The sequence below is a fragment of the Rutidosis leptorrhynchoides genome, chromosome 11 (assembly GCF_046630445.1).
Source record: "Rutidosis leptorrhynchoides isolate AG116_Rl617_1_P2 chromosome 11, CSIRO_AGI_Rlap_v1, whole genome shotgun sequence".
Taxonomy (NCBI): Eukaryota; Viridiplantae; Streptophyta; class Magnoliopsida; order Asterales; family Asteraceae; genus Rutidosis; species Rutidosis leptorrhynchoides.
In genome coordinates, this window is record NC_092343.1 from 313,005,657 (window position 1) to 313,077,745 (window position 72,089).

The 72,089-nt window shown below is 33.2% G+C and overlaps 1 protein-coding gene across 1 annotated transcript; it reads left to right on the plus strand.

Annotated features, from left to right (window-relative positions):
• Positions 1–31,603: 31,603 nt before the first annotated feature.
• On the plus strand, positions 31,604–58,485 carry LOC139875663 (uncharacterized). The gene is made up of 4 exons (XM_071862978.1): positions 31,604–32,110; positions 32,226–33,164; positions 34,049–34,872; positions 57,936–58,485. Exons 1-4 carry the CDS (start codon positions 31,604–31,606, stop codon positions 58,483–58,485), a joined length of 2,820 nt encoding a protein of 939 aa, XP_071719079.1.
• The last annotated feature ends 13,604 nt before the right edge of the window (positions 58,486–72,089 follow it).

The following is a 72,089-nucleotide window of genomic DNA, read 5'->3' on the forward strand; positions in this document are numbered from 1 at the left end:
GCTACAGTACCATTGTTACAGTGATACTGTTGCTACAGTAATTCCATTGGTACAGTGCTAGCATGCTACAGTGATTCCGTTGCTACAATAAAATAGGTAAAAAGACGAAACTGCCCCTAATACTATTCATCATTTTTGTCTAATAGTTAATATGGTAATGTAGTTTTTTTTTTTTTTTTTAGATTTTTAATTTTTTTTTTTAGGTTATAGACACTTTGGTTATGATAAAATTAAAGGTTTAATATACAAATGGCATATGTTTAGGATTTGGGATAAATCCCTTCGTTACTAAGTTGTGATTTTCTTATAGTAAAATCTATAATAAACATTTTATCAGTGTGTTGGCTTAAGTGGCTGCCTCTGGTGCCACCGTTATATTAGTGACACGGCTAACATAGACATCTCCCATCTCCCCTTTTGAAGCATCCCTACGCACAGGAAAAAGAGCTCTTGAAAAAGATTTTTGATACTTTTTGTGACGAACCGACAATTTTCGACCAAATTTAAACTTCATCTTATTATGATTTCGACACGATAAACAAAGTCTGTTATGTTGAGTCTCGAAAACTTTGGAACAGTTACATGAATGCATTTACTCTTTTGACCTATGCCTGACGATTCACGAACAATTGTGTGTAATTAAAAATGTAAAATAGTAATAATAATAATTTAGCAATATTAGAATGAATATATATATATATATATATATATATATATATATATATATATATATATATATATATATATATATATATGAAACTATATATGTATGATTCTTATCAATAATTACTATTATATAGTAATATATAAAAACGTATGAATATTAAATATTTAATATATAATATTATATAAAATTTATAATTAAACGTAATTACAAGTTAAAAAAAAATAGATTGGTTATAATTGCTTTTATTATTATTATCAATATCTGTAGTATTAATATTAGTATATAAAAATGGAACTATGTAAATTGTTATATCTTAATTATAAGTTGTATTATTATTAAACATTTTTATTACGTTATCATTAACAAGTATTATTATTATTATTATTATAGTTATCCTTATTATTATTATTATTATTATAAAATAATACAATTCATTATTATCATTAATAATATTATTATTATTACCATCATTATTGTTAATTATTATCAAACTTATCTTTTATTAAAACTTACATTTTGTATCAGTATTATCATTTCTCTTTATTATTCTACAATTGTTAGTATTAGTATTTTTATTATCATTTTTTTATTTAATATTACTGTGAAAATTATTATTAATAATTATTATTATCAGTATAATTATTATTATTATTTATTATTGTTATTAAAATAATTATTATTATTATTAATATACTTATTAATTATTAAATAAACGATAAAAATCAGGAAAATGGTACAATCCGTTTCACGTACCTATCTAACTTTATCTTATTTTGTATCTGTCCCATAATTTGATAACCAGCAAGATCTTTCATACCAATCAACTGGTATATTAAACTGTTTTTATTTTTTTAATTTTTTTTATCCCTGATCAAATTCGCTGTCGACTAATGCTTTATATATTAATTGAATTATTCGTTGGGTTTTGAGTAACACCATCAATTTCCCTCAATATCTATATCAATTATCAATTGAAAACTGTTTGTATCAAATTAATTTTAAACAGAAGATGATTGCTGAACCAGTCGCACCCCTGTTCGTGTTCATCAAAATCAAAAGCTCAAATTCGAATTTTTTTCAAAAACTAAAAATGAGGTTTTGTTAGGAATCTAGTACTTAATCTTTCTGCAGAAATTAGACTTCCAATTCTTGATATCAAACTCGAATTTCTGAGTCAAAGTTTCAATTTGAAAAAGTCAACAAAGGTTCTTCAATCAAATTCGAGTTGTCTGTTATGTTTCAAGCTAAATTAAAGATTTAGAAATTTATAATAACGATTTGGTACCTTTTTCATGTAGGAATTGTTGGCTAAAAGTATTTAGAAAATCGAGTCAACGTTTGAGTTCATCATCGAGCATTTGCTGCTGCTGCCGTCGTTTAAATTTTTTTTTCTTCTACTCGTCTGTTAAACAAATTACCCATGATTAATTATTTCTGTTACAAGTTTTAAATCAAAACCATTTTTTTTACTTCGCTGATTTAATTTTTGGTAATCCCTGGTCGATTTAATAAGGAAGAAGAAGAAGGAAATAAATTGTAATATATACGGGTTATATTTATTTGGGTGGGTTTAATTACAAGAAAAACAGAAACGGCCTGATGGTTTGAGGTGCTTGCGGGTATTCGAGAGGTTAGGGGTTCGAGCACGGTCCAGGGCATTTATTTTTAGATGAGCTTATTGAGGTAGTTATCACTTTTAAAATTTCTATTTATTATTATTACTAGTTATTATTATATTTATAATTGTTATTATGATGATTATTATTGTTATTGTATTATTAGTATTATGATTAGTATTATAAGTATCATAATTGTTATTATTACTATTATCATAAATATAAGTATTTTATTTATTTATTATTATTATTATTACCATGGGTATTAGTTATGATATTATTACTAATTTTAAAACTTTAATATTATTAACATCATTAAAAAATATGATCTTAGTATGATTATCATTATAAGTATCAATATTGTAACTGTAATCATCATTAAAAATTAATATTAAAATTATTATTACTATTATAAGAGTTATTATTAATAGTATCAATTAGATTATTATTAGTAATAGTATTATGATTAAAATCATTATTACTGATATTAAAATTTATATTAGGATAGTTATTATCAGTATGATTATAGTGACCGTTATTACTAAAAGTAATATTTTTATTAATAATAGTATTACAATTATCAGTTAACATTAATATTGGTATTATCATTAGTATGACTATTAAAACTTCTGATAAAATCATCCTTATTATAAAAATCACCAATTTTATTAAAAGTATTATTTTTATGAAAACTGACATTTTCATCATATCATTATTTTCATTACTTTTATTATTACTAACATTACTTTTATTATTATTATCAAAATTTAAAAAAAAACAAATAAATATTCTGGGCATAAAATGTACTTATTACATATATTATAATTATATTAATATTTTACATAACTATATATATAAAACCTAATAATATTAATTATATAAATACTTACATATAATAAATTATTGATTTTTAATATAACATTAAACAATTATATATATAAATATGGATATATTAATATAACTATATAAGTATTAATCATTATGTATATCTACACAAATTAAACATTCATAATATATAAATTAAAGATATAATAAATTTATATATATATATATATATATATATATATATATATATATATTATTTGACTACAATTATGTATATTAATAAATATACAAATGATATAGGTTCGTGAATCCGAGGAAAACTCTACAATTATTCAATGTCATAATATGTATTTTTACTACAAAATACATTAGGTGAGTTTCATTTGCCTTTTTACCCTTTATATTTTTGGGCTGAGAATACATGCGCAATTTTTATAAATGTTTTACGAAATAGACACAAGTAATCGAAACTACATCATATGGTTGAATGATCGAAGCCGAATATGCCCCTTTTTGCTTGGTAGCCTAAGAATTAGGGAACATCACTAATTTTGAGAATTAGTGTACGCCTAATTGACGCGAATCCTAAAGATAGATCTATTGGGCCTAACAAACCCCATTCGTTGTAGCGGATGCTTTAGTACTTCGAGTTTTTATATCATGTCCGAAGGATTTCCAGGAATGATAGGGGATATTCTTATATGCATATTATTAATGTCGGTTACCAGGTGTTCAATCCATATGAATAATTATTTTTGTCTCTATGCATGAGACGTATATTTATGAGAAATGGAAATGAAATTCTTGTGGTCTATTAAAATGATAGAAATGATTATTTATATTAAACTAATGAACTCACCAACCTTTTGGTTGACACTTTAAAGCATGTTTATTCTCAAGTACGAAAGAAATCTTCCGCCGTGCATTTGCTCATTTTAAAGATATTACTTGGAGTCATTCATGACATATTTCAAAAGACGTTGCATTCGAGTCGTCAAGTTCTTCAAGATTATTATTAAGTCGTTGATAGTTTGATATATTATGAAATGGAATGCATGCCTGTCAACTTTCAATGAAATGAAAGTTTGTCTTTTAAAAATGAATGCAATGTTTGTAAAATGTATCATATAGAGGTCAAGTACCTCGCGATGTAATCAACTATTGTGAATCGTTTATAATCGATATGGACTTTGTCCAGATGGATTAGGACGGGTCTCTACATTTGGTATCAGAGCGGTGGTCTTAGCGAACCAGGTCTTGCATTAGTGTGTCTAACTGATAGTTGTTTAGATGTATTAGTGAGTCTGGACTTCGACCGTGTCTGCATGTCAAAAGTTTTGCTTATCATTTAGTGTCGAAAATTATTTACTTATCATCCTTAAAGTCTAGACACGTCTTACTGACTCTATTGCATAGACAGTGTATAGATAAATTCATATCTTAGCATATCTGTTACTGTAGACTTTATCTGACACGTTTCCTTAATTTCCTCCGTAATCTACGGGATCTTCTGTACTATACATAGATATTCTATGTAAATAGAATATCATCCGATATCCGAAAATCATTTCATAAAATCCTTTACCTAACCGTGCAAGATGAATTCCGCAACCAGTTCAAGTTCGTCGGATTTCGATAACTATTCCGATATAGATTTTCACTCGAGCTCCGAAAGCAGTGTAACCGGAATGGATCAACCGATTAGCCATCATCTATTCTGGATGAATTGGGGCTGGGTTCATAGCCTCCTCAATCATTGGAGACAAGAAGAAGGTGATCATTTTCATCCACCACATTGCCCTCTTGGCGAAGAACCTGAAGCACTTACCGGAGAACCTGTCCGAAACACCATTTTCTCTCTCATTTCCAGAGTATCTCGTCACGATTATATACTATACCAAATTCTAGATCATATTTATCCGCTCGTCCAAACCGACAATCACCCCGGTGTAATAGAAGAAGTCAACGAGCTTCGCGCTCGGGTAGTGGCTTTGGAGAAGATGGTGCAAAGGTTACAAACATCAGCAGCAGCACCAGCAACATAACCAGTACCACCATCATCAACACCAACAGTACCATTACCACCACCAACAACAACCGCATCGCAAACCTCAACTTCACAATCTGTCATACGAACATCAACGTCATACGCACCATAGATACCAAGGAGTACCAACAACAATGAACGATGAAGTATTAATTCATAACTTCATTGAAGAAATATTCTGCGAAGAATATGTGGTTTCTAAAAGTTTTAGAGGTTATTTATTCTAGCTCAAACCAAAAATCAAATGAGTTTAATATTATATTGACTCATTAAATCCATAATTACATCTGAGAAAAATATATATGTAAGTATATTTTCATAAAGATTGTAATTAAAAATTCTTTCGTACAAACTGTTAATGGTGAAAATATTTTAACGGGTAGGTAATACCCTAGAAATACTTAGATTTCACATTAATAAGTTACACTGTACATTCTTCGAATCTGATTCAATAGTCATTTACTATCCTACTTACATCCACAGATATACGAATTCGTTCACCACAAAATAACCCTTTTCATTCAATTTCATATTTGGATTTTGATCTATCAGAATCCAACAAGTGGCATAATGAAGAAAACATTGGACAAAAATAAAATTTGTTAGAAACAAACAAATTAACTATGAAGAATTTTGTTAAGAATTCACGCTAACTGTTCCTAGCTAACTGTTCCTAGCTAACTTATTACATTTAATTATCGCAATTTATTATCGTAATTTTAATTCTCACAATTTTATTTATCGTCATTTAATTTCTGTTATTTATTTTACGCACTTTAAATATCGGGACACGTATACAAGGTTTTGACATATCATATCGACACATCTATATATATTATTTGGAATCACCATAGACACTCTATATGCAGTAATGATCGAGTTCTCTATACAGGGTTGAGGTTGATTCTACAATAATATATATATACTTTGAGTTGTGATCGAGTCTGAGACATGTACACGGGTCACGATACGTATTAATTAATTCGAATATTATATATTAAACTATATATGAATTATTGGACTGTTAACTGTGGACTATCGACTGTGGACTGCCAACATTGGACAATTAAAATGAATTAAAATATTAATTATAACATATGAAACTAAATAATTCTTCAAGTTTGCCACTTGATTTCATCTTAAACCTCATTCGTATCTTAACGATTACAATATGCGTTCAATCCTTTCATGATTCTTGAAAACACCTTAATCGAGAGGATGAACCAACCGCACTTCATCTATGGAAGAAAAGATTGATGCATAAAGTTATGTACCTGAAAACACTCGGAACCTGAGTAAACGATTAACATGTATCTGTGCTAGCTCCTTTGGCATTGTTATTACCGAAAATAACATTGCAGATCTCTTTCCAAATTAGTAAATTTTGTCACAGCTTCAGCAAGTCAACTTCAATTTTTCATTCAAAACAATCTTATTATAACTTTGATATCTAAGTTGTCTTTCGTCATCCTTACCGGGGAACCATTTATATCCCACCACATTAGCAGTAAACTTACCAGCAACTTCATTGATCTTTGACCTCCTGGAAAATCATTATAGTTATCAAAACCCTATCATGTGCTCATCTACATCTTGTAAAGAGAATTGCCATACCAAGTACCAGGAATCGGCAATCAGTAATTTGAATCTCGCAACGATTCTACATCAACAGTTATATGTATACATATAGCATTTATCTCTTAGAACTATGATCTTCCATTCTAAAATTATGAAAAGCACCCAGTCTGCGAATTAATACTCTGAATTTTGAAAAGTTGAATGAAGAAACAAAAACTGTAAACGACCTCAACAGCCAAAAGTTGATGATAAAGAATTGTATGTTGGCAAAGCTCAGAAAAAGTTTGAAACTAAAAAACTGATTGAGCAAAATACGAAGGAGTCTCTGAACAAATCACAAGGACTAAACTTGTACATTAAGAATCCTGATGATTCTGTTTATGATGAAATCTTTAGCGAATACCTTGCTTCTGACTCCAAACTCTTGCGGACAAATTTTCTTCACCATCCTTCGATATTAGAAATTCCAAGATATCATCGTATCTTCCATTATAAATATTCTCCATATTTCTGAGGATGTTCTCATAACTATTCTTATCTGAAATCATTAATCTCTTCGTACTATCAGTGTTACATCATATAGAAACTGTTAGTTTCTATATTATGTAAACTTTCGAGCTTAAAATATGAATGTTATTGAAGTAATGTTGGGAACTGATGCATGAGTTAGTATAATATAATGACACTTGATCAACGTGATTATATTACAGTAAGTCATGCTGAGTTTCTAATGGGACGTGATGATTCACAGATCATAACGTCATCATGTGCCATGTTACACAACTCTTTCATTCTACTTCACATCCGAACATATCAATAAAGTATATTATTGATAGCTCTATCCACAGAGATTCAGGTAATTTGACAAATTAAATCGTGAGATTTCATTCCTTCCTTCTTAGAACATTAACCATGTTCACTCGAAACTCCATACTCACGAATTCTGGACCCTTACTTGATGTGCTTAATGGATAGAAGAGAAAACAGAGCATAAAGCTTCGAAGTGTAAATAGGGATATAAATCGCAGCAAACAGGAGAGATCATTAACTGAGGATGATAATGATTATAGGAGACAGAAGCAGGAACATCGAAATATAAGGGAAGATATAAAACCCAATGACAACACATAAATTACAAACTGTGTATGTCAATGTTTATCGCAACATAAAGACACGGGAGAATTAAAAACACTATAACTTCAAGGGTGAAGTAGAAGAAAACAGATTCCTTCAGTGGTAATTGGAAAAGGAGAATGATTGTTGTGATAGTAAGGATAAAGACAAGAATCAGAACTGGATTAAGCATTTTCAAAATCTTTTGGATGTACGAACTAAGAAAGAAAGTATAGGAATGGTGAGAATAATGGAACGGAAGATTTAATTTATAATGGAACTATCAGACTGAGCAATCGAGGCAGATCATCACATTTAATTATAGAGATCCTAATTTCCTTAAATCCCGAAGAATCAAATCCTATAGATTTCGAAGATTTTCTTTTAAATCCCTTGAATTCCGGAATTCAACCGAGACAACGTCAAAAGTTAAGACGAACCTTATTTCTAAATTCAAAGGTGACTACGTCAAAGGTTATGACGAATCATTATTTCCTCATTCCAATCTTTTGTGATAGCTTCATTCTAATATTGCTAAATTATTATTATTACTATTTTACATTTTTAATTACACACAATTGTTCGTGAATCGTTTATGAAACTATATATGTATGATTCTTATCAATAATTACTATCATATAGTAATATATAAAAACGTATAAATATTAAATATCTAATATATAATATTATATAAAATTTATAATTAAATGTAATTACAAGTTAAAAAAAAATAGATTGGTTATAATTGCTTTTATTATTAATATCAATATCTGTAGTATTAATATTAGTATATAAAAATGGAAATATGTAAATTGTTATATCTTAATTATAAGTTGTATTATTATTAAACATTTTTATTACGTTATCATTAACAAGTATTATTATTATTATTATTATAGTTATCCTTATTATTATTATTATTATTATTATTATTATTATTATTATTATTATTATTATTATTATTATTATTATTATTATTATTATTATTATTATTATTATAAAATAATACAATTCATTATTATCATTAATAATATTATTATTATTACCATCATTATTGTTAATTATTATTAAACTTATCTTTTATTAAAACTTACATTTTGTATCAGTATTATCATTTCTCTTTATTATTCTACAATTGTTAGTATTAGTATTTTTATTATCATTTTTTTTATTTAATATTACTGTGAAAATTATTATTAATAATTATTATTATCAGTATAATTATTATTATTATTTATTATTGTTATTAAAATAATAATTATTATTATTAATATACTTATTAATTATTAATTATTAAATAAACGATAAAAATCAGGAAAATGGTACAATCCGTTTCACATACCTATCTAACTTTATCTTATTTTGTATCTGTCCCATAATTTGATAACCAGCAAGATCTTTCGTACCAATCAACTGGTATATTAAACTGTTTTTATTTTTTTAATTTTTTTTATCCCTGATCAAATTCGCTGTCGACTAATGCTTTATATATTAATTGAATTATTCGTTGGGTTTTGAGTAACACCATCAATTTCCCTCAATATCTATATCAATTATCAATTGAAAACTGTTTGTATCAAATTAATTTTAAACAGAAGATGATTGCTGAACCAGTCGCACCCCTGTTCGTGTTCATCAAAATCAAAAGCTCAAATTCGAATTTTTTTCAAAAACTAAAAATGAGGTTTTGTTAGGAATCTAGTACTTAATCTTTCTGCAGAAATTAGACTTCCAATTCTTGATATCAAACTCGAATTTCTGAGTCAAAGTTTCAATTTGAAAAAGTCAACAAAGGTTCTTCAATCAAATTCGAGTTGTCTGTTATGTTTCAAGCTAAATTAAAGATTTAGAAATTTATAATAACGATTTGGTACCTTTTTCATGTAGGAATTGTTGGCTAAAAGTATTTAGAAAATCGAGTCAACGTTTGAGTTCATCATCGAGCATTTGCTGCTGCTGCCGTCGTTTAAATTTTTTTTTCTTCTACTCGTCTGTTAAACAAATTACCCATGATTAATTATTTCTGTTACAAGTTTTAAATCAAAACCATTTTTTTTACTTCGCTGATTTAATTTTTGGTAATCCCTGGTCGATTTAATAAGGAAGAAGAAGAAGGAAATAAATTGTAATATATACGGGTTATATTTATTTGGGTGGGTTTAATTACAAGAAAAACAGAAACGGCCTGATGGTTTGAGGTGCTTGCGGGTATTCGAGAGGTTAGGGGTTCGAGCACGGTCCAGGGCATTTATTTTTAGATGAGCTTATTGAGGTAGTTATCACTTTTAAAATTTCTATTTATTATTATTACTAGTTATTATTATATTTATAATTGTTATTATGATGATTATTATTGTTATTGTATTATTAGTATTATGATTAGTATTATAAGTATCATAATTGTTATTATTACTATTATCATAAATATAAGTATTTTATTTATTTATTATTATTATTATTACCATGGGTATTAGTTATGATATTATTACTAATTTTAAAACTTTAATATTATTAACATCATTAAAAAATATGATCTTAGTATGATTATCATTATAAGTATCAATATTGTAACTGTAATCATCATTAAAAATTAATATTAAAATTATTATTACTATTATAAGAGTTATTATTAATAGTATCAATTAGATTATTATTAGTAATAGTATTATGATTAAAATCATTATTACTGATATTAAAATTTATATTAGGATAGTTATTATCAGTATGATTATAGTGACCGTTATTACTAAAAGTAATATTTTTATTAATAATAGTATTAGAATTATCAGTTAACATTAATATTGGTATTATCATTAATATGACTATTAAAACTTCTGATAAAATCATCCTTATTATAAAAATCACCAATTTTATTAAAAGTATTATTTTTATGAAAACTGACATTTTCATCATATCATTATTTTCATTACTTTTATTATTACTAACATTACTTTTATTATTATTATCAAAATTTAAAAAAAAACAAATAAATATTCTGGGCATAAAATGTACTTATTACATATATTATAATTATATTAATATTTTACATAACTATATTTATAAAACCTAATAATATTAATTATATAAATACTTACATATAACAAATTATTGATTTTTAATATAACATTAAACAATTATATATATAAATATGGATATATTAATATAACTATATAAGTATTAATCATTATGAATATATACACAAATTAAACATTCATAATATATAAATTAAAGATATAATAAATTTATATATATATATTATTTGACTACAATTATGTATATTAATAAATATACAAATGATATAGGTTCGTGAATCCGAGGCCAACCTTACAATTGTTCAATGTCGTAATATGTATTTTTACTACAAAATACATTAGGTGAGTTTCATTTGCCTTTTTACCCTTTATATTTTTGGGCTGAGAATACATGCGCAATTTTTATAAATGTTTTACGAAATAGACACAAGTAATCGAAACTACATTATATGGTTGAATGATCGAAGCCGAATATGCCCCTTTTTGCTTGGTAGCCTAAGAATTAGGGAACATCACTAATTTTGAGAATTAGTGCACGCCTAATTGACGCGAATCCTAAAGATAGATCTATTGGGCCTAACAAACCCCATCCGTTGTAGCGGATGCTTTAGTACTTCGAGTTTATATATCATGTCCGAAGGATTTCCCGGAATGATAGGGGATATTCTTATATGCATCTTGTTAATGTCGGTTACTAGGTGTTCAATCCATATGAATGATTATTTTTGTCTCTATGCATGGGATGTATATTTATGAGAAATGAAAATGAAATTCTTGTGGTCTATTAAAATGATAGAAATGATTATTTATGTTAAACTAATAAACTCACCAACCTTTTGGTTGACACTTTAAAGCATGTTTATTCTCAGGTACGAAAGAAATCTTCCGCCGTGCATTTGCTCATTTTAAAGATATTACTTGGAGTCATTCATGACATATTTCAAAAGACGTTGCATTCGAGTCGTCGAGTTCTTCAAGATTATTATTAAGTCGTTGATAGTTTGATATATTATGAAATGGAATGCATGCCTGTCAACTGTCGATGAAATGAAATTTTGTCTTTTAAAAACGAATGCAATGTTTGTAAAATGTATCATATAGAGGTCAAGTACCTCGCGATGTAATCAACTATTGTGAATCGTTTATAATCGATATGAACTTTGTCCAGATGGATGAGGACGGGTCTCTACACTTTTTATATTCCTGGTTGGCGTTTGTTCTAATTTCGATTATATGGAGTTATTACAATCCGTTTGTCTCAAGGTACGTTACAATCATTTTTACTCATTTATGGAAGAAAAAAAATTGGTTATAGAAAAGTACTACTGGAAGATGGTCTTGAGGAAAAGATCCTTCTAACTACTTTGGGATATACATCACTCATATGTATCTAGATTCTAATAACTTTTGGTTGATGTTCATTATATATTATGCTGACATATAATCAACAATGACTATTGGTTGATTTTATTTTACATGTTAATAGGTAAAAAATTAGCCTAAAGGGGAATGGGTATAAAGGAAATTTAAATCGGCTAAATGGGTTGAATTATGTCTAAATATTGAATGGGTTTGGAACATTTCCTAAGTCTCTACTTACACAAACTGATAATAAAAATATAAATATTAAGATGATTACAGTAAGTGTATTTGAAGGAAGAAATAATATAATAATTAAGATTATTGCAATATGTCACTTGATATAGTATATCACATAAGAATGTACCAGTTTCCTCTGTTGCGAGTATTTAATACCTCTTTTTCTATTGGTACTGTAAATTATTGAGAATGTGGGAAAGTAATCAATCCTTACAATTCGGATCCTACAACTCTAAGTCATGTAAGGCAATTCTTTTGTATATTGCTCATTTATTGTGTTGCTAACTTATGCAGAAATTGAACTAATTCTTGGTACTCGGGTGAAGTCTGCCGTTGAGAAATGTAAGACACTTATGACTGCAAAAGGGCAAACATAAGCTACAAATTTCTTATCACAACGACATGTGCTCCGGTACTGAAATTGGTTCTCAAACATTACTAAATAAGTTCTTACATTTCGTTGAGGATATTAAGCATATGGTGCTTTGTTCAACCTTAAATAAAACCAAAAGGAAAAAAATAAATTAATGATGTGAAAGATCTCCACCAAATATCTTGATTCTTAAATATAACAACCCGAAATTGGGGTTCCATATTATTGGTAGAGCTTATAGAAAGAAAGATCTTAGTAGGCACGGAAATTACGTATTCAATTTCTTATTAAACTACACTTTCAGTTATTTCAGCAATTTAATGACGCTTTAGGTATATACCCATTTCAACTAAGTTTTATTAAGAGGTTATTTGATTATTTGTGATAAACTGATTGTAATGAATATGTTTTTATTGTGAAGCAGTATGCTGAAGCCTGTAAGGTGATCTGATTTGGTTTGGCATGTGAAATTTCTTTATAGTGTTAGGGAAAATGGATGGATTCAAGATGAACGACTGGGCAAGTGACCTTTTAACTGCTTACTGAATATTTAGTGGTGAATGGGATTGGTTCTTTCGATGTGTATGACTAATGGGTTGCACCTACGGTCCCACAATCTGCTAAATTTTATATTTTTTATTACAGGGATGCCTCAAGTAAGTAACCATGAAACCAGTCGTTTGTGCGACCAGACATTGGTGCGTATTACATGTCCGTAGTCCGTACTAAATGGATTCTCATGTTCCAAATTTGGTTTTAGTGTGTCTTGATGGGCAGACGTGAAGCAGCTCATGGGACTGTGATATGTCATTACCGTGTGTACCAAAAGGGTGGCGAAGCTATCACACACAACATTGTCTCAATTTAAGCTTGGACCCTGCAGGCTCGCCCATAGGTGTAGTATATTCATGATTCGTATCATGGCCAAAATAATTGTTATTTGTTAGATATGGAAAATTGAGTAACCTGTTGATCGGTCTTTTGGGGGTGGCTAAAAGAGTAATATTTATATATGTTGATGTGGATAGTTGATCCTTTTCTTTTAGAATAGAATTTCAATATTTTACTAGTTTATGAGTAGTTGTTTAAGGCTTTATTTTGTCTTTTGCCCGTTCACTTACTAACGAAAAATTGAAAAGTATGATCATTTTTCATCACTATTATCCGCAGGTATTGTCCAATTTAAGCAAATCAGAGATCACTAATAGGTATCAGTTTAAACCAATATGTATGTAAGTAAAACTTTTGCAAACATATCGGAGTACCTTAACTATTAGTATAAATGAAAATATTTATCTTGCAACAAACAACTCAGATTTTTTTAAAACAAAATATTAAGTATATATTTGATATTTGATTGAACTCATAGATCTTAAGTCTAACACTTATAAAGATATCAACAAGCCGTCGAGCGGGTTTGAATGCAGAAGGGATGTTAATGGTGTCAACATGGGACTTTATATGGAAGCTTCAGATGGTCATATTGTGGGTGATGTTGAAGCTATTGGTGAAGTTATTCACGTATCGCAAGTACAAGGTGATGTTTCTTCCGTTGTTGTGTAGGAGGTTTTGGTTGGTTCCAATTGCTTGGTGAAAGGTTTGGATAATAATTTGGGTGGGGTTTCTTCTGGTTTGGTTGCTTCGAATGTCCATGGCGGGTCTGTGTCGAACTCAACTTCAAATACGGGTTCGGATGTTGAGGTTAATAATTCTTTATGTATTAGGGTAAAGGTAGAGAACAAAAGAATTGGAAAAAGAAGATAGCGGGTGAAGACGATTTGGATACGGTTGTGGAGGATGACGTCGTAGATTTTCCGGTTTTGGAAAAGTTGTTTTCCAAGCAAGATGATTTGCCACCGTTAAGGAATCATGGAGAGGGTGCCGGTAGTTCTTCCTCGAGTAAATTTTCCGGTTTTGTCGACGCCAACCTTATCAACTATAAATCGGCTCCTAAACACATAACTTATAATTTATTTAAAAATTTTATTAGACGAAACCCGCGGTATAAGTTATTTAAAAATTTTATTAGACGAAACCCGCGCGGGACTTAAGCTAGTTTCAAAGTAAAAAAGAAGACATAAAAGGAAAATAACCCTATTTCCTCTTTCAACTTTTAACCATATTCTGCATTTAGTTCTAACCCCAATATATCTTCTTACAAAAATCAACAAAATCATACAAATATAACATTATGAAACCCAGATCTGATATCACGATCTTCATCATCTCAAAAATCAATTTCAACGATTCCAAAAAATTATACACCCATAATTTTAACTCAATTTTCTACTTTTTGCAACTTTCAACAGGTTTACAAGGTTTACAATCTGATATAATCTAATTTAACCTCTTAGAACTTGACCATTGAAAAGTAAACTCTCTCACCATTATTCGTTAAAAATGGATACGGTTTGAAAGTTATCGCATTACGAAAACAGTTATCCAAAACCATTATAATGCAATTGGTGTTATGTATCTACCGCTATTACAACACAGGATCAAGAACGATGTCCCATATTTATACTCGTTTTAACACGTTTTAGACTTAACGAACGGAAACGTGTTATATACCATTCCGAAGCTTGTCCGTACTTTCTATCCCAATTACGAGCATGCAAAGTATAGGCCCAAGATTCATTTGACACGTTTTAGCCAAAAACTACATATAACTCGAAATTAATATATGATCTAAAATCTCGTAACTTCAAATACTCAGATTTACACAAACGGATCAAAATAGACACGCATATACTCAATTGGATCAAAACTTTCCTTTTTAACCAAATTACACCCAAATCTCATTTTTCACACACATAATTTGCAAATTTACTCAATGTGACATATAATGTGACATATGGGAATCAAACGATTTTCATGTTTGACATTAAATTGATCAAACAGGTCAAAGGGTCCAAATGGACAGTCTATAACACGTGAACGGCTACCATTTCTTTCCAAACCAATTGTTAAACCACGCAAATCAATCAATTATCTTAATATGTTTAATCACAGCTTGGGAGATTTTACAACAAATTAAGAATCATATTGGCAATTTAAAAGAAATTACTTGCATACCAACATAGCAAATAACAAGTGTCGATCCACATCCAACCCGTCAAATACTTATCTTCCCTTCCCTTTTAAACTCAGCCTTAGCATCCATAATATATGTACCTACAAAAAGAGAAGCATAAAGCTTCGTGACTAATACGGAACATCTCAATTCGTCATCCAAGTAGTCATAAATATCACTGAGTTAAAATCAACATCATCAAATAGACATAATCATCATAAATTTAAAATGAACAATACTCATAATCATATCATTTACTAACCACCATAATGGATCTGTTTCATCATCAACAATTGCCTAGACTCGCACTAGTACATTTTCAATATCAATCACAACTGTATAGCCTCGCGCTAATACATTTGTTCCATCAACAATAATAATTGTCTAGCCTCAAGAGCGGAACCTAGATAGAACGCGGAGCTACGGCCCCGGCCGCCGATAGGCTAATACCATCATCTCGTTATAACAACTGACTGGCCTCGCACTACACCATCCTATCATTAGCTATAAGTAACTAGTCTCACGTTGGTATTATCATTTCACCAATCATTAATAACTAGTTTTACACTATTATATACATTATATCCTTAACAATCAATCACACATTAACTTAAATAGTTGGTTTTGCTATTAAACCAAAGTACACAAAGTAATTAATAAAGATGAATAATAGTAACATATAGCATAACCAGCTAATTATTATATGAAATCTCTTGCATGAATGCAATCTGAAGTCATATAGCTATATCACTAATGTAATCCCCATAAAACTCACCTTAATCCACAAATATGCAAAAAAGAATGCACTAAGAAATTTATCCACACCTGATCAAGTACCTAACAAATCAATACAACAGCATTTTAATACATACGAAAACCTAATCGTAACATAACATAACATTCTTTCTTATAAGAGTAGTTAAACTGTAAAGGTTAACTCCTCCATATTAGTAACATATATTATAGCTTCTATTATTGTAACATGTCCCACAAGTTATATGGACGTACAAAGTTATATGTAATTGTAATTGTACTGTAAGTCACAAAGTCAGTCACATATAGTCCTAGTCTTTAGGGAATCAGTTTACCACATGTATCTAGCAAATATCACTCATAGTTAGTTGATAGAGTCTGTATAAATAGACTTCACTGATCAATATGAAGGTATCGAATTATTCAGAATTCACATGGTATCAGGCTTTTAAAAAGTCGATCCTCACCTTTCTTCTTGATATTGCTATAAATATACATATACTTCGTCGCAATATCAATCCAAAATGTTATGATTTTTATGTGTATTCGAGTAGTTTTCGGTTTGTAATTGGTAAAAATGTCCAAAGCGTCGAATGAAATGTTATTATGGATTTTCAATGATATAAAGATCAAAATGAAGATAAAATGAAGACTTATAATGAGCAACAAACGACCACAACATCAAGCTACGCATTTCAGATTCGGCTAAATCGATTATTATCTCAAAGAGGCCAAAAATATTATAGTATCATTTGGCCAGCAATCAAAAGAATATCAATCAATCACTAAATATTATAATATCAAAAGAAGTTCAAGTGTAATATTATAATATCAATCATAATGGAGTTAGAAGTTAATTTTAATATTAGGATTGAAGACTACTCCATATTATTATTCTTGGTGAACCGACAAATGCATATGGAGTTACTTTAGGCAAGATGTAATTTAAATAATTGAAAGTGGCATGCAAGATCATCACATTTGAGCTGCACAATACAATTAAATATTTGTATTCATCCACCTTCTCCTACTTTCGGTTGTTATTGCGAGATCAACTTAAATTATTTAATCAACCTTTTGCTGCTTTTGGGAATAAAAAGATAAGAGTCAGAGATAGAAGAAGGGAGTAGAGAGGAGTTAACACACAATTTCAAACATACAACATATACACACGGTACACATTTCAGAGAGAGATACGCAGAGAAAATAGGGGAGATACTACACAAATATTTTTACTTTTATTTTCAAAGTACTCGTATTATTTTCAGTACCAACTCAATATTTAGGATAGTTTCAATATTAAGGGTGTATTGTTCGTGATTAAGGGTATTATTGTGCGCGTGAAAGGGTGTTGTTATTGTAATTTTTCTACCGTTTGAAGTTAATGAAAGTGAAGAAGATTTTCGTAAGTATATTCCGTTAAAATTATCGTTATCAATTTTTATCGTTATTATTATGTTTGTATATTTTTATTTTTATGTTTACCCTAGCATAATGAGTAGCTAAATTTCCCTAGTGTTTGCTTAGATGTAGAGCCCCTAGTGAAATGGATTGTTATCATTTGCAAAATAAAAATGTAACTTAAGTGTTTTTAATATTGAGCCTAATTAAATGAACCATTATTATGTAATTGGATATTTAACCCCTGTCACTTAATTTATGAGATAAAATATAACGAAAGTTATTTTTATTTATATAAATTAAGCTTCAACATTAAAAGTGATTTAGACGAGTTTTATGAATAATTTACTAACACTAAATTAGGAATAAAGTTCGGTGGTTTGGGTAATATCATTAGTCACATAAAAGTGAAATTGTAAAAAGGGAAACCGTTATGATTTGGGTTTTGGCGAAGGTCAAAACTGGGTTGGGTCTCAATTTAAACACTTAGGGACTAGTAACTAACTAAATAAAATCCGGTGAAAATTAGATTTAATTCAGTTAGTCAAAACTTTATATTTTTTCGAAAGGAAAATATAAGTTTATTACTAAACATTTTAATACGAGCTTAAACTTAAAACAATCCATGGATCTAGAGGTGACACATTTAAGTAAACACTCATATTTTTATATATTGTAAAATCATTATTATCACTTTTATTTACGTATTATTATTATTCACTAAAAATAAAAATATCACTCCGTATAATTAAACATATCACTCCGTATAATTAACATATCATAAAATTTGGGGTTTCATACTTTTTAGGTTAAAATTTGGGGTTTCATACTTTTTAGGTTAAAATTTAGGGTTTCATACTTTTTAGGTTAAAATTTAGGGTTTCATACTTTTTAGGTTAAAATTTAGGGTTTCATATATTTTAGGTTAAAAATTAGGGTTTCATATAATTTAGGTCAAAATTAGGGTTTTGAATAGAATATTTTTATAATTAGGTTATTAATTTATATTAGGTTATAATTAGGTTATAATTAGGTTAGAATGTTTTAATCTTATAATTAGTATTAATATAATTTAAAATTAGTAATTAGCTTATAATTAGTTAATTATTATAATTCCTATTAGTTTATATTAATTTTAATTAAAACATGTCATTTAGTTAATTTAAATAAATTTATATTATAATTGCTCAAAACAAAATTCTAAATATATAGTTTTATTAAAAGTTATTGTTTTAACTAATTATCATCTAGTAATAAAATTGTCGCATCATAATTGGTATAATTTCATTTAGTATCTTTTTAAGTTAATTCTTGTAATATTGTAATTTTATTTTATTTAGTAAATTAGTTTAAGTTATTTTCTTTTACTGTTACTATAAATTCCTAATCCAAAACCCCCCTTTAATTAAGTTTGACATCAAAGACTATTAAAAACCATTAAACACTCCATCTCCCTGTGGAACGAATCGGATTTACCAATAAACTAAACTACACGGATAGGACCAGTTGCCTATATATGTGTGAAATCAACCCGAATTCATTAAAACACCATATATACAAGAAATCAATTCGTGTAACAAAATAACTCAAATCCGTTCAAAATAAAGGTTACGTTTCAACGCATCAACTTTTTGGCGCCGCTGCCGGGGAGTTGGCAGTAAATAAATAGATAATTTTTCTGGTTCGTAGTAATAGTTGGATTTGTACGTGGACCGGGTTGTTGGATCACCAATTTTATTGGTCTTTGAAGGATCCTGCCCCTCTGCTGCATCTTTTGGCTATTCGAAACGTGGGCAAAATCAGAAGGATAATCTGTTTGTTTAAAGGTTTTTATCATTGTTTTTATGTTATTCGATCCTCTCGAGGAAATTCATTTCCAAGAAAGTTCAAAATTTTTTAAATCCTTTAGTTCTTTGTACAATTTCCCAAATTGTATGATCCGTTCAATCCTAAACTCGTTAAACTTAATACGGAACTGCAAAGAATTAATAAAAGACAAAAACAACAAAAAGAAGTACTAGTAATTTTAAAACAGCGAAAAACACTAAAAAATTTAGAAACAAGTAGGTAACCCTAGATAAACCTTTATTATTATAATAGAAATTAATGTATGAACTTACGTTCCTCCAACGCTGAATTAACTCCTTCACATCCTGAACCTGAAAGAAAATTTCACGAACGCTTAAGAGCTCAAGAAGTCGATTCTCTTGCTAAAAATTTAGAATCACTTTCCTTAGAATCCGACTCTGAACCAATAATTCAACCAATCATAGAGCCGATTATTAAAGAAGAAGAAGAAATGGCTGATACAAATCAAACGATGGAAGCATTAATGAAGGCCACAAGAAAAGGTCAAGGCCACGCAATCATCCAACCCACGATGAGTGATGGCTTTGAAATAAAAGGTCAATTTTTACACATGGTAACTAATACATGTCAATTCGGTGGAGCCCCAAATGAGGATGCTAACGAGCATCTTCGTAAGTTTGTAAGCATTTGCAAGCTTTTCAAAATCAAAGATGTAACCGATGAAGTTGCATGTTTAAAAATCTTTCCATGGTCATTAAAAGATGATGCAAGGGATTGGCTAGACTCATTACCAGAAGGATATATTGAAAACTGGAATGATATGATGGATAAATTTTTGTCAGAATTCTTTCCTGCTTCAAAAGCAGCAAAATTACAAAGTGACATAAATCACTTTAAACAAAAGCCTAATGAAACTCTTTATGAAGCTTGGACCCGATTCAATAAAATGCTTCGAATATGTCCTCAACACGGGTTGAATACATTCCAAAAGGTCCAAATATTCTATAAAGGAGTCAATGTGACAACTAGAAAAGATATAGATGTTGCAGCTGGAGGTTCGATCATGAAGAAAACACCTGAAGACGCTCACACAATCATTGCTGATTTAGCCTCCCATTCTCATAATTGGCATCAAGAAATAGAATTTTCTAGATCATCAAATGTTGCTAGTATTGAAAGTAATGATGAAATTGCTTCTTTAAAAGTTCAAATAGCAAATCAAGCAAGGCAAATCGAGAAAGTAACCAAGGAAATGCATGCTATTAGGGTAGGATGTGAACTATGCCAAGGTCCCCATCTTACTAAAGATTGTAATCAAGCAACAATGGAAGAGCAAGCAAATTTCTTAGGTTACTTACGAAAAGGTGAAATGAACTTTAGCGATTTTCCAACTATAGAAGCAAACAACCGAAGATATCCTCCCATCAACAGCTATCAAGTAGGAGGACCTTCAGGATCAAATAATAATAACTATCAAAATAACAATAACTATCAAGGTGGAAATCCAGGTTACCAAAATAACCGAAATTACCCAAATCAAAATCAAAATCAAATTCAAAGAAATCCACCACCAGGTTATAATAACCTAAACAACCGTAATCAACCTCAACGAATTTATCAAAATAATTTCCAACACAATCAACCACAACCACAACAATTAGCACTTACACAACCACAACCCGAGAAGAAATCCGGTTTAGAAGATCTCTTGAGAGATTTTATGGTTAGGAACGAGCAAACCGCGGAACTTCAAAATCAGCAAATTCGAAATCAACAAGCTACGATTCAGAATTTAGAAAGAGATGTTGGAAGGATTTCACAGTTACTAGCAGAGAGACCGCCTGGTACTCTCCCCTCAAATACTCAAGTGAATCCCAACAACAGTCAAACAAGGAATGAGCAAGTAAATTCCATAACTACGAAAAGTGGGTTAACCATTAACCCCGATATTCCAAAACCTCCTGCTCGTGTTTCTATTCCTAACGAAAAAGAGTCTTCCGTGGAAGAGGATAAAGTGCCAACCACAAGTGCACCTAAAACTCAACCGCCATTAAAAGAATACAAACATCCAATTCCATACCCACAACGTTTGAAGAAAGATAAATTACAAGCACAGTACAACAAGTTTTCCGAAATGATTAAGCAAATTTGTATCAATGTACCACTTGTAGATGTTCTTGCGGGTATGCCAAATTATGGAAGGTTTATCAAGGATCTCATAGCCGATAAAGGTAAATATGAAGAAGTTTCAACCACATTCCTCAATGAGGAATGCTCAGCAATTTTGCAAAAGCAAAAGATGCCACCGAAACTTGGAGATCCTGGTAGTTTCATTATTCCGTGTCTGATGGGAGATTCAGTAATGTACGATGCATTAGCTGACTTAGGGGCAAGTATTAATCTTATGCCACACTCCTTGTACTTAAAATTAAACCTAGGTGATCTAAAACCAACTAGGATGTGTATACGCCTAGCCGATAGAACTTTTAACTATCCTATTGGTATTGCCGAAAACCTACCGGTTAAAGTTAATCATTTAATCTTTCCTGCCGATTTCGTTGTCCTTGAAATGGAAGAAGATAGCAAGGTTCCCTTAATTCTAGGGCGACCTTTTCTAAATACCGCCGACGCGATTGTGCGTGTTAAAGATAAGAAACTTAGTCTAGGTATAGGGGAAGATAGAGTTACCTTAAACATTGATAAAGCTATGAAACAACCTATCTCCTCCGATGACGAAGTTTATAAGGTAGACATTGTGGATTGTTGTGTTGAAAAAGAATTGCAAGAATTACTAAATGTAGACACCTCGGATTTAACCTCGACGGGTGAAAGTGAAGAATTTGATGTCAAGGTTGAACTTGAAGAATTGTTGAAGGTAGTCATCGATGAAGATGACATTGAGGAAGAAATTCTCAAGGAAGATGAACCCTTTGAAGAAATTACCGATGGTAATAGGTTCCGAATAAAATCTTCCTTGGAAGAACCACCAACCTTAGAACTTAAAGAATTACCGGAATATTTGGAGTATGCTTATCTCCAAGGTACGTCACAATTACCCGTTATAATTTCATCAAAACTCTCTGATGACGAAAAGGGTAGGTTAATGTCCGTTCTAAAAGCTCACAAAAGGGCAATTGCTTGGAAAACAACCGATATTCCTGGGATTAACCCAGCTTATTGTACTCATAAGATTCTAATGGAAGAAGATTTTAAACCCGTGGTACAAAGGCAACGAAGGTTAAACCCTAACATGAAAGAAGTTGTCAAGAAGGAGGTTATCAAGTTACTTGATGCCGGGTTAATATACCCTATATCCGATAGCCCGTGGGTTAGTCCTGTTCAAGTAGTACCCAAGAAAGGGGGTACAACTGTCGTCCTTAATGATAAAGATGAACTCGTTCCTACGAGGACAGTCACTGGTTGGAGAGTCTGTATAGACTACCGTCGTTTAAATGACGCCACAAGGAAAGATCATTTCCCACTTCCTTATATTGACCAAATGCTAGAACGTTTAGCGGGAAAAGAGTACTATTGTTTCCTTGATGGATTCTCCGGTTATTTTCAAATTCCCATTGATCCAAAAGACCAAGACAAGACAACTTTTACTTGTCCATTTGGTACCTTCGCATACCGACGAATGCCGTTCGGATTATGCAATGCGCCAGGCACCTTCCAAAGGTGTATGATGGCAATATTTCATGACATGATAGAAGGAAGTATGGAAGTCTTCATGGACGATTTCTCTGTTTTTGGAGACTCCTTCGATTCATGCCTTTCAAACCTCGAGCGAATGTTAATTCGTTGCGAGGAATCAAATCTTGTTTTAAATTGGGAAAAATGCCACTTCATGGTGAAGGAAGGCATTGTTTTAGGACACAAGATTTCTCAAGATGGAATGGAAGTAGACAAAGCTAAGATTGATGTAATCTCAAAGCTTCCTCCTCCAACTAACGTTAAAGGAATTCGTAGTTTCTTAGGTCATGCGGGATTCTATCGACGATTCATAAAGGACTTTTCCAAAATCGCTCGACCCATGACTAAACTTCTTGAGAAAGATAGTACATTCGATTTCAATGACGAATGCTTACAAGCTTTCTCCATTCTAAAAGATAAACTTACGAATGCACCTATCATAGTATCTCCCGATTGGTCCAAACCATTCGAACTAATGTGTGATGCTAGTGATTTCGCACTAGGAGCCGTTTTAGGACAACGCCAAGATAAGAAATTTCAACCAATATATTATGCAAGTAAAACACTAACAGGAGCACAAATTAACTATACAACTACCGAAAAAGAACTCCTTGCAATTGTATTTTCTTTCGATAAATTTAGATCGTATCTTGTGTTATCCAAAACGATTGTTTTTACCGATCATTCAGCCCTAAAGTACTTGTTCAAGAAACAAGATGCAAAGCCTAGATTAATACGTTGGATTCTTCTCTTACAAGAATTTGATATAGAAATCAAGGATAAAAAGGGTGCTGAAAATCTCGCTGCTGATCACTTGTCTCGTCTTGAGAATCCCGACCTAGAAAAACTAGACGAGTCAGTTATTCATGACACTTTTCCCGATGAGTTTCTAATGAGAATAGAAACCGAATTTGAAGTTCCATGGTTTGCTGATTTTGCAAACTATCTTGCTGCAGGAGTATTAATTAAAAACCAAACGTACCAGCAAAAGAAGAAATTCTTTGCTGACTTAAAGTTTTACTTCTGGGAAAACCCTAATCTTTTTCGAATAGGAGCGGATCAAGTTATCCGCCGATGCGTATATGGTAAAGAAGCTCAACAAATATTGGAGCACTGTCATCAAGGCCCAGCTGGTGGTCATTTCGGACCTAGCTATACAGCTAAAAAGGTCTTTGACTCAGGCTTTTATTGGCCAACTATTTTCAAAGATGCACACCACATGGTTAAAACATGTGATTCTTGTCAAAGATCTGGAAATATCTCCAAGAGAGACGAAATGCCACAACAAAGCATCCTAGTATGCGAAGTATTTGACATTTGGGGTATTGACTTCATGGGTCCATTCCCCGCTTCTAACAAATGTAAATACATTCTCGTAGCAGTCGATTACGTTTCTAAATGGGCTGAAGCAAAAGCCCTACCCACTAACGATGCTCGAGTTGTTGTCAGCTTTCTTAAAAACCTTTTCTCACGTTTTGGGATTCCAAAGGCATTAATCAGTGATCGTGGAACTCATTTTACAAATCAATTACTCGAGAAAGTGCTTAAAAAGTACGGAGTTAATCATCGTTTCTCAACTTCTTACCACCCTCAAACGAGTGGCCAAGTTGAAAACACGAATCGAGGTCTTAAACGAATTTTAGAAAGAACGGTAAAAAACAATCCAAAAATCTGGCATCGAAAGCTAGATGATGCGCTTTGGGCATTTAGAACCGCATTTAAAACGCCCATTGGTACTACACCTTTCCGATTAGTTTATGGTAAGGCATGTCATCTACCTGTCGAAGTCGAACACAAGGCATATTGGGCTTTAAGAGAATGTAACACCGACCTTGTGCAAGCCGGAGAAAACCGATTCTTACAACTTAATGAATTAGATGAATTAAGACTACAAGCATATGAAAACTCTAAAACATATAAAGAGAAAACTAAAAGATGGCACGATGCACGATTAAAAGAAAAGAAAGAATTTGAACAGGGAGATAAAGTATTAGTCTTCCAATCACGTTTTAAGTTTTCACCCGGGAAACTAAGATCCCGATGGACTGGGCCATATATAATAAAACAGGTTTTTCCATCTGGATATGCAGAATTATACGGTAAAGACGGTGGAACTTTCAAGGTGAACGGTCATCGACTAAAACTATACTTTGAAGGGATCAACACTACGGAAAGAGACGAAGTCACATTCTACCCTAAGGACAAATAAATTCAGGGTAACTCTAAGGTTTTAAACTCCATTCTCGATTTGTATTATTTTTATCTTTAAGAGTGGGGTTAGATTGGTCTTTCCCTAGCAGACCCTAAAGAACTAGTCTTCTCCCTCCATTCTACCTTTTTAATTTCTTTTGGTTTGTATTTATTTTTTTTTTTTTTTTTTTATTTTCAAGATGCGGAGTCAATATATCTACAACCATTTCATTTTAATGTGCGATAAGATTTTACCAAGGGATGTGGTGTTAGATATTAAGAAAAGATGCGATGCGACGAGAAAAGAAGAGAGACAAGATTATAATGAGAAAAATTATGGAAAAGGCAAATCAAAATGCGCTAAGAGACGTCGGGCACGTCAATTGGGTAAATGTGAAAAATGTGGAAAACCGGCTCACTCCGGAGATTGCCCAAAGAACCAAACGGACTCTAATTTCGAGTACGTAACTTTATGCCGAGAAGGGCCTTTCAAATGTTTAGAAGAAAACCTCTTAAACCCACGAGGTTACGCCTACGAGGCAATGGGAAGCGAAATTTCACGACTCGACTACGAGGCGAGTCAACGTGGGTTCACTATCTAATTCTTTTTCTCGTCGATTGTATGTATGTGCATATTTTATTTTTATTTTTTATTTTGTGTGTATTTTGGTTTATATTTGTTTGCAGTGAGTTTTATAAAAAGATCTACTATTTAAAATTGATTAAACTTGAATTTAACCTGTTTTCATTGAAAACGATAATGTTAAAGTGTTAAAACTGAATTATTGTTGTTCAAATTGCACGAAATTAATTGTTAAATTTTTAAGATATCATTTAAATAGTAAATCACGAAAACAAAATAAAAATTAAAAAAAAAATTCTTTCTACTAAATTGAGGTGAAACGCCTTGAGTTTAACTTGTTTCTTTGAAAATGAAAATGTTAGGTTTCACAACTGAATTTTCATTCTTCAAAATTGTACAGAGTATTTGTTAAATTCTAAAAGTCTATAGTAGATTGCAAAAATATACTCTTTTATCAATAACCGTAAAAATATATAACTTGTAAATCTTTGTCGTGGATAATGATAGGTTTGACAACCGAAATTAATCTCTACCTAGACGATAGGAAACAAAGTTTTAAGTTTGAAAATTAGTTGATTTAAGGGTATATAACAAAAATAGAGTGAATTTTTATTTATTTTAATTTTTATTTTTCATGTACTTGTTTTTATTTTATTTATTTTCGATAAAACTATAAAAACTTTAAACTTTTAATTTATTGAATTTTATAAATTGACTTTAAAAATTTATAAACGGATTAAGATCAGGTGTAAAAACCGAATTTCCGTTACAAATATAAATTTTTAAAAGATATTTTAAGATTCAATTGATTTTAAGTTATAAAAAAAAATATAGAGTGTATTTTAATTTGTTTAAACTTTTATTTTTCATGTACTTGTTTTTATTTTATTTATTTTCGATAAAACATTAAAAACTTTAACTATTAATGAATTGAATTTTATAAATTTATTTTTAAGATTTATAAACGGATAAAGAACAGGTGTAAAAACCGAATTTCCGTTACAAATATAAATCTATAAAAGATATTTTAAATTTAATTGATTATAAGTTATAAAAAAAATATATATATATATATAAAAATAAAAAAAATTAGTTTGTAATAACAGAATTTTTTTGGTGTGTATTGAAACTTATAATGTTTTTATTTTTTATATATTAGCAAGAAAATATAGTGTGGGGTAAAAATATGTGTTGTACGATTGAATTAAAACCCCATATTTTGTGTGTTTTTAACATGGTTTTGACAGGTACAGACGAAAATGCAATTAGACGAAACGAAACATCAAATTACATTGTGATACAAACATTGGATATGATCATAGGTAAAACAATTTGAAAATCCAAATCGGTTAACAAAGGAAGTTCCAAATACTCTACACTTTTTGTCCTCTCAAATTTATACATTATTATCTGATTTTATGTAATGAGGGCATTACATAATCTTAAGTGTGGGGTGGGAATATATAAATTCTCGAGAACTAATAAGTATTGGTTTTTATGAAAATTTGAAAATTTTTAAACAAATGTATCTAATCAATTTTTAAGGTAACTACGAGCAATTAAAGATCAGGTGTAAAAACCGAAATTGTTGTCTCCATACATTAAAAATACATAAGTTTATTTGTTTAAAACTTATAAAAGAAAACCATTTATAACAAGAATTTATAAATCCTTATATTGAGAACCATTTATCACATGTTTCTTTGAAGTTTATTGCAGATATCATTGCTACAGAATGTATAAACCTGAATATTCCATTATCACGAGTAATAGAGGATGAATCAAATCCATCCCGTAAGGAAGTAAAGTCTTCCGAATTGACACACTTGCTAACTTATGTTAGAAGATGTAGTCCAGAACAGCTGTAGGTTGATGAAAAATCTTGAAAAGTCATCCCTAAAATCGGCTGGAAATCCACCTAACCTCAGCATCAAACAGGGTTTTTGGTGGTCAGACTTATCCTAACCATGAGATGGATCTGTCTCGTACAATGGGGGGGCACAATGCAAATTAGCTTTTAAGACTAATGAATCTAATCCCCAGATGGATGATCTCCGTAAAGATTAACCGCATCTATGTTTGACCGCGGTCAACATACATATGCCATAACAAATTGAGGTGTGCAAACTCATGGTTCACCGATGATATTTGGACACGATATAATTTTGTTCTAAAACTTATGCTATTTTATGAATTATATTTGTGTAAAACTATTTTTGGACATTTGGCTTCAAGTTCCATGATACTACAATCATGGGGGCGAATAGCTTGCTAATCGCCGACTGAGACTTCGGTTTTCAGTTACCCTCAACCGGAATTTGAGGTTAAAACCGGAAAACGTGTCTAGTGTAAAAACTAGCATGACATTTTATAAAAATCATAAAACGTTTTCACAAGGTCCAATTTTCCCTAAGGATCCAAATTTTTAAACCCTAATCACGAGTTTCATGTTTGTTTCTGTTGTCAGAATTTCATTTCGTGTGGTGTGCGTGTGATCCAATAAATACTGTGTTGTGTAATATATTTCATATAGCGTGTGTTTCATTTCGTGTAGTGTGTGTTGTGTGATCTAAATGTTCGATAAGAAAGATATATAATGTTCTAACTCTGTTAAAAGATGTAATTGCTTGAGGACAAGCAACGTTCAAGTGTGGGGTAATTTGATATTGCTATAAATATACATATACTTCGTCGCAATATCAATCCAAAATGTTATGATTTTTATGTGTATTCGAGTAGTTTTCGGTTTGTAATTGGTAAAAATGTCCAAAGCGTCGAATGAAATGTTATTATGGATTTTCAATGATATAAAGATCAAAATGAAGATAAAATGAAGACTTATAATGAGCAACAAACGACCACAACATCAAGCTACGCATTTCAGATTCGGCTAAATCGATTATTATCTCAAAGAGGCCAAAAATATTATAGTATCATTTGGCCAGCAATCAAAAGAATATCAATCAATCACTAAATATTATAATATCAAAAGAAGTTCAAGTGTAATATTATAATATCAATCATAATGGAGTTAGAAGTTAATTTTAATATTAGGATTGAAGACTACTCCATATTATTATTCTTGGTGAACCGACAAATGCATATGGAGTTACTTTAGGCAAGATGTAATTTAAATAATTGAAAGTGGCATGCAAGATCATCACATTTGAGCTGCACAATACAATTAAATATTTGTATTCATCCACCTTCTCCTACTTTCGGTTGTTATTGCGAGATCAACTTAAATTATTTAATCAACCTTTTGCTGCTTTTGGGAATAAAAAGATAAGAGTCAGAGATAGAAGAAGGGAGTAGAGAGGAGTTAACACACAATTTCAAACATACAACATATACACACGGTACACATTTCAGAGAGAGATACGCAGAGAAAATAGGGGAGATACTACACAAATATTTTTACTTTTATTTTCAAAGTACTCGTATTATTTTCAGTACCAACTCAATATTTAGGATAGTTTCAATATTAAGGGTGTATTGTTCGTGATTAAGGGTATTATTGTGCGCGTGAAAGGGTGTTGTTATTGTAATTTTTCTACCGTTTGAAGTTAATGAAAGTGAAGAAGATTTTCGTAAGTATATTCCGTTAAAATTATCGTTATCAATTTTTATCGTTATTATTATGTTTGTATATTTTTATTTTTATGTTTACCCTAGCATAATGAGTAGCTAAATTTCCCTAGTGTTTGCTTAGATGTAGAGCCCCTAGTGAAATGGATTGTTATCATTTGCAAAATAAAAATGTAACTTAAGTGTTTTTAATATTGAGCCTAATTAAATGAACCATTATTATGTAATTGGATATTTAACCCCTGTCACTTAATTTATGAGATAAAATATAACGAAAGTTATTTTTATTTATATAAATTAAGCTTCAACATTAAAAGTGATTTAGACGAGTTTTATGAATAATTTACTAACACTAAATTAGGAATAAAGTTCGGTGGTTTGGGTAATATCATTAGTCACATAAAAGTGAAATTGTAAAAAGGGAAACCGTTATGATTTGGGTTTTGGCGAAGGTCAAAACTGGGTTGGGTCTCAATTTAAACACTTAGGGACTAGTAACTAACTAAATAAAATCCGGTGAAAATTAGATTTAATTCAGTTAGTCAAAACTTTATATTTTTTCGAAAGGAAAATATAAGTTTATTACTAAACATTTTAATACGAGCTTAAACTTAAAACAATCCATGGATCTAGAGGTGACACATTTAAGTAAACACTCATATTTTTATATATTGTAAAATCATTATTATCACTTTTATTTACGTATTATTATTATTCACTAAAAATAAAAATATCACTCCGTATAATTAAACATATCACTCCGTATAATTAACATATCATAAAATTTGGGGTTTCATACTTTTTAGGTTAAAATTTGGGGTTTCATACTTTTTAGGTTAAAATTTAGGGTTTCATACTTTTTAGGTTAAAATTTAGGGTTTCATACTTTTTAGGTTAAAATTTAGGGTTTCATATATTTTAGGTTAAAAATTAGGGTTTCATATAATTTAGGTCAAAATTAGGGTTTTGAATAGAATATTTTTATAATTAGGTTATTAATTTATATTAGGTTATAATTAGGTTATAATTAGGTTAGAATGTTTTAATCTTATAATTAGTATTAATATAATTTAAAATTAGTAATTAGCTTATAATTAGTTAATTATTATAATTCCTATTAGTTTATATTAATTTTAATTAAAACATGTCATTTAGTTAATTTAAATAAATTTATATTATAATTGCTCAAAACAAAATTCTAAATATATAGTTTTATTAAAAGTTATTGTTTTAACTAATTATCATCTAGTAATAAAATTGTCGCATCATAATTGGTATAATTTCATTTAGTATCTTTTTAAGTTAATTCTTGTAATATTGTAATTTTATTTTATTTAGTAAATTAGTTTAAGTTATTTTCTTTTACTGTTACTATAAATTCCTAATCCAAAACCCCCCTTTAATTAAGTTTGACATCAAAGACTATTAAAAACCATTAAACACTCCATCTCCCTGTGGAACGAATCGGATTTACCAATAAACTAAACTACACGGATAGGACCAGTTGCCTATATATGTGTGAAATCAACCCGAATTCATTAAAACACCATATATATAAGAAATCAATTCGTGTAACAAAATAACTCAAATCCGTTCAAAATAAAGGTTACGTTTCAACGCATCACTTCTCTCAATCAAACTCTGTCATCTTCACAAATTCTCCATGGCTGATCAATCCACCAAATATCATCCGGCTCTCACAATCTCAAACATCAAAAACCTAATCCCCATAACTCTCGAAATTGAGAATGGTCAGTACAATTCTTGGGCTGAACTATTCAAAATTCACTGCACTGCTTATGATGTGCTCGATCACATCATTCCTCCAACCACAACCGATGATTCGACGACTTCTTCGGATCAAACTACCAACAATCGTTCTCCTCTCTGGAATCGTCTTGATGCCATCGTCAAACAGTGGATTTACAGCACAATATCAAACGATTTACTACACACAATCCTTGAAAACAACACCACTGCAGCATCTACCTGGGAAAGATTGGAAGGAATCTTTCATGACAACAAAACCTCTCGAGCCCTGTACCTCAATCGACAGTTTACGAACATCAAACTTGATAACTTTGCAAACTGCTCCGCCTACTGTCAAGAAATCAAAAGCCTCGCCGACCAATTGGGTAATGTTGGTGATAAAGTTTCCGATTCTCGAATGGTGCTACAATTAATTGCAGGCCTGAACGACAACTTCGACACGGTGGCCAGTAACCTTGCTCACAGTAAACCCTTGCCATCGTTTTATGAGGCTCGTTCCCAATTGATACTGGAAGAACCCGAAACACAAACAAACTCTTCAATCGTCTGAATCCGCAAACACCGCCGTCACCACCACAAATCAACCTCCAAATACACCACCAATCGGTCAATCTCCTTATGGCAACAACTCAGGTGGACGTGGGTTCAATAATCGGGGCAGAGGGAACACTCGTGGTAGAGGTCGAGGTAACGGTAGAGGACGAGGTCGTCATCAGTATCCGGGTTTTCATCAGTGGACTGGATATCCACCTTATAATTGGCAGGCTAACACCTATTCACCTCCCCCTTGTCCTTATCCAACATCAAGTTGGGCCAGGCCCAATACCATACCAAATCAAATAGGAATACTTGGCCCTCGTCCAGCCCAGGCTCACTCAGCACATGTGTCGAACAATACTACAGATTTTTATCCTACTGACCTAGCTAGTGCCATGCACACTATGACCTTAAATCCACCGGACGAAAACTGGTATATGGACACCGGTGCAACTTCTCACATGACAACAAGTTCAGGTAAACTCAAAACTTATTTTCCTTTGAGCTCGCATAAACAGATAATTGTTGGAAATGGCAATGGGATCCCCATTAACGGGTTCGGTAACTCCCTTATACACACCAAAACTCGACCTATATATCTACAAAACGTACTCCATGCTCCAAAACTAATTAAAAATCTTATCTCTGTTCGTCGTCTTTCAATAGATAATAATATTTCACTTGAATTTGATCCTTTTGGTTTTACTGTGAAGGAATACCCGAAGGGAACACCCATCCTACGATGTGATAGCACGGGCGAACTATATCCAATCACCAACTCCTTGCTCCGTCAACTCAAGTCTTCACCTTCTACTTTTGCAGCTTTTTCTTCCGACGTTTGGCATCATCGTCTAGGCCACCCGGGCGACAATGTTTTACGTTCACTTAGAAATAAAAATTTGATTCAATGTAATAAAGTTAGTTCATCTTCCGTTTGTCAATCTTGTGTCTTCGGAAAACAAATCAAATTACCTTTTATGCTTTCTCGTTCAAACACTTTATTACCGTTTGATATTATTCATAGTGATTTGTGGACTTCTCCCGTCGTAAGTACTTCGGGACATCGCTACTATCTATTATTACTTGATAATTACTCTAACTTCTTATGGACTTTTCCCCTTGGTCACAAATCCGAAGTTTATCCAACTTTTTTAGCTTTTAGCAAATATATACAAACTCAATTCACTAGAACTATCAAACTTTTCAATGCGACAATGGCACGGAATACAAAAATAAATCATTTCAACAATTTTGCACTCAAAATGGAATGGATTTTCGCTTTTCTTGTCCATATACTTCTTCCCAAAACGGAAAATCGGAACACAAAATAATTCGATCAATTCTCTCACACGCATCTCTTCCTCCCTCTTTTTGGCACCACGCTCTCCAAATGGCTACATACATATTAAATATACTCCCTACTCGACTCCTAAATTACCAATCTCCTACTCAAATTCTATACTCTCGCAACTCCGATTATTCTCACTTAAGAGTTTTTGGTTGTCTATGCTATCCTTTACTCCCGACGACATCCATACACAAACTACAACCAAGGTCTACTCCATGTGTATTTCTGGGTTATCCACCGAACCATCGGGGTTATAAATGTTATGATATCAACACTAAAAAAATTATAATCTCAAGACACGTTATCTTCGACGAAAATAAATTCTCGTTTTCTACACATTCGACAACAAATAGTCACCATTATCAATCCTTCACTGATCACACTCATCCTCTCTTTACTTCACCACACTCCTTCAGCCCAACTCCCTCAATTGATGGGTCTCCAATCTCTCAGTCCAATACTAATCTTAGTCCATCACCTTCATCAAATAGCCCACCATCTTCTCCCACCAACCAAAGTCCTCTAGTCATGCCATGTAATAATACCAATTCTGCTAGTGTTATTCCACCTACAAACACATCATCTACTAGAACATCACCCACTGTATCTTCCACTCAACAAACAACAATTAATTCTAACTCTCAACCTACTGTATCTTCCACACAACCCACAACAATTACTTCTAATTCTCAACCTACTGTCTCTCAACCACGCACTATCATAACAAGAAGTATGACTGGAATCAGTAAGCCAAAAAATCCATTTAACTTGTCCGTTTCTACCTCTATCTCACCTATACCTCTTACACCTAAACAAGCCTTATCGGACCCAAATTGGTCTCATGCCATGACCGACGAATATCAAGCACTCATGGAAAATAATACTTGGGTTTTAGTTCCAAAAACTGATGACATGAAAGTCATACGTAGCATGTGGATTTATAAACACAAGCTAAAGTCAGACGGGTCTCTAGAGCAATATAAAGCTCGTCTTGTAGGGGACGGGCGGACTCAAACCATTGGCATTGACTGCAATGACACGTTTAGTCCGGTAGTCAAACCGTCCACAATTAGAATCATTCTATCACTTGCTTTATCACAATCTTGGGCAATTAACCAACTAGATGTAAAAAACGCCTTTTTACATGACAACCTTAACGAAACCATTTATATGCATCAACCCTACGGGTTTCGAGATATGTCTAAACCAAATCATGTATGCTTACTAAAACGATCATTGTACGGTTTAAAACAAGCACCACATGCTTGGTATCAAAGGTTTGCTACACTTGTTTCTACACTAGGTTTTATTCACAGTCAAGCCGACAACTCGTTGTTTATCTATAAACACCACGAAGACTGTAACGACCCTGGAATTTCCAATGTTTATTTATTAATAATTATTATTATTAATACGTGTGATAAAACGAATGTATGTTATTACATTTACATGTTGCCATGATTGCCCGAACTTGACTTTAATTGCCCGAAACGTCTTTGTGACACACGAAACTTACACGAATAATATTTTTAGATATTATTTACATTCATGATTAGTTTTATTAATCATTTTAATTAACTATGGTTATTAGTTAGTTACTTGGGCTTTAATCGGACTTATTTGTTAATTAATGGAACTTGGACTTGATTAATGTAAATGGACTCATGATATTGGGCTTAGAAGCCCACCCTACTTCTTTAATGGAATTGACTAGCCCATTACTTCATGTAAGTGATCCATTATGGTGTAACTAGTTTGGTTAGTGCAATTAGAATCTAGTTATCACCTTATCCCCATGAAATCAACTCTAATATCCATCTTTTTAAGCTTTACCATGCATGATCTATTAGACAAACTCCTCCCCCATTCTCCTTGCTAAACCGTCGGTTTTGGTTATTCAAGGGGGAGTTCAAATTATTATTTTTTACTTACTTCATTCACTTGTATTCATCATTCATTTTCACACACTTTACTTGCAAAATCCTCTCAACTTTTCTTTCATCTCTTTCTCTCTTTTGCTCTCAAATATTGTAAGTTACATGATACTTTTTCTCTTCCTTTCTTCTTGTAAAAACCGAACCACACATACACATATCATCATCATTCTTTTGTTGTTGTTACTTATCTTTGGTTATTATTTACTTACTTGTTCTTTGATTAATTATTACTTACAAGTTACAAGATCAAACTTACTAGTTTGATTCTTCATTTATCTTGTATTTACAAGAACACTCAAGAACATAAACTTACTAGTTTATGTTCTACTTTTAAAGTTTCAAAGACTTAAGTTCATGTGTTGTGAAGACATACTTGTAGTTCTTGAAGTAAACTTAAAGTTTACTTTACTTAAAGATCAAACTTTGGTTGAATCATTAAAAGTATGAACAACCATGAACCTTTTACTTATTTACTTAGTTTATCTCTTTATATCATGCACTTTAATTTCATGTTTGTTAGTTAAATGGTCAAGTACTACAAGTTAGTCTTGATCTCATTAATCTTGAACTAAAAGTTAACTTGAAAGTTTAAGAACACATAAATAAGCTTTCTTTAACTATAACTTTGTACACTTATGCTTGATCTAGGCTTTTGAGTCTTGGATCTTCAAGATCTAACTAAGAACTATGTTCTACTACTTAAGATCTTGATTTCATAAGTTTACTTCAAGTTTGTAACTTGTTTTTACTTTCAAAGTTCATGTAAGTGTTAGATCTAAGACCGTGATGTAACTTTGGTTCATCAACTTCATACAACTCTTAAGTGAGTTGATCTACATGTATTAGACTCACACTTGTGTCATAATTGTCAAAACTTAGTTAGTATTACTTTTATATTTCATGTATGTGTTAAATCTAAGACTTTGATGTAACTTTAGTTCATCAAAACACTTGCAACACTTAAGTGAGTTGTGCTTCATGTCTTAGACTTGCACTTGGGTTACGATGGTCAAACCATGGTAAATATGATGTAAAAACATCAAAGAGTTGTACACTTGAAGCTATATGCATCAAGGATGAGAACCATGATGAACATCAAGCACCAAAACCCACCGGAACCCACTTATCTTTCTGTTTCTGTTTACAGCCTACTGTTCTGCTGTTTCTGTAACAGAAAAGTAAACCTGGGCTGCTGTAACCTTGATTTTCAAATATATCTGTTCGATTAGATAACTTTTCATATAGGACTCGTCTTAATCCGAGTTACGGTTTAGGATTTATGGCCCTCCGATCGTCACTATGTCCTTTAACGTTGTGCAGAAATTTCTGACCTACTCGCACTTAGACCGTCGCCACGGTCAAACGAAGACGAGTTTGCTCTGTAAATTTTACCACACTTAAAGGACTCATATACGGAGCCATGGCCACTGGTCTCACCTTGTTTCAGTAAGGGTAGAGGCCGTGGTGACTGACTGAAGTCAGCCTTTGTTTTAAACTACTTTCATAAACGAAACTTACTTTACGCCTTATGTTTGATGATGAATGATGATGACCTTTAAGACCTTATTTACATACTTTTAAACCTATTGAGACGATTTACTTACTTAGTACTATTTGACTTAGGTTGAGGACCCGTTTGGACAACCTTCATTACTTGCTTACCTTCCGAGTCACACTTTACCGCTACTTTATCATTGTGAGTTATAGCATTCCCTTTTTACTTTAACTTATTTTGGGAACTAAGAATACATGTGGATTTTATGTTTTACATACTAGACACGAGTACTTAAACTTATATATGTGTGGGTTATACAACGGCATAAACATTCCCTTTAGCTCGGTAACGTTTAATCATTGGTTTTTGAACCGTGAACGCGAATCTTAGATATGGATCCATAGGGTTTGACATACCCACTCAAGCTAGTAGCGCTAGCATTTAACAAGTGTTTAATACTTCGTAAACATATGCACTTGCCAAGTGTACTATCAGGGGGTATAAACGTTAAGTTAGTTACCAAGTGCCCACAGTTAACATATACTTTATCATACTATTTTGAAACGCTCTTTGTAGCACTGAAATCTCGTGGCCTACCTTACATTACTGTTATACTTAAACTATAGCTCACCAACCTTTGTGTTGACGTTTTTAAGCATGTTTTTCTCAGGTGCTTAAGGTTTTGATTCCGCTGTCGTGCTAGTCTTGCCGTAGACACCCGCTGCTCTAGTGTTATCACCGCATGAACTGTTTAACTGCATTCAAACTTTAATACTTTTGAACTATGTTTTGTAACGACCTAAGGGTCACATACATTTATTCATGCTTGCTATTCGTAGAAGCATACTGTTGGTGTAAAACAATTGACGTCGGTTATGACGTCATCTTTTATCGTGAATGCAACTTCTTTTATTACAGCATGTAGTACTTAACCTTGTAATGATCCTGTTGTTGATGATTCGTACACGATGGTTTTGTACGGGGCATCACATTTGGTATCAAAGCATTGGTTGTAGGGAATTAGGTTGCATTAGTGAGTCTAAGACCGACCCGAGTAGGATTCACTAATAGGACTAATCTACAACTTGCTAGTTTACTTGTTTCCGCTGAACTTACTGCATGCTGCTGCTTACTTTTACTGCTATATGCCGTATGCTACTACATGATTTCAATACTGTACTATATCACTTGCTTTCGATTGCATGCTACTTCTGTACGATTCGTTATTATTGCCATGCTATTTACCGTTATACATGATTTAAACTGTTGGCCTAATACTTGCTTGCTTTATGACTTACTGACATGCAAAATTTATTTTTCCTTGTTCAGATGTCAGATGTTCCACCTGCTATCGTTTTGGGCAGTTTAGACTCTTCAGCTACCCCACCTACCACCGTTGCCGATCCACCGATCCCGATACGCACAAGTGACCCCGGCGCTTCATCTTCCGGGACTAGCAGCCAGCCGCCTGCACCAGTGGCTACTATTGACGGACGCGTGGACCCTACGGAGATTCCAGCTCCGTCTGCTCCCGGATCCTCGGAGCCACAGCCCCGCATCAGTGGTGTTGTGATTCCCGCGGAGTTCGGGGAAGGGCCATTCCGTAACCATATGCGCATGCCGTGCCGACGCGCTCCTAATGGACGTTTAGTGCCGATTCCGCCATTCAGATACAGACAAATGATGGCCGCTCATGGACGACCAGTTCAGCCACCCGTGTCACCACCACATGATTCTGATGATCCTTCATCCGATGACTCCTCTACAGATGACTCCAGTGACTCCGACGAAGAGAACCTTGATGACGTACCTATACAGGCACCCTCCACCCCGCCGAAGAAGCAGTACCATCCTGATGGCACCGTCATTCCAGGGGTGAATGGAGGTCATGCTTTCACTGACGCTTTTGGTCGGCGTCGGAGGGTTACTGCCCGTAAACAGCTTATGCCGTACCCTGCCGACCCACAAATACGTAAGGTTCCCCGTTACGTACTGACTATTTCTGGAGCCGGGACATCTGCACCCCGTTTCGTACGGTCTGCACCATCCGCTCCACCGGCCCCACCTGCACCACCAGCACCGCCCGTCCCACCAGCTCCCACTGTCGAGGAATTGACAAGGGAGGTGGGAATCCTCCGAGCTCGGGTTACTGAGCTCGAGGAGCAGTTGGCTCAGGTTTTAGACATTCTACACCCACCTTCACCGTAGGACCTTTTGTATTAGATTTCATGATGTAATCTAGTTGTAGTTTCATATTTCACTTATGTATTGTACGAATCTATCATGATGTATGAAACTTATTATTAATGAATGGAAACTTTGTGATGTTACTTTTTGCACAAGTGTTCTATTTGCGTTACTGTATGGTGTTTTGCGGTACTTGTATCAACTTGCGTTACTTAATTAACATGTGTTGTGATGTTTACATGTTGGTTGTTATATACTATATTATTATATATTGAATGCTGGATTTTGACTTGAGTCAAAATGTTTGTATAGAACACCATGGCTAACGGTCGATCCACACCTACTGCTGCTCAAATTGAAGAAATGATCCAAGAACGTGTAGCCGCAGCCATTGCAGAAATGCAACCCCAAGCTCCACTGCCACCGCCACCCCCACCGGTTATTCAACCCGTTTGAAATGGGTTTACTTACAAGGAATTCCAGAGCTGTAAACCACATAACTTCAGCGGCACTGAGGGACCGGTTGGTCTCACCAGATGGTTCGAGAAACTTGAATCAGTATTCCGAGTTAGCAACTGTTTGGAGGACAATAAGACCAAGTTTGCATCTTGCACGCTATCTGACGGCGTACTAACGTGGTGGAACACGTTAGCTCAAGCGAAAGGTATCGATGAGGCGTATGCTATGCCATGGGAGGAATTCAAAGCGGCTATGATTGATGAGTATTGTCCGAGAACCGAAATACAAAAGATGGAAATGGAATTCATGCAGTTAAAGGCCGTTGGGAACGACCTTGATGGTTACAACAGGAGATTTTTGGAACTAGCCCTGATGTGTCTGACAATGGTCACCCCAGAATTCAAGCGTATGGAGAGATACTTTTGGGGACTTCCTAAGTCCATCAAGGGTAACGTCACCTCGTTCAAACCACCGAATGTTCCTGAAGCGATGCGCATGGCGCATACTTTGATGAATCAAATAACCATCGATGAACCGGAGAAAACTAAGACTGAAGCGGGTACTAGTGAGAAGCGCAAATGGGATAACCACAACAACAACAACATGGGAAGGAACTATGATCAAAACCCAGCGAAACGACATGAGGGTTTCAGAGGAAACAACAACGATGGAGACCCCAACCCCAACAACAACACCAACTCAAACCTGAACTACAAAGGAACCTTACCACAATTCAAGAGGTGTTACAAACACCACACTGGGTATTACAATGTTGTTTGTGAGAAGTGCCAACGGTCTGGGCATGTTGGAAAAGACTGCAAGGTCACCACTTTGAATGGGAAGCCGAACCCCACAGGACCAAGGAAGTGTTACGAATGCGGACAGACGGGCCATTTCAGAAATGCGTGCCCAAACAAGCGAAAAGACAGCGGACCACCCCGCGCTAGAGCTTTCAATGTTAATGCAAGGGACGCACGAGAAAACCCCGACTTGGTGACAGGTATATTCAAAATCAACAATCTTTTAGCTTCTGTCTTGTTTGATACTGGTGCGGATAGAAGTTATGTATGTAGACATTTTTGCGATAAGATTAATTGGTCATTATTCCCGTTAAAAGAGAGTATGCTTGTCGAGGTCGCCAATGGAAAACTTGAAAAGGTTGACCATATTAGTCGTGGAGCTATTATCAACATAGCTGGTGCAGATTTTGAAATTGATTTGATACCTATCAAACTGGGAAGTTTTGACGTGATCGTCGGTATGGATTGGTTGAGCAAGATAAAGGCCGATATTATCTGTGGAGATAAAGCACTTCGCATACCACAAGGAGATGGCGAACCACTGGTTATCTATGGAGAGAGATGTACCTCGAAGTTGAACCTCATTAGTTGCGTGAAAGCGCAAAAGATTATGAAGAAGGGACGTATTGCTGTCCTAGCGCATGTGAAAACGGTAGAAACCGAGGTGAAGAGTGTGAACGACGTTCGAATTGTGAACGAATATTCTGATGTCTTCCCTGAAGAATTGCCTGGATTACCGCCGCCGAGAGCAGTAGAGTTTCAAATTGATTTGGTACCAGGAGCTGCACCTGTAGCTCGCGCACCTTATAGACTCGCACCTTTCGAGATGCAAGAATTACATAGTCAACTACAAGAGCTGTTAGACCGTGGATTTATCCAACCAAGTTTCTCACCTTGGGGCGCACCTGTGTTGTTTGTGAAGAAGAAGGATGGATCCTTCTGTATATGTATCGACTACCGTGAACTCAACAAATTGACAATCAAGAATCGGTATCCTCTTCCATGAATTGATGATCTTTTTGATCAACTACAAGGATTGAGCATTTACTCAAAGATCGATTTACGATCCGGTTATCACCAGTTGAGGGTGAAAGAAAGTGATGTGATGAAAAATGCATTCAGGACCCGTTATGGTCATTATAAGTTTCTCGTGATGCCATTCGGTTTGACAAATGCACCTGCCGTGTTCATGGACCTCATGAATCGTGTCTGCAAGCAGTACTTGGATAAGTTTGTTATCGTCTTCATAGATGATATCCTCATCTACTGTAAGAGCAAAGAAGAGCATGAGCAACACCTCCAACTAGTACTTGAACTCTTGAGACAAGAGCAACTCTACGCCAAATTCTCCAAGTGTGAATTTTGGTTGAAGGAAGTTCAATTTCTGGGTCATGTTGTGAGCGACCAGGGTATCAAAGTTGATCCTGCCAAGATTGAAGCTATCAGCAAGTGGGAGACTCCCACTACTCCGACCCACATTCGCCAATTCCTAGGTCTCGCCGGTTACTACCGAAGGTTCATTGAAGGATTTTCTCTGATTGCGCGTCCTTTGACCGCACTGACTCACAAGCGTAAGAAGTTCATTTGGGAAACCGCACACGAATCAACATTTCAAACTTTGAAGAAGAAGTTAACCACCGCACCTATCCTATCGCTTCCTGAGGGCAGTGACGACTTTGTTGTTTATTGTGATGCATCGAGGAGTGGTTTTGGTTGTGTACTGATGCAACGATCAAAGGTTATTGCCTATGCCTCCTGCCAATTGAAGATTCACGAGCGGAACTACACTACGCATGATCTTGAACTTGGAGCCGTTGTCTTTGCACTTAAATTGTGGAGACACTATTTGTATGGAACTAAGAGTACTATCATCACCGATCACAAGAATCTCCAGCACATCTTCGATCAGAAGCAACTAAATATGAGACAGCGTCGATGGATCGAGATGCTCAACGACTACGATTGTGAACTCCGTTATCACCCTGGCAAGGCCAATGTTGTAGCTGACGCTTTAGGCAGAAAAGAGAGGACGACACCTCTTCGTGTTAGGGCTCTGAACATCACCATCCATTCGAACCTCAACAGTCAGATCAGAGTAGCCCAAGATGAGGCTCTCAAGGAGGAGAATATATCTCATGAACATTTGAACATACTTGTCTCTCGATTCGAGGTTAGGGAGTCTGGACTCCGATGTTATGCCGGAAGAATTTGGGTACCTTATTATGGAGATCTACGAAACCTTATACTTGATGAAGCACACAAGTCGAGATATTCGATTCACCCTAGAGCGGGAAAGATGTACCATGACCTTAAAGAACAGTATTGGTGGCCGAATCTTAAGAAGGACGTTGCGACTTATGTTGGTAAGTGTTTGACTTGCTCGAAGGTTAAAGCCGAGCATCAGAGACCTTCTGGTTTAATTCAACAACCAGAAATCCCACAATGGAAGTGGGAACGGATAACAATGGATTTCATTACTAAGCTGCCGAAGACGGTGGGCGGATACGATACCATTTGGGTTATTGTTGACCGCCTTACCAAATCTGCACACTTCCTAGCGATGAAGGAAACTGATACAATGGAAAGACTTGCTCAATTATACATTAAGGAGGTTGTATCACGACACGGTGTACCTTTATCGATCATCTCCGATCGTGATCCCCGTTTTGCCTCTAGATTTTGGCGTTCTTTGCAAGAAGCCATGGGAACTCGTCTTGACATGAGTACTGCTTATCATCCTCAGACTGACGGGTAAAGTGAACGAACGATTCAGACGTTGGAAGACATGTTGCGTGCATGTGTCATTGATTTTGGAAAGGCCTGGGAAAGGCATTTGCCACTAGCCGAATTCTCGTACAACAACAGTTATCACTCGAGCATTAATGCCGCGCCTTTTGAAGCATTGTATGGCTGTAAGTGCCGATCTCCTATTTGTTGGGCCGAAGTAGGCCAAAAGCAAATCACCGGACCCGAGGTAGTCCATGAAACCACGGAGAAGATTGCTCAGATTCAAGCTAGACTTAAGACTGCCCGCAATCGTCAAAAGAGTTATGCCGATCTTAAACGTAAGGACTTTGAATTCAACGTTGGTGATCGTTTTATGTTGAAGGTGGCACCTTGGAAAGGTGTGATTCGTTTTGGAAAACGTGGAAAGTTAAACCCACGATACATTGGTCCTTTTGAAATCTTGGAACGTGTTGGACCCGTTGAATACCGTTTGGATCTACCAGCACAATTGAGCTCAGTTCATCCTACCTTCCACGTGTCAAACTTGAAGAAGTGTCTTGCCGCACCTGAACTTATCATACCACTTGAGAAAGTTACGATTGACGACAAACTCCACTTTGTGGAAGAACCTGTTGAAATTATGGATCGTGAGATCAAAACTTTGAAATGCAACAAGATTCCGATCGTCCGAGTATGATGGAATGCCAAATGAGGACCTGAGTTTACCTGGGAGTGAGAGGATCAAATGATGCGGAAGTATCCTCACCTTTTCCCTACTCCTCCATCTACCTCAGCTTAAATTTCGGGACGAAATTTTCTTTAACAGGTGGGTAATGTAACAACCCTGGAATTTCCAACGTTTATTTATTAATAATTATTATTATTAATATGTAACAGACTCGTCCCACATCGGTGGGAGAGGAAAACAAAGCACTCCTTATAAGGGTGTGGATACCTCTTCTGGTAAGACGCGTTTAAAGCCGTGCGGGTAGGTGCGATCCGGGGCAAGTTGGCCTGTCGGTGATCGGCCTGTGGCCCAGAGCGGATAGTATCATACCAGTTGTGCTGCGCACTCTGTGATGACGCGTTTTGAGGGTGTTTACCCGAGAAGCAAATCCGTGAGGTAGAAGTGCGATCCGGGGTTGTACTCGTGCGCGGGTAGCTCGTCGGTGATCGGCTTGTGTCCAAAGCGGACAATATCATACTATGGGCTGATGGTGATGTTACTTATGGTATCAGAGCTGGGGCCCGCATCGATGTGCACTGCGGGGACGCAGTGTCCCGAAGGGGGGGAGAGTTGTAACAGACTCGTCCCACATCGGTGGGAGAGGAAAACAAAGCACTCCTTATAAGGGTGTGGATACCTCTTCTGGTAAGACGCGTTTAAAGCCGTGCGGGTAGGTGCGATCCGGGGCAAGTTGGCCTGTCGGTGATCGGCCTGTGGCCCAGAGCGGACAGTATCATACCAGTTGTGCTGCGCACTCTGTGATGACGCGTTTTGAGGGTGTTTACCCGAGAAGCAAATCCGTGAGGTAGAAGTGCGATCCGGGGTTGTACTCGTGCGCGGGTAGCTCGTCGGTGATCGGCTTGTGTCCAAAGCGGACAATATCATACTACGGGCTGATGGTGATGTTACTTAATACGTGTGATAAAACGAATGTATGTTATTACATTTACATGTTGCCATGATTGCCCGAACTTGACTTTAATTGCCCGAAAGGTCTTTGTGACACACGAAACTTACACGAATAATATTTTTAGATATTATTTACATTCATGATTAGTTTTATTAATCATTTTAATTAACTATGGTTATTAGTTAGTTACTTGGGCTTTAATCGGACTTATTTGTTAATTAATGGAACTTGGACTTGATTAATGTAAATGGACTCATGATATTGGGCTTAGAAGCCCACCCTACTTCTTTAATGGACTTGACTAGCCCATTACTTCATGTAAGTGATCCATTATGGTGTAACTAGTTTGGTTAGTGCAATTAGAATCTAGTTATCACCTTATCCCCATGAAATCAACTCTAATATCCATCTTTTTAAGCTTTACCATGCATGATCTATTAGACAAACTCCTCCCCCCCCATTCTCCTTGCTAAACCGTGGGTTTTGGTTATTCAAGGGGGAGTTCAAATCATTTTTTTTACTTACTTCATTCACTTGTATTCATCATTCATTTTCACACACTTTACTTGCAAAATCCTCTCAACTTTTCTCTCATCTCTTTCTCTCTTTTGCTCTCAAATATTGTAAGTTACATGATACTTTTTCTCTTCCTTTCTTCTTGTAAAAACCGAACCACACATACACATATCATCATCATTCTTTTGTTGTTGTTACTTATCTTTGGTTTTTATTTACTTACTTGTTTTTTGATTAATTAGTACTTACAAGTTACAAGATCAAACTTACTAGTTTGATTCTTCATTTATCTTGTATTTACAAGAACACTCAAGAACATAAACTTAATAGTTTATGTTCTACTTTTAAAGTTTCAAAGACTTAAGTTCATGTGTTGTGAAGACATACTTGTAGTTCTTGAAGTAAACTTAAAGTTTACTTTACTTAAAGATTAAACTTTGGTTGAATCTTTAAAAGTATGAACAACCATGAACCTTTTACTTATTTACTTAGTTTATCTCTTTATATCATGCACTTTAATTTCATGTTTGTTAGTTAAATGGTCAAGTACTACAAGTTAGTCTTGATCTCATTAATCTTGAACTAAAAGTTAACTTGAAAGTTCAAGAACACATAAATAAGCTTTCTTTAACTATAACTTTGTACACTTATGCTTGATCTAGGCTTTTGAGTCTTGGATCTTCAAGATATAACTAAGAACTATGTTCTACTACTTAAGATCTTGATTTCATAAGTTTACTTCAAGTTTGTAACTTGTTTTTACTTTCAAAGTTCATGTAAGTGTTAGATCTAAGACCGTGATGTAACTTTGGTTCATCAACTTCATACAACTCTTAAGTGAGTTGATCTACATGTCTTAGACTCACACTTATGTCATAATTGTCAAAACTTAGTTAGTATTACTTTTATATTTCATGTATGTGTTAAATCTAAGACTTTGATATAACTTTGGTTCATCAAAACACTTGCAACACTTAAGTGAGTTGTGCTTCATGTCTTAGACTTGCACTTGGGTTATGATGGTCAAACCATGGTAAAGATGATGTAAACACATCAAAGAGTTGTACACTTGAAGCTATATGCATCAAGGATGAGAACCATGATGAACATCAAGCACCAAAACCCACCGGAACCCACTTATCTTTCTGTTTCTGTTTACAGCCTACTGTTCTGCTGTTTCTGTAACAGACAAATAAACCTGGGCTGCTGTAACCTTGATTTTCAAATATATCTGTTCGAGTAGATAACTTTTCATATAGGACTCGTCTTAATCCGAGTTACGGTTTAGGATTTATGGCCCTCCGATCGTCACTATGTCCTTTAACGTTATGCAGAAATTTCTGACCTACTCGCACTTAGACCGTCGCCACGGTCAAACTAAGACGAGTTTGCTTCTGTAAATTTTACCACACTTAAAGGAATCATATACGGAGCCATGTCCACTGGTCTCACCTTGTTTCAGTAAGGGTAGAGGCCGTGGTGACTGACTGAAATCAGCCTTTGTTTTAAACTACTTTCATAAACGAAACTTACTTTACGCCTTATGTTTGATGATGAATGATGATGACCTTTAAGACCTTATTTACATACTTTTAAACCTATTGAGACGATTTACTGACTTAGTACTATTTGACTTAGGTTGAGGACCCGTTTGGACAACCTTCATTACTTGCTTACCTTCCGAGTCATACTTTACCGCTACTTTATCATTGTGAGTTATAGCATTCCCTTTTTACTTTAAATTATTTTGGGAACTGAGAATACATGCGGATTTTATGTTTTACATACTAGGAACGAGTACTTAAACTTATATATGTGTGGGTTATACAACGGCATAAACATTCCCTTTAGCTCGGTAACGTTTAATCATTGGTTTTTGGACCGTGAACGCGAATCTTAGATATGGATCCATAGGGTTTGACATCCCCACTCGGGCTAGTAGCGCTAGCATTTAACGAGTGTTTAATACTTCGTAAACATACGCACTTTCCAAGTGTACTTTCAGGGGGTATAAACGTTAAGTTAGTTACCAAGTGCCCACGGTTAACATATACTTTATCATATTATTTTGAAACGCTCTTTGTAGCACTGAAATCTCGTGGCCTACTTTACATTAATGTTATACTTAAACTATAGCTCACCAACCTTTGTGTTGACATTTTTAAGCATGTTTTTCTCAGGTGCTTAAGGTTTTGCTTCCGCTGTCGTGCTAGTCTTGCCGTAGACACCCGCTGCTCTAGTGTTATCACCGCATGAACTGTTTAACTGCATTCAAACTTTAATACTTTTGAACTATGTTTTGTAATGACCTAAGGGTCACATACATTTATTCATGCTTGCTATTCGTAGAAGCATACTGTTGGTGTAAAACAATTGACGTCGGTTATGACGTCATCTTTTATCGTGAATGCAACTTCTTTTATTACAACATGTAGTACTTAACCTTGTAATGATCCTGTTGTTGATGATTCGTACATGATGGTTTTGTACGGGGCATCACAAAGACACATCCTATATTTTATTATACGTAGACGACATTATTATGGTCACCTCATCCGAACAGGTACGACAACGGCTAATGGAACTTTTGGCAAAGGAATTTGCCATGAAAGATCTAGGCAAACTTAATTATTTTTTGGGCATACAGGTGACTCACAATTCGCAGGGACTCTTTTTAAGTTAACAGGCCTATGCAAACGAGATTATACAACGTGCTGATCTAGTTGATTGTAACCCAGTTCGAACTCCAGTCGATACGAATAGCAAATTAGGTAATGGGTCTGCTCCACCTTACGCAAAACCACACTTATATAGAAGTTTAGCAGGGGCATTACAATACCTCACATTCACTAGACCCGACATCTCTTACGCCGTACAACAAATATGCCTTCATATGCATGATCCTAAAGAATGTTGTAGAGACCCGTCCTAATCCATCCGGACGAAGTCCATATCGATTACAAACGATTCACAACAGTTGATTACATCGCGAGGTAATTGACCTCTATATGATAAATTTTACAAACATTGCATTCGTTTTTAAAATACAAACTTTCGTTACATCGACAGTTGACAGGCATGTAAAGCATTTCATAATATATCCAAATATAATTGACTTAATAATAATCTTGATGAACTCAATGACTCGAATGCAACATCTTTTGAAATATGTCATGAATGATTCCAAGTAATATCTCTAATATGAGCAAATGCACAGCGGAAGATTTCTTTCGTACCTGAGAATAAACATGCTTTAAAGTGTCAACCAAAAGGTTGGTGAGTTCATTAGTTTATCATAAAGAATCATTTCATAATTTTAATAGACCACAAGATTTCATACTTCCATTTCTCATAATCATACGTCTCATGCATAGAGACAAAAATATCATTCATATGGATTGAACACCTGGTAACCGACATTCACAATATGCATATAAGAATATCCCCATCATTCCGGGATCCTCCTTCGGACATGATATAAATTTCGAAGTACTAAAGCATCCGGTACTTTGGATGGGGCTTGTTGGGCCCGATAGATCTATCTTTAGAGTTCGCGTCAATTAGGGTGTCTGTTCCCTAATTCTTAGATTACCAGACTTAATAAAAAGGGGCATATTCAGTTTCGATCATTCAACCATAGAACGTAATTTCGATTACTTGTGTCTATTTCGTAAAACAGTTATAAAAGTTGCGCATGTATTCTCAGCCCAAAAATATAAAGGGTAAAAAGGTAAATGAAACTCACAATACTGTATTTTGTAGTAAAAATACATATGACGACATTGAACAATGCAGGGTTGGCCTCGGATTCACGAACCTATATCAAGTATTAACACATTATAGTATAAATCAATTAAGTTTATATATTTGTTATGTATTAATTATTCTTATAATATATTATGATACTTATTTGATATTTAATTAATGTTATATCAATAATATTAGTTGAAACATAATTTTATGTAATATTAGTATATTTTATGTAATAATATATTTACATATATATCTTTTGTTTTGTAAAATTAATAATTGTAGAAATACCTAAGGATAATAATAATAATATTAATAATAATAATAATTTTTAAAAGTATAAAACTACCTTAGGAGTCAGATTTAAAAAAATTGCACCAAGCCGGGCTCGAACCCGAGACCTCTCGTTCACTCATCAACACCCTTAACCATTCCTCCATTTCAGTTTTTCTGATTTATAATACAAACCCAAATACTTATCTATTACATGTTTCAACCCACTTCATCTTCTTCACCAAAATCTAAACAATCAAACAACTTCATTCTTAATAGTCAATCATCAAAATGGTTTTAGGACTTCTAAACAAACATGAAACAAAAAATAAAAATGTGTTCATGATATAAAAAAAATGAGAAGAAAAAAAAAATCCTACTGCTTGCTGGTAGCCAAGAAAAAAAAAATTTGTTTTCAATTTTGAGTTCGTTTTGGACAATCTTTACAACATGAAACATGTTTCAAATCATTCCTAAAAACTATTGAAATCGTCAATTGAACTTAAAACATCAAAACAAGCTCTAATTTCTCCAAGAACAAAACAGTTGACTTTTGACAATTTAACTTTGACTCGCAAATTCGAATTCGTTATCAAGAATTGGAACTTGAGATTTTGCAGGAAGTTTAAGTAAATGATTCCTAACAACTCTGCATTTTTAGTTTTTGAAATTTGTTTCGAATTCACGTTAGTGTATATCACTGTGAAGAACTCAAGAACTCAAAAATTGATTTTTAGATTAAGAGTGTTATAGGTTATGATTACAACATGAATTGTGTTGTAAATCATTCCTATAATCTTTATGGATCATCAAATTAACTGGAGATATCAAAATAAACTCGAATTTGATTCAAGAACACTTAGTTGACTTTGAAAACCAAAACTTTGACTCTCAAATTAGAAATTAATAGAAAGAATTGAGGATTGAAAACTTACAGATAGTTTAGATAGACGATTCCCAACATGACTGCATTATTACATTTTGAAAATTTATTCTAAATCAAAATATGGTGAAAAAGATGAATGTACAGAGTGTCGAGCTTATTTTCTGGGTTTTCTTTGTTTTCAACTCAAATTGCAGTTTGTAACTTATATAGAGTGATTAGGTACATGATTTAACAGTTAAATTGATTTCCAATTGATTTGTGAAGTAGACTTGTAACAAACTGGAGACATGAAGTACGTAAATTATTTTCATGTGAAGAAAAAGAAAAAAAATTGATAGTTACTTCTAACATAATGGGATTCCCTATTTTTATTTTTAATAAATATTAATAGTAAATACCCTAATAATATTAATAATAATTCTAATAAAATAACTAAATAATATCATAAAAATGATAATAAATAAAAATAAGAATTCGTTTAAATCATAAATAAATTTTAATCTTAATTATCTTGTACATTATTTTACATTTTCAATTCAAATGATTATTTTGTATTTTATTAATACAATTTAATATGCACTCTTATATTTATACATGTATATATATTTACATATTTATTTATACACAATTGTTCGTGAATCGTCGAAAATAGTCACAGGTTAAATGAATCTATATAAATAGTTCAAACATTTCGAGACTCAACATTACAGGCTTTGCTTATTGTGTTGGAACATATAAAGATTAAGTTTTAATTTGGTTGGAAATTTCCGGGTCGTCACAGTACCTACCCGTTAAAGAAATTTCGTCCCGAAATTTGAGTGGAATGGTCATGGCTGACAATAAGTATATTTTCATGACGTATCCGAGCTAGAAATTAGAGTTTTATCATCAGTGAGTATTACAGGTAAAAAAAAATTTGATTACGCGAAGAGTATAATCGAAGCTATCGCAAGAAAGGGAACTGATGACGTAGTTATGATTGATTTCCGGAATTCATGGGATTTAAAGAAAATCTTCGTAATAAGATTTGGTTCTTCGGCGATATAGGAAATCAGATCTTCTTTGATTAAATGCAATAATCTGTTTCGATTGCTCTGTCGGATATTTTACTATAAATCCACTCCCTTCGTTTCCTTATTTTCACAGCTCACACCTTCCATTCTTTCTCCCCTGATTCATATTTTTAAAGCATTCATTAATATGCTCCATCCAGTTCTGATCCTTGATATACTCTTAACTTTCATATCTGTCATTCTTCTCTTTCATCTACCACCGGAGGATTATATTTACTTCTACTATTATCTTGGGGTTATAGTGTTTTTAATTTTTCCGTGCCTTTACGTGGCAATACGTATTGATATGCACGGTTTGTAATTTATGTGTTGTTGTCGAGCTTTATATTTTCTTTATATTCAAGAGTTCCATACTTTCGTCTCCTCTTCCCGACTTCAAGTCAAGCGAATAATGGTCCGGAATTCGTAGATATGGATTTTGAAATGAACATAGTTAATGTTCTAGAAGGAAATCGTAATGGCACGATCTTGATTTTTCAAATTACTAGAATATCTGAAAAGATAGAACTATTAAGAATATATGTTCTTGATATACTTGGAGATTGGGTAGAATGTAAGAGTCGTGTAACATGGCACATGATGACGTTATGATCTGTGAATCATCACGTTCCATTAGAAACTCAGCATGACTTACTGTAATATAATCACGTTGATCAAGTGTCATTATATTATACTAACTCATGCATCAGTTCCCAACATTACTTCAATAACATTCATATTTCAAGCTCGAAAGTTTACAGAATATAGAAACTAACAGTTTCTATATGATGTAACACTGATAGCACGAAGAGATTAATGATTTCAGATAAGAATTGTTATGAAAATATTCTCGGAAATATCAAAGATATTTATGATGATATTTTCAGAATTTCTGAGATCGAATGTTGATGAAGAAAATCCTTTCGCAAGGATTTAGAATAAATAAGGAGCAAGATATTCACTAAAGACTTCATCAGAAACAGAATCATCAGGGTTCTTTATGTACAAGTTTAGTCCTTGTGATTTGCTCAGAGTCTCCTTCATGGTTTGCTCAATTCGTTTTTCAGTACCAAACTTCCTTTTGAGCTTCTCCAACGTATCTTTTTTTTTATCAAACTTTTGACTGTTAAAATCATCCATAGTTTTTGTTGCTTCATTCAACTTTTCAAAATTTAGAGCATTAATTCACAGACTGGATGCTTTTCTGAATTTCAGAATGGAAGATCATAGTTCTAAGAGATAAATGTTATATGGATACATATAACTGTTGATGTGGAAACGTTGCGAGACTCAAAATACAAATTTGCTGATTCCCGGTAATTGGTATGGCAGTTCTCGTTACAAGATGCGGATGAGTATATGATAGGGTTTCAATGAATAAATATAATGATTTGTCAGAGAGATTTAAGCCAAAAAAAAAACAACGAGGCTGCTGGTACGTCTTCTGGTAATATGGTGGAATATAAAAGAATTCTTCGTTATAAAAAGGGTAATTGTATATATCAGGATTATAGTAAGGCTACTTCGAATGAAAAGTCGAAGTTGACTTGCTGGAGCTGTGACAAAATTGGCTACTTTGAAAAGGGATCGCAAAGTTATTTTTGCTAATAAATGCAAAAGGATCTGATGCGGCTACGTGTTAAACTTTTACTCAGTTGCCGAGAGTTTCTCAGGTGCATAACTATATGCATAAACCTTTCCTTAAGTGCGGTTGATTCATCCTATCGATTGAGGTGTTTTCAAGAATCATGAAAGGTTTGAACGCAGATTGTAATCGTCAAGATACAGATGAGGTTTAAGATGAGATCAAGTGGCAAACTTGAAAATATGTTTAGTTTCATATGTTATAATCAATATTTTAATTCATTTTAATTATCCAATGTCGACAGTCCATATTTGATAGTCCACAATTAACAGTCCGATAATACATATATAGCTTAATATATAATATCCGAATTAATTAATACGTATCGGGACCCGTGTACATGTCTCAGACTCGATCACAACTCAAAGTATATATATTATTATAGAATCAACCTCAACCCTGTATAGAGAACTCGATCATTACTGCATATAGAGTGTCTATGGTGATTCCAAATAATATATATAGATGCATCGATATGATATGTCAAAACCTTGTATACGTGTCCCGATATTTAAAGTGCGTAAAATAAATAACAAGAATTAAATAACGATAACTAAAGTGCGTAAAGTAAATAACAGAAATTAGATGACAATAAATAAAATTGCGGGAATGTAAATTGCGATAATTAAATTGCAATAAATAAAATGCGATAAATAGAATGTAATCAGTTAGCTAGGAACAGTTAGCTGGAACAGTTAGCATGGTTTCTTAACAAAATTCCATATTGTTAATTAGTCTGTTTCTAATCAATTTTTATTGTGTCCATTATTTCTTCATTATGCCACTTGTTGGATTCTGGTAAGTAAAAATCCAAATATGAAATTGAATTTGAATGAAAATGGTTATTCTATGGTGAACGGATTCGTATATCGATAGATGTAGGTAGGATGGTAATCGACCGTTGAATCAGATTCGAAGACTATACAATTTAACTTATTAATGTGAAATCTTAAATATTTCTCGGGTATTACCTACCCGTTAAAATATTTTTACCATTAACAGTTTGTACGAAAGAATTTTTAATCACAATCTTTATGAAAATATATTTACATATATATTTTCTTCAGATGTAATTATGGATTTAATGAGTCAATGTGATATTAAACTCATCAGATTTACGATTAGAACTATGATACATAATCTCTAAAACATTAGAGTTTACATAATCGTCATGTCGAACGAAGATAAATGATGTAGAATGATTTGTGGAACGATAATTATACTCGAGGTACAGAATGAGATGTTGAGGCATGGATTGTTGAAACTTGGGTTGTTGGTGGTACTGGTGCCATTGGTGCTAAGGCTGGTGATGTTACTGGTGTTGGTGATACTGTTGATGATTGCAAATTGTATACCGTGCTCTCTAAAGTTAATACTCGAGCTCGGAGTTCTCTAACTTCTTCTACTAACCCGAGTTGTTTATCAATGTGAGGTAGAGGTCGGATATCTTCTCTAGTTGCATTAATGGTAGTTTCAAGACGAAAAATTCTTGCAAATAGGGTATAAACGGTATTGCGAACGGGTTCGCCGGTGAGCGGGTCAATTACTCCAAGGTTAGGTGGTAGATTTGATTCATGATATGGAGTACCTTCTTCCTTTCTCCATAGGGTGAGTATGTCGTGAACCCATCCCCATTTTCTCCAGTAATCTCGGTAGTTGATTGGTTGGTGTGCTCCTGTCACGCTGTCTTCGGAGTCAGAGGAACTTGGTCGATTCGTAGAGGCCATCTTAAACGATCTCAGGAAAGATTTTTGGTATGAAGAGTTTAGTGGCATCAATTGATAGTTAGATGGTATTCTCAATGCATAATTTGCATAGATATATATAGTACCAGGATCTCTTAAATTAAGGAGAAATTTACGAGAGATATCAGGCAAGGTCTACAGTAACAGATACACTAAGATATGAATTGTCAGATACGCTAAGATATGAATTTTGTCTATACACTATTCATGCAGTCAATGCAGTAAAATGTGTCTAGACTAAGAATAATGAGTAGGTAATTTCCTAAGGATGATAAGCAGATGTTTTCCGATAAAAATGATAAGCAAAACTTTTGACATGCAGACACGGTCGAAGTCCAGACTCACTAATGCATCCTAACGACTATCAGTTAGGCACGCTAATGCAAGACCTGGTTCGCTAAGACCACCGCTCTGATACCAACTGTAGAGACCCGTCCTAATCCATCCGGACGAAGTCTATATCGATTACAAACGATTCACAACAGTTGATTACATCGCGAGGTAATTGACCTCTATATGATAAATTTTACAAACATTGCATTCGTTTTTAAAAGACAAACTTTCGTTACATCGACAGTTGACAGGCATGTAAAGCATTTCATAATATATCCAAATATAATTGACTTAATAATAATCTTGATGAACTCAATGACTCGAATGCAACATCTTTTGAAATATGTCATGAATGATTCCAAGTAATATCTCTAATATGAGCAAATGCACAGCGGAAGATTTCTTTCGTACCTGAGAATAAACATGCTTTAAAGTGTCAACCAAAAGGTTGGTGAGTTCATTAGTTTATCATAAAGAATCATTTCATAATTTTAATAGACCACAAGATTTCATACTTCCATTTCTCATAATCATACGTCTCATGCATAGAGACAAAAATATCATTCATATGGATTGAACACCTGGTAACCGACATTCACAATATGCATATAAGAATATCCCCATCATTCCGGGATCCTCCTTCGGACATGATATAAATTTCGAAGTACTAAAGCATCCGGTACTTTGGATGGGGCTTGTTGGGCCCGATAGATCTATCTTTAGAGTTCGCGTCAATTAGGGTGTCTGTTCCCTAATTCTTAGATTACCAGACTTAATAAAAAGGGGCATATTCAGTTTCGATCATTCAACCATAGAACGTAATTTCGATTACTTGTGTCTATTTCGTAAAACAGTTATAAAAGTTGCGCATGTATTCTCAGCCCAAAAATATAAAGGGTAAAAAGGTAAATGAAACTCACAATACTGTATTTTGTAGTAAAAATACATATGACGACATTGAACAATGCAGGGTTGGCCTCGGATTCACGAACCTATATCAAGTATTAACACATTATAGTATAAATCAATTAAGTTTATATATTTGTTATGTATTAATTATTCTTATAATATATTATGATACTTATTTGATATTTAATTAATGTTATATCAATAATATTAGTTGAAACATAATTTTATGTAATATTAGTATATTTTATGTAATAATATATTTACATATATATCTTTTGTTTTGTAAAATTAATAATTGTAGAAATACCTAAGGATAATAATAATAATATTAATAATAATAATAATTTTTAAAAGTATAAAACTACCTTAGGAGTCAGTTTTAAAAAAATTGCACCAAGCCGGGCTCGAACCCGAGACCTCTCGTTCACTCATCAACACCCTTAACCATTCCTCCATTTCAATTTTTCTGATTTATAATACAAACTCAAATACTTATCTATTACATGTTTCAACCCACTTCATCTTCTTCACCAAAATCTAAACAATCAAACAACTTCATTCTTAATAGTCAATCATCAAAATGGTTTTAGGACTTCTAAACAAACATGAAACAAAAAATAAAAATGTGTTCATGATATAAAAAAAATGAGAAGAAAAAAAAAATCCTACTGCTTGCTGGTAGCCAAGAAAAAAAAATTTGTTTTCAATTTTGAGTTCGTTTTGGACAATCTTTACAACATGAAACATGTTTCAAATCATTCCTAAAAACTATTGAAATCGTCAATTGAACTTAAAACATCAAAACAAGCTCTAATTTCTCCAAGAACAAAACAGTTGACTTTTGACAATTTAACTTTGACTCGCAAATTCGAATTCGTTATCAAGAATTGGAACTTGAGATTTTGCAGGAAGTTTAAGTAAATGATTCCTAACAACTCTACATTTTTAGTTTTTGAAATTTGTTTCGAATTCACGTTAGTGTATATCACTGTGAAGAACTCAAGAACTCAAAAATTGATTTTTAGATTAAGAGTGTTATAGGTTATGATTACAACATGAATTGTGTTGTAAATCATTCCTATAATCTTTATGGATCATCAAATTAACTGGAGATATCAAAATAAACTCGAATTTGATTCAAGAACACTTAGTTGACTTTGAAAACCAAAACTTTGACTCTCAAATTAGAAATTAATAGAAAGAATTGAGGATTGAAAACTTACAGATAGTTTAGATAGACGATTCCCAACATGACTGCATTATTACATTTTGAAAATGTGTTCTAAATCAAAATATGGTGAAAAAGATGAATGTACAGAGTGTCGAGCTTATTTTCTGGGTTTTCTTTGTTTTCAACTCAAATTGCAGTTTGTAACTTATATAGAGTGATTAGGTACATGATTTAACAGTTAAATTGATTTCCAATTTATTTGTGAAGTAGACTTGTAACAAACTGGAGACATGAAGTACGTAAATTATTTTCATGTGAAGAAAAAGAAAAAAAATTGATAGTTACTTCTAACATAATGGGATTCCCTATTTTTATTTTTAATAAATATTAATAGTAAATACCCTAATAATATTAATAATAATTCTAATAAAATAACTAAATAATATCATAAAAATGATAATAAATAAAAATAAGAATTCGTTTAAATCATAAATAAATTTTAATCATAATTATCTTGTACATTATTTTACATTTTCAATTCAAATGATTATTTTGTATTTTATTAATACAATTTAATATGCACTCTTTATTTTTATACATGTATATATATTTACATATTTATTTATACACAATTGTTCGTGAATCGTCGAAAATAGTCACAGGTTAAATGAATCTATATAAATAGTTCAAACATTTCGAGACTCAACATTACAGGCTTTGCTTATTGTGTTGGAACATATAAAGATTAAGTTTTAATTTGGTTGGAAATTTCCGGGTCGTCACAAATGTCACATGAACGCCTTAAAACGCATTGTCAGGTACATACAGGGCACAAGTTCATTCGGGTTACAACTTACAAAGTTGCCTACAAACTCCCTAGTTTCTTATACGGATGCCGACTGGGGTGGTTGCCCCGACACAAGAAGATCTACATCGGGATATTGTGTGTTTCTAGGGAATAATTTGATATCTTGGTCATCGAAACGTCAACCAACCGTCTCGAGATCCAGTTCTGAAGCTGAATATCGGGGTGTTGCAAATGTGGTATCCGAGTCGTGTTGGGTCAGAAATCTCCTTCTAGAACTGCACGTTCCAATCTCTAAAGCCACTATAGTGTTTTGCGATAATGTTAGTGCAATGTATATGTCCGGGAACCCCATACAACATCAACGAACAAAGCATATCGAAATGGATATCCACTTTGTTAGGGAAAAAGTGGCTCGTGGTCTTGTCCGAGTACTCCATATACCTACTCGGTTTCAAATAGCCGACATCTTTACTAAAGGACTTCCAAGACTCCTCTTTGAAGAATTTCGTACCAGTCTAAGCGTACGACCTCCTCCCGCTCCGACTGAGGGGGTGTATTAGTAACATATATTATAGCTTCTATTATTGTAACATGTCCCACAAGTTATATGGACGTACAAAGTTATATGTAATTGTAATTGTACTGTAAGTCACAAAGTCAGTCACATAAAGTCCTAGTCTTTAGGGAATCAGTTTACCACATGTATTTAGCAAATATCACTCATAGTTAGTTGATAGAGTCTGTATAAATAGACTTCACTAATCAATATGAAGGTATCGAATTATTCAGAATTCACACTCCATTTATTTTACTAACAACAATTTTTTATCAAACGTCATATATCTTATCTTTTAATTATCAAAACCTCACTCCTTATGATTAATTCCGACTTATATACTAAACTTATCAATTATTAATTTCTACTTTTTACATAGCCAGTTTACTAGTTACTAGTAAAATTCAACATCTTATATAAATCCTTTCAAAATCAAACTTTAATTGTTCCAATATGTTCAAATACATCACGGGAACAAAACTCCTAACTTTATTTCGTTTAATTCATCTATATGATTCGCCATTTCTTTTATTTTTAACGAAATAAATCAAAATCAAAGGTTACCTTCTAATTGGAATCAGCGAATTATGCTTGAAATCGTCTAGAATCTTACTCGAATTTCCTTCCCTTCTGGTCCCTATAGTTTTCGCCAACTTAAACTTATGCTCGTTATAAAATCCTCTAGTGACTAGCATCTTGTTCTCCAGTTTCTTTGTTTTCTTTTATACAACTCGATCAGATGTTATCAAGTCGATGCTTGTTTTCAAATTATATAATTTTTTAGGATTTTTTGGATGTTACAATGGGCTGTTGAACCCTGTTGAACCATTTGCTACGTTATCTATCAACACAATTTTTCCGCTTTTGGCCCAGTAGTATTAATGAAACTCTACTTCTCAAAGCCTGGAAACCTGTTTCCAGTTTTGAAATCCACAACCTTCGTATTAAGCCCAATATTCACAACCTAGTGAGCCCAAAATTCAGAACATTATCATTAGGCCCAATATCCACAAATTCCTCAGTAGGTCCAGTGATTTCGAAATCCATAACCTTCGCATTGGGCCCAATATTCACAACCTTATCATTAAGCCCTATATCCACAATCTTCTCATTAGGTCCAGTACCATGTTATATTCACCCAAAAAAGATTTAAATCTTAAATTGTTGACTATGTTACATGTCAATGAAGATAACTCAGGTTCAATAGGTATAGAAAGTTTTTTCAAATAAAACATAGAAAAAAATATGGCTCATTTGTATTTATTTAACTAATTTTAATACATATCTTATAAGTTGAGAACACAAAATAAGTATTCATACTTTTCAATACATAAATTAAACTCTAACTAAATCTTAATGGATCATAAGTCCATAATCAAACGTTAACATAATATATCATTCGAAAAACAATTTTGATTTTGGAGATGGTAAGAAGAGTATCAATTTGAAGTAATAGCGAAAGGAACTGAGCATGGCGGTTCATAAGCTTCGATAACTCCTAGCATCTGGATGACGTTCATCATGGTTGGTCTCATAGTCGGGTTTTCATGGACGCAAGAAACACTAACCATTACAAACATTGTTAGCCTCTTAAAGTCATGTAAAGCCTCTGTATCGTTCCCAACCAACACTACTACATTTCGGCTCATTTAGACGTGTGGAAAAGCTCATTTAGACGTGTTATTTAACACGTCTAGATGGCACAACACTAATTGCTGGATGACATTTAGTGCAGTTCACGGGACACGTCTAATAGTGGTATTTATGTTAGACGGTAGTTTAGAGTTAGGCCCAAGTCCAATTGTGGACTGGGTCCATTAGGGTTTGCTAGGGTTCTTCGTGTCATTATAAATAGCGCACCAAAAATAAAGTAATATTCACGGGGTTGTATTCTATAACATGGTATCAGAGCTTAGATCTGATCCCGAGACCTAGTCGGCGGCCTAACTGCCTTGAACCGTTTCTATAAGGCCCCGTCAAATACCCGATCAACCTACCAATCATAGCCTTTTTCTTCTTCGTTATCGTTTTCTCGTATTTTTATAAAGTAATATTCACGGGGTTGTATTCTATAACAATTTAGACGTTTTCCTCCTTTTTTGTCAATTAAACGTGTTCCCGGAACACGTCTAATTGATTAAATTAACATGTCTAATTGATTAAATTAACACGTCTAATTGATTCGATTAGACGTGTTCCCTGTTGGTTAATGATCCAATGATAATATTCAAATGTTAATCACCTTGTTTTGATGATGACATAAAAGAGATAAGTGCTTAATCATATGTAAGATGACATGAGTTCATAAGCCTACACTATCTCTAGCAAAAGGCCAATACATAAATAATTAACTTGGTAAAATTGCTATGCGGCTGCACCACGGTCGACCGTGCGTCTGACCGTGGATGCCCTGTACCAACGATTGCACCTTTTTCTAAAACTGTTAATCTACGGCTAACCTCACGGCCGACCGCAGTTCGACCGTAGTTTTCTCTGTAACCAAATTCATCCACTTTAAGTTAGACCAATTTGAGGCATCTATAATTTACAAAAAATTTTTAAACATACTTATAATAGTTGCCTTCTTTGATTTCAAAAGAGTTTTGAACCAAAAGATGTTAATCTTGATTAATCACACCTAATGACACCTTAATGATGATTTAACTTGAAATAAGATTAAACACACAAGTGTTATATCTTTTTATCTTATTACATAGTGTCATTTAAACATACTAATAATGGTCATTAAAGTCCCAATTAAAGAGGTGCTCTCCCATTAGTTTTAAGTACCATTGTATGTATGTAAATGTAATTAGTTCAAGCTAGTCAAGGTTGTAACAAGAATCATTAAGTTCCAACTAGATTCAAACTAGTTCAATTAAGATGTAACAAGTTCTAAAGAACTAGATACTTCCATCAAAGAAAAGACAAGTTGGTGAAGACATGGGTATGAGGTTTGGAATGTAGTGGTTTATCTCTTTATGATTAGTGCAACTAGTCAAAGTGTTCTCAAATTAGTTCAATGGAGTTGTAACAAGGTTCCAATGGACAAGATACTTCCATCAAACATGAAGACAAGGGTTTAAAGATTTGGGTAATGAAGTTTGGATGCTAGTGGTTTGTCAAGAGACAAAAATCTGCATTTACTTTTTTAGGAAATCAATGACAATGGTCAAGGACATTGGACTTTCCCCTTTAGCTAGCACATGTCAACCTCCATGCATATGTCCAAGATCAAAGGGGTAATGGAGTTAACTTCTAGGTGTATTAAGCATATTTTGAAGGCTCTATATTGGGTAAAGAAGCCAAAAATTCAAAGAAAAAGGAGCTCCAACGGATATGTTGAAATGCTGACAGAAGTTGTACGGATGAGTAAACGGTCGACCGTGCTTCGATCGCAGTTTTGTCTGTCAATATTTTCTTGGAATATAAATGCACCACTTTGCCAAACTAGAAGATTACCTCTTTCCAACATTCTTTCAAAGTCATATCTACTGGTCTCTCAAGCCTCAAGCACATATCAATGGAGAGATTATAAGAGAGAAAGAGAGATTCTACTTACACTAAGTAGAATTGAAATGTAAACTTTGTACTTATCATTTGTATCTTTAAGTTTACTTTGTAAGACACTTCCCTAAGAGGTCAAGGAAGTTAAGTAGTTCTTATGATAGGAAACACCATCTTGCTTAATGATTCAACTTCCTTAAAGGGATCTAGGAAGTTGATTAATTCCATTGGGAATTAAGTTGGTGTGACCCATTAAAGAACTATGAGTGATTGTAAGCTTAGCTATAAGTTTACTTATGAGCTATCTTCTTAAAGGGATCTAGAAGGTAGTTGTGATTTCACTAGGATAGAGCATTAGGATCTTGTGGTAAGAGCATTTAGTGTTTATAAATTCTTCAAAGGGACGTAAGGGTTCATAAGTAGCGGCTTATCGAGGAGCTAGTGGTATGCGTACACTCCACTGGGTTTGGGGTATCATAGTGAAGAAAACTCTCAATTCGTAGAATTGGGGAGTGGATTAAGGTGGATTAGTTAACATCCACCCGAACCACTATAAATCCTTGTGTTTGTGCACGTACATTCTTTACATACTTGCATTAACAAACACAAATGCTTTCACACTTAAAACTTATGTTTTGATTGTTAAAGTTTTTAAAAAAGTTTTAAGAAACCACTAAGTAACTATTCACCCCCTCTAGTTACTTACAATTGGTATCAGAGCGGTTGCTCTAATCTTTGCTCAAAAACGTTTTTGTCATGTTGAAAAACTATTTTGTGCAAAAACTCGAGCCAAAGATCTTGGAATCAAGCTCTACTTGTTTAAAGAACGCAAAAGAGATTTTGGATGAGTTAGTCTTGAATCATGATGAAACTTTTCATATGAGAAGCAACTTCAAGACACTTGTGTGATGTGGAGTCAAGGATCGAACCCGAATGCTCAAACTTATATCCATTACTTTGAGAAAAAATACCACCATTCACATGGTGAGGTAAGCTTGTTTGTTTTTAGTCTTTTTAATATTTGTGTATTCTAAATGTTGTGTTAATTAACAAAACTATGATTGAAAAAGAAAAGCTTGAACAAAGAAACATTTTTTCTTTAACAAATTGAAAATTAAAGTAAGTAACCAAAAATGTGGGGTTGGGTTAAAATCACAACTATAGTGTACACAATAGAAGTACGTTGAAACTTGCCATGAAACTTAGGTCTATGCAATGTATGTGATAATTGAACTTACTTGTGACTTGAATCCTTGAAAAAAAGACATGAGTTATTGCTTAATGTGTGCTTGATAAATTGATCTTACATGATAGAATACATAGGTTGTCACACATCTTAGAGCCTTAAAGTCATAGATATAATATCTAAGATTAGACTCTAAGCATCTAAATAAGTGTTCTCGAACAAAAAGTTACTTAGGAGTAATTATAACTTGAAACCAAAAATCATTAGCATGTGACTATTTTTGAAAAAGAAAAAGAATTACCTTTCTACGAAAATGATAAAAAGTGGTGATAAAGTAAAAGTTATTTTTAAAGATACCAAATGAAATATACCCCGAGTACATCTATCACAAGTTTTTGAAAAACACACTTTATAAAACTTAACATAATGCCAAACTTGTAGGCGGTCGAACCTACGGTCGACCGTGAGATCAATCGCATAGGCTCTGATCAAAATGTGCTTCTGTAATTTTAAAATCGATCGTGGTTTGATACTTTTAGATGTTGATTCTTTGTAAATTAGTTATAACATTAGTTTTACATTGTTTATTGGAAAGATCTAAACATTTGCTAAATGTAAAGCTATTTATTGTCATCAAATGATACTTGTTTATATAAGTGATAGTGATCTCAAACAACTATAAGTGTACACGATAAATTATTCTCACTCAAGACATGAACTTGGTTTATCAAATCTTATAATATAAACATGTCTAAAAGGATAAACTCTAATGTTTGAGAAAGGTACTAAAATGGATTAGGGCAAGAGTATTTAATGCTAACAACCCCGGACCCAACAAACATTGGGTACCACGTTTTGTGTTTCTAACAAGTTGTAGGTTTGTTAACAAGTGTGGTGGAAGACGATGTAATCACAAGCACTCAAAACACATGTCCATAATAAATATGTTACACCAAGCACAAAGAACATGATGATGGTGACGTAATATTGGAGGAATAATCGTCGGTGGAGGTAACTTTACTTACAAATGAGATAAGTCTTAAAAGTGTGCTATTTGATCTCTATAAGTGTTTAATATGCAAATATCTTAACATGCTAGTTAAAGTCATATTCCATTTAAGAAAACATGTTACAATTAGGTAGAACGTCTTATATGCTTACAAGTGAAATTGGTCAACATATGTTTTTCAATTCGATGGCATAAAAGATTAGATCACACGACCATGAAACTAACATTAGATATCTACCTAAAAGTAATATACGATGATCACTAAGTGAGCTAACGTGTTAAAAAGATCATCCTTAACAAAGTAAATATTTGAGAAACGATGATAACTAAGAAAGGATAAATGAAAAGATCATAAAATGAATCATGTTAAACAAATCTTAGGAGACATCAATAGGAGTCAAATTAGATTTTAAGTGTGTAGTCTAAGTTCTCTGTTTTCTTGGTATAATATAGATTTCCAAAGTTCAATATTGTAGTCTTACTAAATAGGTTGTATATGATTTCTATCATCTATGCTTAATGAGAAACATTTTTGATGATAGAACTCATTCTAGTCTAACACTCAAAAGATATTATTCTTGTATAAATTGCTAGAGTAGTAGTCATTGATAAAAATTGTTAGCTAAACGCATAAGCGTTTGTTGAGTTGTTGAAGTATTTAAAACACACTTAGACATATTAGGATGAATGAGGCTAGAAAACTTTAAGAATGATTCGTGCTCTTAAATTCTAAACTTGGATTAGGTTTGTGTCAAACGAACACCTAGAACAAACGAGTTAAATGAAAAGTTTCTCCAATCTTTCATACGTCAAAGAGTTAGATAATCTTACCCCACACAAATGTTTATTTAAACTATTGTCTTAAGTATTAAACTTACACACAATGAGATTAATGAAAGAATGATGAGTGTTCTGAAAGCCTTACTCAACTCATGAATCAAAGTAACTCTAAGATCACATTCTTATAAATCAACCTAATGAATACACTTAAAGTTTTGGTATTATAAGTGCTAAGGTATTAGACACACCTATAGAAATGAATTCTAGATTATCACTCAAAGATGTATGGGTGACTCTAAAGTTAGGTACGTCTTTAGGATACTCTTTAGAAAGCAAAACCTAACTAGGTCTAAATAGACATTCGAGTTGCCTTAAGGAATAATCGAACATACATGAAAAGGTTATATCTTTGCACCTTGAAATTTTTGATACACTTAGGGCATTCTTACTTGGTCATGCATGAGAAATGGTAAAAAGTTTACAATACATTATTTGTTAAGAATTATTAGAATGAAACCTTAATTATGCAAATAGATGTTCATGACTTGGTTATTGATCCAATTAACCATTTTCTTTGTGAAAAATTCTTTGAACTCACGGATGATAAGTTTGAAATATACTTGATAGAGAAACTCGAATGCTTTATTGTATGCTTTACACTATAGGCTTAACTCTAGGCTTCCGCTCATTATACACTAGGTGTAAACTGCATAATCTTTGTTTTCTCTCTCATATGTTCCATATATATATGTCTTCATTGCTTGTATGATTATGTGTACAACATCTACTTGTCATAATTGCATGATTATATGTTTGTATGTGTAAATTTACATGTCATACTTGTATGCTTATATGATTTTCATGCATGACAACTTGAGTTCTCTCGTCGTAACTCATGTTGATTGAAATCAAATTATTAAATGTTACCTTACACACTTAAGGGTCATTAACTTGCTAATTAAATATTATTTGTGAGGACATTGTGCTTAATATTTGTTACATCCAACATGCTATATTTTTTTCATCATGCTTATGTGCTTACATACTTATGATTTATTAACATGTTGAAAAATTATGTTTGGATATTTTTGTTAACTAGTTAGTATTATTCATAGTCAAGTTAATAACATATGTTGACATGATGATAATTATCTTAGATCATAATTGTTGAGTGCCTGATAAGTAATTGGATTTAGCTTGTTTGCCATGAACTCTGTGATTGCTTGTTATGTTATATCATTTAGGTGCACTTTAGGGCTATATTTGAAAAGATAACTAAATAAGTAGTGATTTAACATATATCGTATTTTGATATGAATTGCGAGTTAAATGCCTTCCCGGTCTAGTTATTTAGGTTATGAATATTCTCATCAAAATTCATGCTATGGAACATGCCTCTATTCGATTATCATGATTACTTGCTTGCTATGCATGATTGTTACTTGTAGTGTGAATTCTAATTGAGCTTATTATGCATGATTGCTTGTTTTGATGTGATATATGCTTACTATAATTATTCTTGAGTTCTATGTATGCTTATATTTCTAACAATGCTTGTGAGACTTCAAACGCACTACTATGCTCATCACTCAAGCAAAGGAAAGTCCAAATATGTCACACTTTTGAGCCGTTAAAAGGATCTTTAGAAAAATCTAAAGGGCTCTATGCATCATGAATATCATGTGCTTTGGAAGATTCGGATGATGATGGATCGCTACTATTTAAAAGAGTGGTGTATGTGCATTAGTTAGTTTATGCATAACCTCATGGTTCCTAAAAGAACAAACGCATGTAGCTCTCTCTACTACTAAAGTCGAGTATGTAGCAATTGGAAGATCATGTGCTCACGACTTATGGAAGAAACAAATTTTCCTCGATTACGGTACCACTTCTTTCGAAACTCATATATGTGTGTGATGCGTTGAAATAGTACCTTTATTTATGAACGGATTTGAATTGTTTTGTTACACGAATTGATTTATTGTATATGTGGTGTTTTAATGAATTCAGGTTGGTTTCACACATATATAGGCAACTAGTCCTATACGCGTAGTTTAGTTTGTTGGTAAATCCGGTTCGTTCCACAGGGAGACAGTGTTCAATGGTATTTTAATAGTCTTTGAAGTTAAACTTATTTTAAGGGGGTTTTGGATTAGGAATTGATAATATTACATAATAATAAAATATAACTTAATCCTAATTTAATTGAACTACTTATTAATTTATACGAATATATTATTTATAATTATTAACTTAAAAGTGAATTAATTGAAATTATACTAATAAGTTTATTACTAAATGATAATTAATAAGATAATAACTTTTTAATAAAACTAATTGTTTAGAATTTTGTTTTGCGTAATTATAATATAAATTTATTTAAATTAACTAAATAACATATTTTAACTAAATTAATATAAATTAATAGGAATTATAATATTTAACTAGTTATAAACTAGTTACTAAATATAAATTAATACTAATTATAAACTAACAATTTAAATATAATAATAAAATAATTAAACCCTAAATTTTAACATAATTCGTACAGTACCCGTATTATACTTACGTGTTTCGCGTAGTATAATACGCGTTTCGCGTATGTTTTGAAATGTACGCGTATCGTGTAGAGTTGTACGCGATTCGCGTATGTTATAATACAGGTAACAAAACAGTAACGAATACACTGAAATTATAATGTTGTGTATTTTTTTCTTTTTAGTTTTACTGAATAAATATACGTGAATATTAAAAATAATAATTAACAATAAATAAAATGGGAGTGTTTACTTAAATGTGTCACCTCTAGGTCCATGGATTGTTTTAAGTTTAAGCTCATATTAAAATGTTTAGTATAAAACTTATATTTTCCTTTCGAATAAATAATAAGTTTTGACTAACTAAATTAAATCTAATTTTTATTGGATTATATTTAGATAATTACTAGTCCTTAAGTATTTAAATTGAGACCCAACCCAGTTTTGACCTTCGCCAAAACCCAAATCATAACGGTTTCCCTTTTTACAATTTCACTATTATATGACTAATGATATTACCCAAACCACCGAACCTTACTTTTTAATTTAGTGTTAGTAAATTAGTTATAAGTTCGTCTAGATCACTTTTAATGTTGAAGCTTAATTTATATAAATAAAAATAACTTTCGTTATTTTAATCTAACAAATTAAGTGACAAGGGTTAAATATCCAAACACATAATAATGGTTCTTTCAATTAGGCTCAATATTAAAAATATTAAAGTTACATTTTAATTTTTACAAATGATAATAATCCATTTCACTAGAGGCTCTACATCTAGGCAAACACTAGGAAAATTTAGCTACTCATTATACTAGGGTAAACATAAAAATATAAATATGCAAACATAACAATAACTATAAAAATTGATAACGATAATTTTAACAGAATATACTTACGAAAATCTTCACTCTCATTTACTTTAAATGGTAGAAAATTACAATAATAACATCCCTTTTTGCGCGTACAATAATACCCTTAATCACGAATAATACACCCTTAATATTTGGAACTATCCTAACTCTTCAAACTTGAAAATTAATTTGGTACGGAATACTTAAAAATTACAGTAACTAGTGTATATTTGTGTGTGTAGTCTTCTTGAAAAATGTGACTATCTTCTCTATTTTCTGTATATAAGTACTCCGTATTATTACATCTTGTGAATTGTGTAGTTGGAGAAAATGAGTGCATAGTCTTCCTTTTTTGCTGTACCACTGATAAAGAATTCATATTTAAACACAAAAGCCACCGTCCCATACACATTTAAATCTGAATCTGGTCAAGATATTACACGTTTCGCGTAGGAGTCTACACGATCCGCGTAAGGCAAAATTACTACGCATTTCGCGTAGGTCTTCACACGATTCGCGTAAGAATAGCCGACAATTTTTCTTGTTTTTATTTTATGTTTTGTTCTCTTTTGATCCCGCGTTGATGTTTATCGATTTGGACCTTTTCATTTGAACTCTTTTTTTTTCTTCACTCATCTTGAACTTGCGTTTGGTTAAACGTTATCTTGATATGTAATTGGTTTAAATCCATCGTTTATTGTTATTTTATCGTCGTTTCTTCAAACAGTAAGCTCGCATTAACTTTTGTTGTTTTCTCGTGATTTATACATTTGAATGTCTTAGTAAACAGTAAAAACCTATGAAATAAAAATGATATTGCGTCGAATAATATGTATGTTTAAAGCAATATCAAAATACCCCACACTTGAACGTTGCTTGTCCTCAAGCAATTACATCTTCTAAGTAGAATCGGAACATTACATATTTCTCCTTATCGAACATTAAATCACACAACACACGCTACACGAAATGAAACACACGCTATATGGAATAAGTTGGAAACACTACACAATTTTTATTGAATCACACGCACACCACACGAAATGAAATTCTGACAACAGAAACAAAGTTGAAACTAGTGATTAAGGTTTAAAAATTTGGATCCTTAGGGAAAATTGGACCTTGTGAAAACGTTTTATGATTTTTTTTAAAATGTCATGCTAGTTTTTACACTAGATACGTTTTCCGGTTTTAACCTCAAATTCCGGTTGAGGGTAACTGAAAACCGAAGTCTCAGTCGGCGATTAGCAAGCTATCCGCCCCCATAATTAAAGTATCATGGAAGTTGAAACCGAATGTCCTAAAAATGGTTTTACACAATATAATTCATAAAATAGCACAAGTTTTAGAGTAAAATTATATAGTGTCCAAATATCATCGATGAACCATGAGTTTGCACACCTCAATTTGTTATGGCATATGTATGTTGACCGCGGTCAAACATAGATGCGTTTGATCTTTACGGAGATCATCCATCTAGGGATTACATTCATTAGTCTTAAAAACTAATTTGCAATGTGCCCCCCCCATTGTACGAGACAGATCCATCTCATAGTTAGGATAAGTCTGACCACCAAAAACTCTGTTTGATGCTGAGGTGAGGTGGATTTTCAGCCGATGATAGAGATGACTTTTCAAGATTTTTCGTCAACCTACAGCTGTTCTGGACTACATCTTCTAACATAGGTTAGCAAGTGTGTCATTTTGGAAGACTTTACTTCCTTAACGAGATATTCAGGTTTATACATTCCAAAGCGATGATATCTGCAATACTTCATAGAAACATGTGATAAATAGTTCTAAACATATGGGGTTTATAAATTTTGTTATACTTGGTTTTCTTTTATAGGTTTTAATCAAATAAACTTATGTATTTTTAATGTATGGAGATAATAATTTCGGTTTTTGACACCTAATCTTTAATTGCTCGTAATTACCTTAAAAATTGATTAGTTATATTTGTTTAAAAATTGTAAAATTTTTTCATAAAAACCATTAAATTATAAGTTCTCGAGAATTTATATACTCCCACCCCACACTTAAGATTATGTAATGCCCTCATTACATAAAATCAGATTAAATATATAAATTTGAGAGGACAAAAAGTGTACAGTATATAGAACTTCCTTTGTTAAGTAATTGGACATTGTAAAATGCTTATCGTATGAACATATCCAATCCGTTTTATCACAATAATACTTTCGTGTTTCGCTATGTCGAATCTCATCATCGTAATTACCTGTCAACAAATATGTCAATCACAAACGAGATGGGGTTGTACTTTAGTAGTACAAAAATTTTACCCCACACTAAAGTTTTTGTAAAGATAAATAAAGATAAGAATAAATTAACACACCATAAAAATCATTTTATACAAACAAATAAAAAATAAATAATTCTAAAAATAAAAAGAAAAACTAGAAAAATGACCACGCAGGGCCTCCCTGATCTTCCTGTTCTCGCTCCTGTTGCTGCCGTTGTTCGTTTAGGCGTTGTTCCTTGTAAAAACGCCTATAGGCTTCCTGACTCGCGGCTAGGGCAGCGTTGGGATCATAAGGTGGAGGTAGAGGGTCACCGTTTTCTTGCCACTGGGGGTATGATGGAAAAGCTGAGGGTGCGTAATGTTGTGGGTTAGCTGTGTATAAATAAGCCTGATGATGCGCCCACTCTAACTGTGCTCCCTGGCCCCTCTGATCGTAGCGGATGTTTTCTAACATATTATCCTGGGCCAGTTGGGTATGCCTAATTTCCCCTATTTGCCTAGACAAACTAGTGTATTGTTCTTCTGATCTCCGTCCCCAATTATCATATGAGTTCCTTAAATCTAAACTCAATGATTTAAATGAATTTTGTAGCATATCGAAATCAGAAACACCTACATTAGACGTACTAGCCTCATCTGGCTGTCTTCGTCTCCTCCTAGTTTCCCTAGCGGGTTCCTCATCCTCCTCCATAGGAGCGTGAGCGACAACTTCTTGCCGTCTCAAACTAATAACCCCACTCCTCACGGTTATGGCCTTCGCCGTCCTATACACATCCAATCCTAAAGTTCTAACAGCTTGATTTACCGGTTGGATTGGAGGTTCTGATTCACTTGGGTCGAGGCCGAACCAGCTTCCTAGACACGTGATATAGTGACCCCCCGACATGTCACTCGTCCCTCGTCACCCTTACCAACATGGGCCAAAAAGTAAGCAACTCCATAGGGTATACTAATAAATGTATCCCTATCTCTGATTGCATCCAAGTACCAAAGGTCAATATAATTAATTTTATCTGTATTATTAAATAAACCTTTGGTTTATTGTGTTCGCTATAAACTTATGAATTATTCTGAAGCGAACATCAGTGATCCTTAGATAAGATTCCTGGCCTGGCTCATATGTATTTCTATTAGTGAAAGATTGCCAAACTATGCCAGAATTATAGTTACCTGTATATCTAGCCCCTGTAAAAATATATTCCCTAAAACCGGGAGCTATCATCTCGTCTATGGTGTAAATCCCCAATGCGGTAGTCACGTCGCTTAGGGACATTGCTCTATCTACCCCACCCAGCCTAAATTGTAGAAAATTAATATCATCGATATTTTCTGGGTGTAAACTTATTCTAACGGTAGAGTAAAACTCTAAACACCATTCTCTGTATACAGGGCTATTTAAACTAAACAATCTCTCAAAATCATTAAAAACCAAAGTCATTCCAAATTCATTTGTAAAACTTTGGTTTAAAATT

Excerpts from the sequence above, each read along its gene's own strand:
- LOC139875663 (XM_071862978.1), top strand. The coding sequence starts at position 31,604 with ATGGCTGATCAATCCACCAAATATCATCCGGCTCTCACAATCTCAAAC. Across the intron at positions 33,165-34,048 it reads ATTTGATTCAATGTAATAAA|TCCAATACTAATCTTAGTCC; the intron begins GTTAGTTCATCT and ends CCAATCTCTCAG. Across the intron at positions 34,873-57,935 it reads CCACATGCTTGGTATCAAAG|GTACATACAGGGCACAAGTT; the intron begins GTTTGCTACACT and ends ACGCATTGTCAG.